General features: G+C 40.6%; 2 protein-coding genes across 2 annotated transcripts; one reads left to right on the plus strand and one right to left on the minus strand.

Annotated features, from left to right (window-relative positions):
- The first annotated feature begins 15,933 nt into the window (after nt 1–15,933).
- On the plus strand, nt 15,934–16,356 carry LOC138888181 (uncharacterized). The gene has a single exon (XM_070169998.1). The coding sequence runs from the start codon at nt 15,934–15,936 to the stop codon at nt 16,354–16,356; it is 423 nt and encodes a 140-aa protein (XP_070026099.1).
- Nucleotides 16,357–34,925: 18,569 nt separating this feature from the next.
- Nucleotides 34,926–35,717, minus strand: LOC138888182 (uncharacterized). The gene has a single exon (XM_070169999.1). The coding sequence runs from the start codon at nt 35,715–35,717 to the stop codon at nt 34,926–34,928; it is 792 nt and encodes a 263-aa protein (XP_070026100.1).
- Nucleotides 35,718–72,089: the final 36,372 nt, after the last annotated feature.

Below are 72,089 nucleotides of genomic sequence, written 5' to 3' on the forward strand. Positions count from 1 at the left end.
GTGAGCCTCAAATCCACAACCCACGCATTCCCCCATCCCTCCTCTCATCGTTCTAATGGATTTTCCCATGCGAGATTCCTCTCCCCTCTCACTCGCCTGATTTTGATCCATCTCACGCGATTGGAAGGTCCTAGAGATGATTCGTTGGATGAATGTGATGCATTAGATTGATTTCGTTCAATCCGAGCCCCATATTCATCCGGGATTCTTTTCATAAAAGGACTCAATCCGATTTTTTGAGGCAGGGGGGATTTTTGGTGAGAAGATTTTTTTGAGGGATAGATTTTCAGAGAGTTAATGGTGACTTCTTCTTCTTTGTTTTTCTGGAATTTCTAAAAAAATACAAAAAATCAAAGAGTTTCAGTTTGAGTTTGTTTTCTTTCGATCCTTGAATTTCATTCTTCGATTGTTTGGTTGTGATGTGTAATGCGATTGAGAGAAGGCTGTTTTGAGTTCATTGTCATTGTTGTTCATCGTAGATTCCAGTCGAGGTATCCTGGTCTTCATTGATTCATTTGGTTTTGGTTCGATTGATTCGCTGTAATCGCCAAACTTTGTTAATTGAAGAGCTGATTTCAGGTAATAGTTTCATCTTCGAAATTAAGTGATGTCGAATAGCCCTGTGCAATGAGTTGAATGAAGTCTGTGTATGTCCCTGAATACTTCCTGGTTACTATGATGAAATCTTAGCTCTCTTATCTTCTTCCCTGTGCTTTCTATTTGTTATGATCGACTGAACTTCATATCTATTTTTGTTTCTTTCAACATCAGTTGGAATACATGTTGAATATCGATCGTGTGCTTTAGGAATACGTGTTGAATATAGTTTGTTTCCTTTCGTTGCAAAACATCTGCTCTCATGAGATTGTTTGGAAGAACATGAAGTTGCTGCTTGGTTTCTTGCTGATTAGCATTCTCTTAGTTTACTGGTAGTAGCATAATGTTGGAGTCTAGATTAGACAACATTTTCGTTTCTTTCCAGCAGTGGCATCGATAGTGAAACTCGTGTGACTTATGTCCTGAATGCTGTGTTGATTTAGTTGAAACTGTTGCTTTGTTTCAGTCCGTGTAATTGCCTCGGTTTGATTAATCAGAAAACTCTAACTTCAGGCATATCTCACATTTCTTTTAATATCACTGATTCTCCATGTGTGGTGAGAGCTGTTCGAATTTGGTAGTTCTCTTGTTGAGGTTTAGTACTTCTCTTGCTCTTTGATTGAAATGAATCATTTGTTGGAACTGAGATTTCCTTGGCACCTAATTCTATTAAATTAGTCAACGCTCTGCTTGATATCACATGGTTTGGTACCATCAGGTTCGAGTTTGAAATAGTTTTTCCTGTGTTGCTTCTCTGATATACTTGGAATAGTTTCCTGGTGAGGCAGTGGCGAATTTGAAGGTTTTAAGGGTCCTCCCTGTTTTGTTACTGCTGTAATAATCTTGCTCTTTCGAGCTACTGAAGAAGGCAGTTTCAGCAGTAGATTGAGCTGATGACGCGCAGTATTTTGGTTATTTGTTTGAACTGTGAGTCTGCTGAAAATCTACTTTATTTTGCACTAATTGAGCAACAAGTTTGTGCAGTTTGAGCGCAAATTCTGCATTGTTAGCCCTGTTAAGGAATCTGGTTTGGCTTTTGGTTTATCTGCTCCTTGTAGTTGTAAATATCCTACGTGTTGGTTTCCATATAATTAATGAAAGTATCACGAGCAGATGTCCACATTAGATTTGGTCTTCAATCATTCAATTGAAAGAATGCCCACTGATCATGTAGCTTCTACTTATTTGTTAATGTGGTTTGATGCTAGAATCCTAATGGTGTACGAGTATCATTTTGTTGGTTTAGATCACTTTGTGGTTTCAGAAATTTGAACTAAAAGCTTATCATCTTAGGCATTCCTTTTGGGCAAGGTGTTCCTTTCCCATACTAAAAATATCGTGTGATTAGTAAACGTGGCGACGGAACATTCATTAATCAGATATAAGTATATGAGTTTTTCGGATATAAGTATGAATCCAGGTACATGTTTGCATGACATAGTTACGATTCCCTAGAATTCGAGGTGTGCCATTAGCAAAATTCCATGGCCCTCGCAAAGTTTCAAATTCGTAATGCCTTTAGGCGCATTAGTTTAATAATATTACATTCTTAAACTCGGGTGCGCATTGATGCGACCCAAATCTCGATGGAGTCGAAATGTGTTGACAACCATGGGTGCATTGATTGCGACATGGTTCGAAACGCGTTTGACGACCATGGGTGCATTGATTGCGAATTCGATGGAGCCCGGGAATGCCTAACACCTTCTCCCGGGTTAACAGAATTCCTTACCTAGGATTTCTAGTTTGCGGACTGTTAACAGAGTCATAAATTTCCTCGGTCCGGGATTCAATCGGTGACTTGGGATACCATTAATCTCTCAAGTGGCAACTCTGAATCATTAATAATTAAATTACGTTCCGATTGTCCTTTAATTGGAAAAACTTCTTTACGCCCTTCCGGGGGTGTAAGTGAAAAAGGAGGTGTGACACTCATCACATCTCTTCACAAGATCACCCGCATCCTTGTACAATGTAGTCCAATAAAATGCACAGCTAAGCACCTTTGAAGCTGTACTCGCCCCACCATGGTGACCACCGTAGGGAGAGGAATTATAGGCATCAAGAATACTCAGTTGCTCCTCTTCCGAAACTCATCTTCGGATCACACCATCATTGCAAATTTTGAACAAATAGGGCTCATCCCAGTAGTCCAAGCTATCCCATTTGAGCTTCTTCCTTTGGTTAGAAGAGAGCTCACACGGAACAATACCGGTCATATGAAAGTTGGCAACATCCGCAAACCAAGGCATGCTATTCACAGATATGGAAGGGAGTTGCTCATTAGGGAATGAATCATTAATTTCGAGGCCATTACAAGGCCTCCCCTCCTTCTCCAAGTTGGACAAGTGGTCCGCCACTTGGTTTTCACTCCATTTACGATCAACAATCTCAAGGTCAAACTCTTGAAGCTATAAAACTCATCTCATCAACCTCGCCTTGGAATACTTTTTTGTCATCAAGTAGCGGAGTGCTGCATGGTCAGTATGAACTATCACCTTGGCCCCCATGAGATAAGGCCTAAATTTCTCCATTGCAAATACAATTGCTAGCAACTCTTTTTCCGTCACCGTGTAATTCACTAGAGTATCATTCATTGTTTTGCTTGCATAATACACTGGGTGAAACATCTTGTTGACTCTTTGACCCATAACCGCTCCTACAACAACGTCACTAGCATCACACATGATCTCAAAAGGTAAGCTCCAATTGGGTACGGTAATAATGGGAGTGGTAGTCAATTTGTACTTGAGGATTTCAAAAGCCTTCATGCATTTATCATTAAACACGAACTTGGCATCCTTTTCTAATAACTTGCACAAAGGGTTCACTTCCTTAGAAAAGTCTTTGATGAATCTTCGGTAGAACCTCGTATGCTCAAGATAACTTCTAACTCCCTTGACTGAAGTAGGAGGAGGAAGCTTTGAAATCACTTCAATTTTTGGCTTGTCCATCTTAATATCATTCTTTGAAATCTTATGGACGAAGACAATGCCCTCCTTGACAATAAAGTGGCATTTTTTCCCAGTTAATCACTAGATTTGTCTCCTCACATCGGGCCAACACTTTGTCAAGATTCTTCAAACACTCATCAAATGAGTCACCCACAACACTGAAATCATCCATAAATACTTCCAAAAGGTCCTCCACCATGTCGGTAAAAATAGCCATCATACACCGCTGGAAGGTAGCCGATGCATTACATAAACCAAATGGCATCCTAGAAAATGCAAAGGTTCCATACGGACACGTGAAGGTTGCTTTCTCCTGATCTTCTAGAGCAATAAAATCTAGTTGCAGCCTGAGTACCCATCCAAAAAGCAATAGAAAACATTCCCATCAAGTCTATCCAACATCTAGTCAAGAAATGGCAATGGAAAGTAATCCTTGCGGGTCACTTTATTCAGCTTGTGGTAGTCCATACACACCCTCCATCCGGTGACAGCCCTGGTGTGAATCAACTCATTTTGCTCATTGGTAACCATAGTCATACCACCCTTCTTCGGCACACATTTCACCGGTGAAGTCCAAGAACTATCTGAGATGGGGTACACAACCCCTGCATCTAACCAATTGATCACCTCCTTTTTGACAACCTCTTGCATAGCCTCGTTCAACCTCCTTTAATGTTCCACGAAGGATTGGCATAATCTTCAAGTATGATCTTGTGCATGCAAAAGGTAAGGCTTATTCCCCGAATATCAGCTAGAGTCCATCCAATTGACTTCTGTCTTCTTTGGAGCACCTCCAATGTGGCATCTACCTGCACGTTAGTAAGACAAGAGGAAAGAATAACAGGTAAAGTTGAACTAGGGCCTAAGAATTCATACCTGAGATATGAAGGCAAAGCCTTCAACTTCAAATGGGAGGTTCCTCAATTGAGGGCTTTGTTGGGGGAGTTTTTCTGTTCTCAAGATCCAAAGAGAGCTTTCGAGGCTTATACGAGTAAGAGCACATTCCATGTAAAGCATTGGCACACTCCACCTGACCTTCATCTTCATTTACATCAAGGTTCAACAACACCGCTTCTAGAAGATCCTCCACATTGATCATTGCACTAGTATCATCAACTATCACCTCCGTGACAAGATCTACAAAAGAGCACACTTCAGTACTATTTGGTTACTTCATTAATTTGCACACATAAAAGACCACTTTTTCATCACCCACCCGGAAGGTGAGTTCCCCTGCTTCCACATCAACTAAGGCCTTCCCAGTTGCAAGGAAAAGTTTTCCCAATATGATCGGAACCTCATAATCAGCCTCATAGTCCATAATCACAAAGTCAGCAGGCAAAATAAACTTGTCCACCCGAACAAGGACATCATCAATAATACCAAGCAGCCTCTTTATTGTTCTATCCGCTATTTGCAACCTCATTGAAGTAGGTCGCGGTTGACCAATACCCAAAGTTTTGAACACGGAGTAAGGCACCAAATTGACGCTCTCTCCCAAGTCACACAATGCCTTTGCAAAATTCGCACTCCCAATGGTACATGGTATGGGGAAAGCGCTGGGATCTTCAAGCTTTGAATCCATCAAGTGCACAATTGCACTTACTTAGTGAGTCATTTTGATGGTCTTACAATCCATGGATCTCTTCTTAGTCACCAAGTCTTTCATGAACTTGGCGTAACCCGGTATTTGCTCAAGAGCTTCGACTAAAGGAACATTGATTGATAAGCTCTTCATCATGTCAATAAATTTCCTAAATTGGTTTTTATTATTGCTTCGCAAGCCTTTGAGGGTAAGGTGGAGGAGGCCTTGTCAAGGGAGCCTTAGCCTTGGGCACTACCATTTTCGGTATGTCTGTCACGTGTTCCCTAGATGGGTTCACGTTATTTTGAGTCTCCACCTTATTATAATGAATATCAATCCTCACTTCGACATTCAAATTCTCTTCACTCACTTTCTCATCAACTATAGGGACATCATCATCTTGCACTTCAACATCATCATTCACAACTTCCTTTTGCTTGGAAGTGTTCACATCACCTCCTCGACCGCTTCTAGCAATCACTAGGTAGATCCCCATTAGGGTGTGTATTCAAATATTGCAAAACCGGCCAAGTTGAACCTCCATGTTTTGGATTGAAGTATTATGGGATACCAACTGAGCATCATAGTCGGCATTCTTTTTCATCATATTTTCAAACATCATCTCGATCCTTCCCATCTCATTATTTGATGAGCTAGGACCTTGGGACAAAAATGGAGGCGGTTTGTTTGGTTGTTGATGCATCGGAGGTCTTTGAAAGCCTTGCCCCCAATTTCCTTGATTGTCATTATTCTAACCCCCTTGGCTGTTATTTCCTCCCCAATTGTTATTGTTGCCACTCCAATTGCCCTAGTTATTCTGATTGCCCCAATTCTCATTGTTGTTTCCCCAGTTGCTATTTCCTTGTTGGTTTTGATTCCCCCAATTGCCTTGGGATCTCCACTGTTGTTGTTAGTTAGGAGCATTACCCCTTTGTCCTTGGTAATTGTTCACATACTAGACTTCTTCATTTTTCTCATCATACCCATCATCTTGATTTAAATCACCACCACCTTGCTCATATTGATCCGAACTACCTTGACCTTGTTGACCTCTTTGTCGCCTCTTGTTGACCAACATGTTTACACATTCCATAGCATTTACTTGTCTTGGTGCTTGAACTTGTTGCAATTGAGGTTTAGCTAACTGGTTCATTGTTGTGGTCAACTCTGCTATTGCCTGGCCATGGTCATGGAGCTCTTTGTGCAAGTGAATGATAGTGGGGTCACCATGTGGCACATTAGCTCGACTTTGCCCAGCTGAAGAAGTATCATCCATCTTATCAAGAATACCACAGGCCTCAGCATAAAGCAGCTCCATGAAATTACCCCATGCTAACTGGTTCACCACACATTGATTGGTCGTGTTTATACCCCGATAAAATGTCTATTAAATCATTTATTCAGTCATATCATTGTTGGGGCATTATTTGACCATAGTTCTATATCGATCCCAGATTTCATGAAGGGGCTCATTTGTTTCTTGTTTGAATGCTAAGATTTCATCCCTCAATGTCGCCATATGTCTCGGTGAGAAAATATTGGCTATGAACTTATCGTCCAACTCATCTCATGTAGTGATAGAATTATTGGGAAGTCTCTCGAGCCAGTCCAAAGCTTTCCCTCTAAGTGAGAAAGAGAATAATCTCAATCTCAGTACATCCTCCAAAACATTTGTTTGCTTGCTTCCCCAGCAGGTATCCACAAAGCCCTTGAGATGTTTATATGCATTCTGATGGGGAGCACCTGTGAAGTACCCTCGCTACTCCAATAAAGTCAGCATCACATTTGTAATTTGAAAATTTCCCGCCCGGATCCAGGGTGGGACAATTGCACTTGCATATCCTTCGTTTGGAAGCACCCAAGGAGCGACTCTTGGAGGAGGCGGGGGAGGGTCTGGAACATTATCATTGGTCTGGCGGCCTCTCCTTTGAGCTTGAGGCACTATAGGTACCTCATCATCAATATTATTATCTGCCTCCTCCTACAGAATAACATTTCCAAGATTATCGGTGTTCGCCATTTTATACCTGAATTGATGACACACACAAGTTAATAACACAGAAGAAAAGAAAAACAAAACACAAAACTAGTCAGATAGATAGCCAAAACCGTTTAGCTCCCCGACAACGGTGCCAAAAAGTTCGGAGCCAACCCTACACCACTATAGAGTGGCAAGAGCGGTCGATGCAGCTTTTACGGGTCGGATTCGAATCCACAGGGAGCTAAGTTATGTTTGGAGTTGGAAACCTATATAATCTAGCAATGTGTAGTGCTCTTGATTGCACTTCCAATCATTCTTTTGTTTGTTTTCTATTTCTAATTTTATACTAATGATGCACAAAATTAAGCTAAGTAGATATTTTTGTAAGGTTTTCTAAATGGGTAAAAAGGCACTAGGGAAGTGACTTACTCCAAGGTGAGTAGCTAACGTGATCTAGAATTTAGGGCAATAATGTTATAGTTGGGGTCATGATATAGCCAATGCATGAAACTACTCACTCTATACCTCTCGGTATTTTGAGTGACTTTGCCCTAATTGGCTTTATCAAGCCCAATTGGGTGTTCAATTTGTGCAAGCAAAGTTGGCTCAAGTCGGGTATTACTATCTCTAGGTTTAACCCTCTAATTGGGGCTATCAAGCTCTTGAATACACCCCAATTCCTTGTTGGCCTGAATTTCCATGACTTAAGCTCTCTTTCTCATGAAGAGCCTAAGTCAAAAATGCACAAATTAGTGTTTGCAACCACCAATTCAACATAAAAGATAACAAATCAGGCCAAATATCAATCACCCATAAACATCTAAGCCCTAAAATAGGAGACCCATTAAATACCCAGACTAGGGTTGAGCCACAACCCTAGCTAATGGGTCTAGCTACTCGTAATAACTGAAGAAATCAAAGATTGAGATGAAGAATAACCCATAAGAATTAATTACAAGATAAAAGTCTAAGATTAATTGTTAAACAAGCTCTAAAATTACTCACAGAGGAAAAAACAACTGGTTCACGTGCTCAACTAAAGATAAGATGACCTAAAAATCTGAAAAAGAAGTATTTATACACAGCTAAATTTTTCGAACAAAAATACCCTTAACTGAGGTACCGTTGACAGCAAAAAATGGACCACTGCAGTGGTGAGCCTACCGCGGCCGCATAAAATCAAGCACAGACCGCGGTCTTCAACATTCAGCTCAACTGCATACTCTATGAACCTTGCCTCCGCTGACCATGATAAAACGACCGCTGTCGCGGTAGAGGCACCGCTGCCGCATAAAATCACTGCGGTCAGCGGTGACTTGAAATCCCAAAAATGACAACTCTCTAAACCTTGCCATCGCAGATCGCGATAAAAGGACCGCCTTAGCGGTAAGGCCACCGCGTCATCGGTTGATTTTTCATTGCAGCTCTCAGTTGACTTAGCTTTTGACTTTTGCAGGTTTCACTCTTTTTTTGAGCTGATTTTGACTTTCTTGTCTCTTTTTGACCAAATACTGCAAACAAGCACAATAAGTTAGCTTTTTGGGAATACTTGTACACACTTTCAATCAAAACTCAAGCAAAAAGGAGCATAAAATAGACTAGAGTCCCTAGTTATCAACTTATGCCGAGGGTAGCCTTATTAATCGGTTCTTTTCGAAGTATTTTTGAAGTATTTGAAGCCTTTAGTTTTATGGTGGCAGTCCGACGTATCCGAGATGCGTTAATTTAGCTGTAGCCTTTTAGTTCGACCGTAGTCTTTATGTTTAGCGGTGACCTTGGCATATATATTGAGGGTATGCCTTTTTAGGGGTCTTACAAGTTCGAATATATAGCCTTGGCCTTCATATTGGGGTTATGCCTTTTTAAGGTCTTATAAATTTGAGTATTCCTCGTTGAGGTCCTATAAGATCTGTATTGCCTCATTGAGGTCTTATAAGTTCGGGCATGCATCGTTGAGGTCGTAAGGATTCGATGTTGCCTCATTGAGGGCTTACGAGCTCAAAGTTGCCTGATTGAGGTCTTACGAATTCGAGTTTTCAATGGCTCGATGAGCTGACTGTCAATGGAAGTCCCCGAGTGTTCAAAAGTTTTTGGCCTTTGAGCCGCCTTATGAGAAAGTAGTGGACTTCTTGGAGGCACAAAGCGTTTTGATAAGCAAAGAGGCTTCCTCGATTACTTGATATATGCATACATGTTTTTTGCTTTTGGAGGCTCGATTATTCTACATGGACACGGCTCATTTGACCGTTTGGCCTAATACAACATTCTCCTATCGAGGTCCTCCTAGGCATATTTTGATTTCTTTGAAGAGGTGACCTCCCAGGGTGTTGCCCCTCAGTATTTGAGGTTGATTGAAGAGAAGTCTTGAGTAATTGATGAGTTATCCTTAGGTAGCATATAGATGTTATCTCGTTAAAAAACCTTGCTGGTAAAACCTATTTGGGAAAAAACCCGATCGAAGGGAAAAAGAGTGCAACGCATGCATTAAAACCTAAGGTATTTGAGTCGAAGGTCACTTCGGTGTCTCCTATCGAACACCTGTAAGAAATTAGTATGAGACATAAAGTGAAAAAGGGGGAAGGTTATACCTTAGCAATAATAGCGTTTGAGCATCGATATGTTTCAGTTGCGTGGAAGCTGCTCGCCTTCCATGGTGCCAAGTTTGTAGGACCCTTTGCCTAATACTCCGAGGATGCGGTACGGTCCTTCCCATCTCGGGCCTAGATTCCTTTCATTTGGGTTTTGAGTGTTGAGGGTGACTTTCCTTAGGACTAAGTCCCCGACCCCGAAATATCGGAGTTATTTCTCCTGTTACAATATCTCTCGATCCTCTATTTTTGGGCGGCCATTCGGACTAGTGCAGCCTCTCACTTTTCATCTCATAGCTCGTGGGCTTTAGTCATGGATTCGCTGTTTGAGTCCTTAGTGGCATGTGAGAATCTAGCGCTTGGCTCTCCGATTTCGATCGGCATCAAAGCTTCAGACCCATATACCAAAGATAATGGTGTCTCTCCTGTGCTTTACTTCGAAGTGGTTCGGTATGTCCATAGTACTTCGTGCAGTACCTCTCTCTATTTTCCCTTCGCATTTTCTAACCTCTTTTTCAAAACTTGATGAATGCATTTTTACCTTTGTGAAAATAGAGGTTAGAAGTGGACTCGGCCTATCCGTTTGCACATGGGTAAATAGGCACATGGATCCTATCAATTCCCAATTACCCATGTGCAAACGGATAGGCCGAGTCCACTTCTAACCTTGTCTTTGATGAATGCATTTTTACCTCAGACTAAGGCCTATTTTTTGCTTCACTGGTTTGAACCTGGGATTGACACTTAGTCGATATGTGGTTATTTCCGGTGGGATCCCTGTCATGTATAAATAGGACCAAGCAAAGCAATCAATGTTCTTAATAAGATAGTGGATGAGTTTTTTCCTGAGTTCGGGGGTTAATCCTGTTCCTAGGTATACCTTTCAATCTGGAAGATGCTCGGTCAAGACGGCCTGTTCGAGTTCTTCGACCGTTGATTTGGTTGCGTCCGACTTCTTAGGGGCAGTGAAGGTCTGAGGAGTGAGGAAGGCTTCTTCATCATCCTTGTTCGAATGCTCACATACCACTTGTTTCTCAAGGGTCAGCTCATTTCCTGACTCATCTTGGAAAGGGAGAGTCGAAGTTGGTGCCATGTCGCTTACTGTGAACATCTCCTTTTCTGCATATTATTCTCTGTACACCATTTTTATACCATTCTTTGTTGGAAACTTCATAATCTGATAAAGAGTTGGTGGTACCGGCCTTATGTTGTGTATTCACATCCTCCCAAGTAAGGCATTGTACCTCATGTCACATTCGATGACATGAAATTTGGTGTCTTGAACTATACCGAACACGTTGACTGGGAGGATGATTTCTCCCTTCGTTGTCTCACTTGCCATGTTGAATCTATTGAGTACTCGAGAGGTGGGTATGATTTGATCGAGTAGTCCAAGCTGCTCCACCACTTTCGACCTGATTATATTGGCCGAGCTACCTGGATCCACGAGCACACGTTTAATTTAAATGTTATTCAAAACAAAAGAAATTACCAGTATATCATTATGTGGTTTGGACAAGGTCCCGATGTCTTCTTCTCTAAATGTAAGGGCGTCCTCGGGTATATAGCTTCGAGTTTGCCTTTCCGTTGCGATGGACATTTTGGTTTGTTTGAACATGGGTCCCTGTGGGATTTCGGTTCCTCCAACGATCATATGAATGACGTGCTGAAGTTTTTCTGGTCCATTCTTTCCATTCGCCTCTCTTTCTTGAAAGTGGTTCTTGGCTCGATCGCTGAGGAATTCTCGAAGGTGCCCTTTGTTGATCAATCGGGCCACCTCTTTTTGGAGCTGTCTACAATCCTCGGTCCTATGACCGTGAATGCTATGGTATTCGCACGTCAAGTTGGGGTTCCTTCGGGAAGGATCTAACTATGCGGGCTTTGGCCAACTGGTATCCCTAATTCTACCCATGGCTGATACGATGTATGAGACATCGATGTTGAAGTTGTATTTCAACAATCGGGGTGCCTCCATTGGCTTTGAATGCCTGTCAAACCCGGTTTTGCTCATAAGTCCCTGGGAGTTTTGGTCTTGATCTACTTTTCGATCATTTTGAGGTATATTTTGCCTCGAAGTGTCTCTCTAGTCTCTGAAGTAGGGCTGATACCTTTCTTTGCCTGATTTTGACTCCCTTGGTTCCTTTGCTAGGAGTCTGCTTGGATATACTGAGACAGAGGGGGCTCTCAATTGGTCATCATCGACCCTGATCTTTTATTGATATCTGTTATGCACATCTGCCTAGGTCACAACACGATACTCAACCAAGTTCTGCTTTAGCTACTTCGAAGCTATCGAGCTTCGCTCGTTCAATCCCTGAGTGAAGGCATGCACTGCCCAGTCATCGGAGATTGGTAGTAATTCCATTCACTCCATCTGGAAGCGAGATACAAATTCCCTCAGCACCTCGTTCTCCCTTTGTTTGATCTTGAAGATACCGTACTTCCTTATATTAAACTTGATAGCACCGGTATGTGTGATAACTAAGGATTTTGATACATTTTATACTCCTTCTTGCTTAAGTTTTGATTAGAAATGTGTACAAAATAGTCCCAAAGGCTCACAAGTTGTGCTTGATTGCAGGTTTGATCAACACGGTGACAAAATATTAAAGATCAGCTCAAAAAGGAGTGAAACTTGCACAAGTACCAAGACAAGACAAAGCTCAGGCAAAACAAGGCCAGTGCAGTCACACACCATTCTGTGCAGTCCGCACAAGTGATGTTCAGAGAGTATGCATTTCCAGGCCAACAGGCATTGCGGCCGCATAGGGTTTTTTGTGGTCCGCATTGAGTTCATCGTGGTCGCACTCGATTTAGTGCGGTCCGCAAAGCTAGAGTTCAGAGAAGTGCCAGTTCCAAGTTTGAAGCACAATGTGGTCCGCACTCCATTTCATGCGGACTGCACTAGAAGCCACCGAGGCAGCACTCGATTTTGTGCGGTCCGCATTGCCCGAGTTCAGAGAGCTAGTTTTTAAAGTCAAGAGCCTTAGTGCAGCCGCACGTGATTTTGTGCGGTCCGCACTAGCCCCGCATGGGTATTTTTGTCCAGATTTTTCAGCTTAGTATAAATAGCTTCTTTTCCCATTTTTTAGGTCATCGGATAGTTTTGTACACTGGCTGCGCTCGTGACTTCGAATATTTTAGCTATTTTGAGTAATTTTAGCTTCACTTCAACATTTAATCTTCAAGTTTAATTTAGCAATTAATTAATATGAGTTTTTCTTCATCTATTTCTTTGTTTTCTTCTCTAAATATGAGTCTCTAGACCCATAAACTAGGGTTGTGGCTCAACCCTAGTATGGGTAATTGATGGGTCTTGTGTTTTGATGCTTGATTGTCTATGAGTGTTTGATATTTGGACTAATTTCATGTTTAATTGCTGAATTAGTGGTTGCAAACACTAGTTTGTGTTTAGTTGACTTTGGCTCTTCTTGAGAAAGAGAGTCTAAGTCTCTGAAATTGGTCCAACAAGGAATTGAGGCGTACTCAAGAGATTGATAGCCCCAATTAAAGGGTTAAATCTAGAGATAGTAATACCCGACTTGAACCTTGATTGCTTGTGCAAATTTGCATACTCAATTGGTCTTAAGAAAGTCAATTCGGGCAAAATCACTCAAACCACCGAGAGTTGTAGAGTGGGTAGAATCGTGCAATGGTTATATCATACTCCCCAAATGTGTCAATTATGTCTTAGACTCAAGTATCCGTCAATTGACCACCTAGGCGAAAGTCGCTACCCTAGTGTCTTTTACCCATTTGAACAACTCGCAATAGTTTAACCTTTGCTTACTTTAGTTTAATTAAGCATTGTAGTTTATATAATTAGAAGTAAATCAAAACCCAAAAATATTTAGAAGTGCAATTTGGAACACATACACAACTCCACTTTAGATAGACACCCGACTCCAACTTCTAGCTCCCCGTGGAAATCGATCCCGACCTTAATCGGGTAAAAGCTGCTTCGACCCTCTCTCGCTACTCAATAGTAGTGCAGGGTTGGCCTCGATCAGCTTTTTGGCGCCATTGCCTGGCAGCTAATGGTTTTGGCTATCTATCTAAATAGTTTTGTGTATTGTTCTTCTTTCCTTCTTTGTTACTAATTCGTGTGTGTCACAACTTCAGGTACCAAATGGCAGCTAACAACGTCAATGACCCTCTTGGAAATGTGATTGCAGGGGATGAGGTAGATGATGTCGGAGATGATGAGGTGCCTCTTGTACCTCAAGGAGAACGTAGAGGCCGCCAGGCCAATGGTAATGTTAATGACAATATTCCAGACCCTCCTCAGCCACCTCCAAGGGTGGCTCCTAGAGTGCTTCCGAACCAAGGCAATCAAATGCTATTGTCCCACCCCGAATCCGGATGGGCAATTTTCAAATAACCAATGTGATGTTGACCTTACTAGAGTAGCATGGGTATTTCACGGGCGCTGCAAATCAAAATGCTTACAAACATCTCAAGGGGTTCGTGGATACATGTTGGGGGAGCAAGCAAACTAATGTGTCCGAAGATGCTCTTAGGTTGAGACTCTTCCCATTCTCACTTAGAGGGAAGGCATTGGATTGGCTCGAGCGACTTCCCAACCATTACATCACTGCTTGGGATGAGTTGGTGGACAAGTTCATTGCAAAAATTTTCTCACCAGGGCATATGGCTTCATTGAGAGATGAGATATTGGCCTTCAAGCAAGAGCCCACGGTACCTTTGCATGAGATTTGGGAGAGTTATTGAACAATGGTGAAAGAATGCCCCAACAATGATATGACTGAGGCGATGATCTAACAAACCTTCTACCGGGGTATTAATACAACAAACCAATACATAGTGAACCAACGTGTTGGGGGCAACTTTATGAAGATATCGTATGATGAGGCATGTGATATTCTTGACGAGATGGCTGACACTTCTTCTACGTGGAAAAGTAAAGCCAATGTTCCCCAGGGTGACCCTACGGTTACTCATTTGCACAAGGAGTTATATGATCATGGGCAGGCTATAGCTGAGTTGACAACTGCGATGAACAAACTTGCAAAGGCACAGTTGCAACAAGTTCAAACTCCTCGCCAAGTGAATATCATGGAGGGTATCAACATGCTTGTCAACAAAAGAAGACAAAGAGGGCAACAAAATCAAGGGAATTCGGAGCAGTTTGACAATGATTGTGGTGGATTTTAAAATGATGGTTATGATGAACAAAGTGAAGAGGTGCAATACATGAATAATTATCAAGGCCAAAGGGGAAATTCTTCCAACCAACAACAATGGAGACCCCAAGGCAATTGGGGCAATCAACAACAAGGCAATGGTAATTGGGGGAACAACAACCAAAACAACAACTAGGGAAATCAGAGAAAGAATAAAAACAAACAAGGAAATTGGAATGGTAATAATAACAATTAGGGTGGTAATAACAATCAAGGTGGATGGAACAATGACAACCAAGGAAACCTGGGGCAAGGATTTCAAAGGCCCCAAATGTACCAACAACCGAACAATCCACCCCCATTTCCATCTCAAGGTCCTAGTTCTTTTAGCAATGATATGGGTAGAATTGAACTGATGTTCGAACAAATGATGAAGAAGAATGCGGATTCTGATGCGCAGTTGGCTTCCCACAATACCTCAATCAGAAATTTGGAGGTTCAGTTAGGCCAAATCTCTCAGTCCTTGATTACACCCCCTAAGGGTGCTCTACCAAGTGATACGGTAGTGAACCTAAAGGGTGGGAACAATCATATTATGGCGGTAACTACAAGGAGTGGACGAGGCGGTGATGTGAATGCCTCCAAATAAAAGCAAGTTTTGAGTGATAATGTTGAGTTGCAAGAAGATGAAGTTCCTTTGGTGGTTGACAATGTGATTGATGAGAACGTGAATGAAGAAGTAAGGATTGATATTCAAGATGCTGAGATTGAAACTCAAAATGATGTGAACCCGTCTAGGGAACACATAATAGACATGTCAGAGTCGGTGGTGCCTAAAGCCAAGGTACCTTTGCCAAGGCCACCTTCGCCTTATCCTCAAAGGCTCGCTAAGTAGAAAAATGAGAATCAATTAGAAAAGTTCATTGACATGATGAAGAGCTTATCCATTAATATACATTTGGTGGAGGCTCTTGAACAAATGTCAGGCTATGCTAAATTCATGAAGGACTTGGTAACAAATAAGCGGTCTATGGATTGTGAAACTATAAAGATGACTCACTAAGTTAGTGCAATAGTGCATTCAATGGCCCCAAAGCTTGAAGATCCCAGTGCTTTCACCATTGCTTGCACCATTGGGAGTGCGGATTTTGCTAAAACTCTATATGATTTAGGGGCTAGTATCTATTTGATGCCCTATTTCGTTTTCAAGACTTTGGGTATTGGGCAGCCGATGCCGACTTCCATGAGATTACAAATGGCAGATAGAACGATGAAGAGACCATTGGGTATTATTGATTATGTGCTTGTCCAGGTGGACAAATTTATCTTGGCAACTGACTTTGTGATCTTGGATTTTGAGGTGGATTATGAAGTTCCTATCATTTTGGGGAGACCTTTCCTTGTTAAGGGGATGGCCTTAGTTGATGTAGAAGTAGGGGAACTCACCTTCCGGGTGGGTGATGAAAAAGTGATCTTTTATGGACCTTGTCACAGCAGTGATAGTTGATGACACTAGTGCAATGATCATTGTGGAGGACCCTTTGGAGGCCGTATTATTGAATCTTGAAGTCAATGGTGATGAGGGCCGAGTGGAGTGTGTGACGCTTTACATAGAATGGGATCTTACTCTTATAATCCTAGGCAATTATCTTTGGACCTTGAAAATAGGAAGACTCCACCAACAAAACCTTCAATTGAGGAGCCTCCGATGTTGGAGTTGAAACCGCTACCTCCACACCTCAGGTATGAGTCCTTAGGCTCAAATTCTACTTTGCCAATTATTCTTTCCTCTTGTCTTACTAACATTCATGTTGATGCCACATTGGCGGTGCTTCAAAAGTAAAAAAGGCAATTGGATGGACTTTAGCTGATATTCGGGGGATAAGCCCCGCATTTTGTATGCACAAGATTATTTTGGAAGATGATGCAAAGCCCTAACATCAAAGGAGGTTGAACGAGGAAATGCAAGAAGTTGTGAAAAAGGAGGGGATCAAGTGGTTGGATGTCAGGGTTGTGTATCCCATCTCTGATAACTCTTGCACTTCACCGGTGCAATGTGTACCGAAGAAGGGTGGCATGACCATGGTTATATATTCACAAAATAAGTTGATTCCTACCAGAACCGTCACTGGTTGGAGGGTATGCATGGATTGCCGCAAGTTGAATAAAGTTACCCACAAGGATCACTTTCCTTTGCCTTTTCTTGATCAGATGTTAGACCGACTTGCTGGGCGTGCCTTCTACTATTTCTTGGATGGGTATTCTGGGTACAACCAAATCTTGATTGCTCCGGAAGATCAGGAGAAGACCATATTCACTTGTCCATATGGCACCTTTGCTTTCTCTAAGATACATTTTGGATTGTGTAATGCACCGGCTACATTTCAGTGGTGTATGATGTCCATTTTCACTGATATGGTGGAAGACATTTTGGAGGTGTTCATGGACGACTTTAGTGTTATGGGAGACTCATTTGATGAATGCTTGAAGAATCTTGATAGAGTTTTTTCCCGTTGTGGAGAAACTAATCTTGTTCTCAATTGAGAGAAATGCCACTTTACGGTGGAAGAGGGCATATTTCTTGGGCATAAAATTTCAAAGTATGGTATTGAGGTAGACAAAGCAAAAATTGATGTGATTTCAAGTCTCTCTCCCCCTACATCTGTTAAGGGAGTTTGAAGTTTTCTTGGGCATGCGGGGTTCTATCGGAGATTTATCAAAAACTTTTCAAAGGTAGTGAATCCCTTGTGCAAGTTGTTGGAAAAAAATGCTAAGTTTGTGTTTGACGAAAAATGTATGCAAGCCTTTGAACTTCTCAAGAATAAGTTGACCACCACTCCTATCATTACTAAACCTAATTGGAGCTTGCCCTTTGAGCTCATGTGTGATGTAAGCGATGTTGCGGTTGGGGCGGTTTTGGGTCAAAGAGTGAACAACATTTTTCATTTGGTGTACTATGCGAGCAAAACAATGAATGAACAACATTTTCTCCATTGCGAACACAATGAATGATGCTCAAGTGAACTATACGGTGACCGAGAAAGAACTCTTGGCTATTGTGTTCGCAATGGAGAAATTTTGGCCATATCTCATGGGTGCCAAGGTCATAATCCATACCGACCATGCCACACTCCGGTACTTGATGACGAAAAAGGATTCCAAATCTAGACTGATGCGGTGGGTCTTGTTACTTCAAGAGTTTGATTTGGAGATTGTGGACTGGACGGGTAGTGAGAACCAAGTGGCGGACCACTTGTCCCACTTGGAGGAGGAGGGGAGACCTCGTGTTGGTATAGAGATCAATAATTCATTTCCTGACGAATAACTCATTTCGATGTCGATGAATGGTATGCCATGGTTTGCGGATGTTGCTAATTTCCTTGTGACTGGTATAATACCGTGTAAGTTCTCTTATAACCAAAGGAAGAAGCTCAAGTAGGATAGTTTGGATTTCTATTGGGATGAGCCATACTTGTTCAAGATTTGCACGGATGGTGTGATCCGAAGGTGTGTCTCGAAGGAAGAGCAATTGAGTATCTTGGAGGCTTGTCATTCCTCTCCCTATGGTGGCCATCATGGCGGGGCGAGGATGGCTTCCAAAGTTCTTAGTTGTGGGTTTTATTGGCCAACTTTGTACAAAGATGCAAGTGAACTTGTGAAGAGGTGTGACGAATGTCAAAGAGCAGGTGGAATTTCGAAGAAAGATGAGATGCCTCTCAATACCATTCTTGAGGTTGATATTTTTGATGTATGGGGAATTGATTTTATGGGCCCGTTTGTTATCTCGTGTAGGAATACATACAATCTTGTGGCGGTGGACTATGTTTCAAAGTGGGTTGAAGCCGTGGCTTTGCCCAACAATTAGGCCTGGAGTGTTGTTGCATTTCTCAAGAAGAGCATTTTTACAAGGTTTGGTACTCCTCATGCAATCATAAGTGATGGGGGGTCTCATTTTTGCAATAGAGCTTTTGACACTTTGCTTGCAAAGTATGGTGTCAATCACAAAGTTTCTACTCCCTATCATCCTCAAGCAAGTGGTCAAGTTGAAGTCTCCAACAGGGAAATCAAAAGAATATTATCAAAGACGGGCAATGCAAATAGGACCGATTGGTCAAAGAAGTTGGATGACGCTCTATGGGCTTATAGGACTGATTACAAGACTCCAATTGGTATGTCTCTATATCAGTTGGTGTTTGGGAAATCTTGCCATCTACCGGTCGAGTTAGATCACAAGGCCATGTGGGCTTTGAGGAAGCTAAATCTTGAATGGGATGTTGCAGCAAATCTTCGTATGGAGCAGCTTAATGAACTTGATGAATTCCGATTCCATGCCTACGCCAGTTCGTCCTTGTACAAGGACAAGATGAAGTATCTGCATGATAAATATGCTCGTAGCAAGTAGTTCAAAGTTGGTGATTTGGTTCTCTTGTTCAACTCTCGGTTACGTCTGTTTCCGGGAAAGCTTAAGTCAAAATGGAGTGGACCTTTTGAAGTGGTATGTGTGACCCTGTTTGGTGCACTTGATTTAAAGAACAAAAATTGGGAAGTTTTCAGAGTGAAAGGGCATAGGGTCAATCACTACTTGGGAAAGATTGATGACAGCCACGTGGTGGAACTTTTTCATCTCAAATGATGTGATGTAACCTGCGTCGTGCCGCGACGTTAAATCAGGCGCTTCTTGGGAGGCAACCCATGTGTTTTTCTTCTTGTTTTTCTTTGATTTTCATTGCAGTATAGGATTTATTTTTGGACTGACTGGTTGTGAGATGCTACAAGATTGTGTTGATGTAGTGCAGGACAAAGTGGAAAAAAATGTGTCAAGTCTTTGAAGTTTTCAATGCGGACCGCACTACATTGTGTGCGGCTGCAAAGAACTCAGTGTGGGGAACACAAAATTAGTGCGAACCGCACTGATAATGGATGAAATTAATAGCTCTCTGAAGTTTACCACCGCGGCCGCATTGCATTTTGTGTGGTCCACGGTGGTCCACTGCGGCCGCAATGGCTGCCTTGCCTGAACCTCATGACTTTGAGCAGTGCAAACCATATTTCCATTTTGTGCGGTCCGTATTGGGTTGGTAAGCTGGGCCCCAGGTCCTTTTCTTTAAATAGGGCATGAGGCCCTCCTTTTACACTTTTCGATCCTTTTGCTATCAGAACCCCTAAAAACATTGTTCATCATCCCTATTGTTCGTAACTAACTGCTAGGAATCATTAATCATCAGTAACTCTCACATCTGGTAACTTAACTTCTTTTTAGTTGTTTTAATTTTGTTATTTTCTTTTAATTTTTGTTTTTTTTTGTTTTTCTTCTGTTATTCCTGTATTTCTTTCAATTCAGTAGTTTAGAGCAGTTAATTCCTTGTTAAAGTTAGAATTAGGTAGTTAATAACACTGGGCAAACACTAAGGGACCTTTCTTAGGTGTAAAATTGGACTTAAAATCAAAATACATTGAACCCTAAGTTAGTGATGCTTGTGGGTACTCAGTGCGGACCGCGGTGCCTTTGTGTGGTCCGTGGTGCCTTTGTGCAGTCCGCAATGACATTTTCTATGGACCGCATTGCTGAAAGTCCTGAAACTTGATCTTCGAGAACCGTGGATGCATTGCATTTTGTGCGGTCTGCGGTGCCTGAATGTGGGCCGCATTACCATTTTGTGCGGTCTGCATAGCAAATGTTTAGAGAGTGTGTAGTCTGAACCTCACCTCTATGCGGACCGCATTGGCATTTTGTGCGGTCCGCACTGAACTCTGTGTGGACACACTATATTTTGTGCGGTCCGCATTGTGTAATATCTACAACTATCTGCAACCTTTTCTTTTCTGCAACTCTAATCTTAATCACCTCTACTAATACTAACAAACTTAATGGATGTTGTTTGCAGACAATGGTGAAACAAAGAGGCAAAGGCTCTAAACAAATAGGCAGAGGAGAATCCTCCCGGGGAGGGAAACAGAAAATGATAAGACTAACTCCTCAATCCCGGAAAAATATTAAAAACATGAGGAAGCTCATTAAAGCTGCTGATAGGGCCATTGACTAGTCTGGGAGTGAATACGAGCCCTCCTGGGATATATCTTCAGACTCAATCCCAGAGTGCATCCCTGACTGGACGGAGAGAAACAGACTAAGAGACACTCATCCACCTTCCCCGCTGCCCAAGCATCAGTAAATGTATCTTATGGGTCATCTGAGGGCTCACTTGAAGGCAGTGGGAATGAATACTCCACCTCTCCCACAGCTTCATTATTTGGAGAGGGTGCAGTAGGAGAAGAAGAGGTAGTAGGAGAAGGGGGTGAACCTCAAGTGGGAGGAATTGCTAGAACTAGAAAACCGGAGGTGTGACAAGACCGGTTTGTGAGTGAGTTGACCTACCATAAATTCAGAGAATGGTGACCTGTGAGGAAATTGATCCCAAAAAGGTGTTTTGTTGATAGAGACCTCTTTCCTCATAACCCCAATGTGAGAAAGCAATTGAGAGAGAGAGTGGGCTGGGAATATTATTTAAACAGCTGTGAGGATGTAAACGAGTATGTGGTCAAGGAATTTTACTCCAATGTTGCTTACATCAAGAAAGGCACCAAAGTGACCAAGGTGCGCAATTTGAAAGTGGTGTTCGATGGGAAAACCTAAATGACTACTTGGGATTTGATGAGGAGGATGAGTTGATGTGTTTGCCGAAGATGGAATTAGGTGAGGAGGTCCGTCCTTGGTTGGCACAGTATCTGGCAATCCCAGGTACCACCCCCGATTGGTTGAATATGGGAGTGAAAATTTTGAGAAGAAGTTTGAATTTTGAGGCCAAGGGGTGGGAAACATTCATGTGCAACAGATTGGATCCCACTACTCATGACAACTCACTCCCTCTTCATCGGGCATTATTGGTAGCATCAATCATGGCGGGGTACCCGATTAACATTGGGAAGGTGATGTCTCAGGTGATTACACTGGTAGGCAGTGAAGGTGACAAAAACTATCCTTTCCCCAGCTTCTTAACCATGTACTTCACGGACCTAAAGGTAGAAAAACGGCCATTTGATATAAAAGTGAAAGCAAAGGCTTCGTTCTCATAGTATAGCATGCAGGGTGATGACAACCCTAAAAGCAAGAACTACAAGGGAACAACCACTACTGCAACTGGCCAGTCTGAAGAGCCAGTAGTGGTAGTAGCTCCTACTCAGCCTTCATCCACCTCAGCGGACATGCCCCATGGTCCATACACTTCAGCAGCTTCATAGATACCCTCTAACCTAGCCTACCCAGTGACTGCATACCACTTGAGCCAGGCCCATCTCAGCATCAACAACTGTATGCAGACAGCTTCCTCTAAGTTGTCTGTCCTTACTACTACAGTAGCAGCTCATTTGGCACCTCCACCTCCACAGGTCCCACAGTCTATTAAGGATGCCCTCAAGGATATTCTGGACAACCAGAAGAAAATCCTTGACACTCAGAAAGTTCTTATGGATGTTGTAGAGTCTCATGGAAAAGCTCTCAAAGAGCTTGCTAGGGAGGCCAAGAAGATGAGAAAAACGCGGGCTTCCAAGGAGTCCGTAAAAGAGTTGAGGGTTGAGGTTGATAGGTTGAAGGCAGATCATCTGCCTTTGGATTTATTGTTACAGGGCCCTGTGCCAACAGCTCACCCCTAGCCAGAGCAATCCCAGAGGCCTCCCAAGAGGAAGACGATGATTCCCCGAGCAGATGATGCAATCATCCAGTTGGCAGACCCACCGGAGACCTCCTCCAATCAGGCACATGATGCAGCCTAGGAGCCTATCCAGGTCCAGGCCCAGGTCCCAGCAGCAGAGCAGCAGGTCATAGGGACCAGTCTGAGGTTCCCGAGCATATTGAGGACCCAGGGACCACTCAGGACCACATGCAGACAGACGGGCCATAGGGAGTCTCTATATCCGTTTTCCCTTTTATTTTTTGTGCTTATTTGGTTTAGTTGGCATTGAGGACAATGACAGCTTTCATTTAAGGGGGTAGGCCCTATATTGGTTTGTTGGATAATTGTATATATTTGACAGTTTTTTTATTTTTCATCTTTGGTTTGTATAAAATTTTAATATTTCGTTAAATTTCTCGTACTTTTATTTTACTTTGGGTATGTATATAAAGTTATGTTACATTGTACATATTCATCCCCTTTATTGTATATTCGATTAAATCCCTTCTTGTATATATTCATTTTACCTTCCGTAATTTTTCTTTCTCAACTTCTTATTTATGTTCGTAGCTTCTTGTTTTGAACATTTGCAATAAGCCTTTGGTTTTCTTAATGCCACGGTTCTTTCCAAAGGTGGAGTTTGTATGAACCGGGTGGATCTTCCCAATGATGGATGGCGTGACAACTTCTTAAGGGTTTGAGACCATTTTTCTTTTTTTGCTTTTAGTAGTTAGTGGTAAGGGTGCCTCAAGAAAAGCTTCACTTGGGCCTAGCACATTTTCCTTTGATCTCATGGTCAAAAACAAATTGTTGTGTTTAGGATGGTGAAAGTCGTGACCTTGAGACTCTTGTGTTGACAGATAATCATCAAGTGGTTTTTCGGGACCATTGTGTGCTCAAATCTTATCTAAGTTCGTTGTGGGCCCCCGAATCTGTGTCTTTAGTGATCCCATAGCTTGTGTGGTGAGTAATTGCATTGCAAGTCCAAGTCCCGAGCCATTGGTCTAGAACTTCCCCTGAATGTTTGTCGAGGCGAAATCCTAAGTGAACTTTGACTTGAGATATGATTATAGGCTTTCCTTAATCCAAATGATAGCTTGAACACTTCCATAACCTACCAATGATAAGATCCCTAGTCAACCCTTTTGAACCTTAGACCTTTTTCCTTCAAGAACCATGATACAAGCCTTAACCCGTTCTAAAAGATACCCTCTCTTGGTGCCCGATATTTCCTTTAGCATATGGCAAAAGTATAAGTTTGGGGGGAGAGATGAGGATTGCAACAAAGTGGTAAAAAGGTACAAACATGAAGAAAAGGAAAGACAATGAAAAAGAAAGAAAAGGAAAAAGACAAAAAGAATGTTCAATGTATAAAAGAATAAAAAGTGATTCAAGAAAATCAAAGAATGAAAGGTGTGAAAAGTTGAGAAAGGAGAAAAGATTTGAAATGTATAAGAAAGAGTGACAGTGTATCTCTCTAACCTCTTAGAAAGAAGTGAAAAGACTCAAAAAGTCAAGTGAATGTGTGCCAAAATGAAACAAAAGAAGTGCGTAAGGGAAGATGGAACCTACTTAGACCAAACATTGCCTACCTAGAACCAAAAGCCTTTACTATTTCTCCACAAAAACCCTATATGATCTCTAGTTGAATGAAACTTACATTAGTGGTGACCCACATAAAGGACAAGCATATGGTACTTAGAGCCACTATTTTCTTGAGAGAGATGAGTGATTTTTCATTTACCTCGTTCTGAGTGCCACTATTCTAAAGGTGAGGTTCGCTTAGGGAGAGCTGAGGATGTGTGAGTTTGGGTTCCACAATAACCAAAATAATAGAAAGAGTTCTTTGATGTGTTGAGCCAACTCTTGATGCTCTTGTGTCGCACTTAATCCATGGTGTTTAAAAGAGTAAATGTAGTTAAAGATTCATTTGTATTGAGGGCAATTGTTAGTCCCAATTGATGCTAGATGAGGTCACTTTAAGACAGCTGAATTTTCTTGGATGTTCTCTTAAGGGGTGGGCCTTATTTTGTTTGCTTGAGGACAAGCAAAAGCTTAAGTTTGGGGGAGTTTATAACTAGGGATTTTGATACATTTTATACTCCTTCTTGCTTAAGTTTTGATTAGAAATGTGTACAAATAGTCCTAAAGGCTCACAAGTTGTGCTTGATTGCAGGTTTGATCAACAAGGTGACAAGATGTCAAAAATCAGCTCAAAAAGGAGTGAAACTTGCACAAGTACCAAGACAAGACAAAGCTCGGGAAAAATAAGGCCAGTGCAGCCGCACACCATTCTGTGCGGTCCGCACAAGTGATTTTCAGAGAGTGTACATTTCCAGGTCAACAGGCATTGCGGCCGCATGGGATTTTGTGCGGTCCGCATTAAGTTCATCGCGGCCGCACTCGATTTAGTGCAGTCCTCAAAGTTAGAGTTTAGAGAAGTGCTAGTTCCAAGTTTGAAGCACAATGTGGTCCGCGCTGCATTTCATGCGGACCGCACTAGAAGTCACCACGGCCGTACTCGATTATGTGTGGTCCGCATTGCCCGGGTTCAGAGAGCTGGATTTTTAAGTCAAGAGCCTTAGTACGGCCACATGTGATTTTGTGCGATCCGCACTAGCCCCGCAGGAGTATTTTTCTCCAAATTGTTTAACTTAGTATAAATAGCTTCTTTTCCCATTTTTTTAGGTCATCATATAGTTTTGTACACTAGCTGCGCTAGTGACTTCGAATATTTTAGCTATTTTGAGTAATTTTAGCTTCACTTCAACATTGAATCTTCAAGTTTAATTTAGCAATTAATTAATATGAGTTTTTCTTCATCTATTTCTTTGTTTTCTTCTCTAATTATGAGTATCTAGACCCATAAGCTAGGGTTGTGGCTCAACCCTAGTGTGGGTAATTGATGGGTCTTGTGTTTTGATGCTTGATTATCAATGGGTATTTGATATTTGGACTAATTTCATGTTTAATTGTTGATTTAATGGTTGCAAACACTAGTTTGTGTTTAGTTGACTTTGGCTCTTCTTGAGAAAGAGAGTCTAAGTCTCTAAAATTGGTCCAACAAGGAATTGGGGTGTACTTAAGAGATTGTTATCCCCAATTAAAGGGTTAAATCTAGAGATAGTAATACCCGACTTGAACCTTGATTGCTTGTGCAAATTTGCATACCCAATTGGTCTTGAGAAAGTCAATTCGGGCAAAATTACTCGAACCACCGAGAGGTGTAGAGTAGGTAGAATCGTGCCACGATTATATCATACTCCCCAAATGTCTCAATCATGCCTTAGACTCAAGTATCCGTCAATTGACCACCTAGGCAAAAGTCACTACCCTAGTGCCTTTTACCTATTTGAACAACTCGCAATAGTTTAACCTTAGCTTAATTTAGTTTAATTGAGCATTGTAGTTTATATAATAAGAAGTAAATCAAAACCCAAAAATGTTTAGAAGTGCAATTTGGAACACATACACAACTCCACTTTAGATAGACACCCGACTCAAACTTTTAGCTCCCTATGGAAATCGATCCCGACCTTAATCGGGTAAAAGCTGCTTTGACCCATTCTCGCTACACAATAGTAGTGCAGGGTTGGCCTCGATCAATGTACCTTCACAAAAGAGTCTGCCAACATAGCAAACGAATCCATCAAGTTCGGGGGTAGGTTGTAATACCATATCATGGCCCCCTTCGACAGTGTTTCTCCAAATTTCTTCAGTAGAATGAATTCAATCTCGTCATCCTTTAAGTCATTCCCTGTTACAGCACAAGTATAGGCGGTGATGTGCTCATTGGGGTCCATGTTCCCGTTATACTTCAGGACATCGGGCATTCTGAATTTCTTCAGAATGGGCTTCGGAGTGGCACTTGATGGGAATGGTTTCTACACGAACTTCTTTGAATCCACACCCTTCAGAATCGGGGGTGCGCCCGGGATCTGATCTACCCTCGAGTTGTAAGTCTCCACCTTTTTATCGTTAGCCTCTATCTTCTTTTCTCCACACTTGATTCTTTTAGTCAATTCCTCAAGCATTTTCATGATTGTGGGGTCAGTCCACGAGTCGCTTTCTTCGGGTCTTTCTAGCACTGGTTCGTGCTACATGTTTACTGGTTCGGTGGTGTTAGGGGTTCTATTCTTACTTTGAAGTTGAGCGATGGTGATTTGCTGAGCTTGCAGCATCTCGAATATCACTTGGAGGCTGACTCCTCCTTCTTCCATTCCTCGGTCTTCTTGGCCTCTAGCTTGGGCTTCCCTGTGTCCATTCCTTATGGGGTCTGCGCCTGCTTCCGTGTTTAGAGCATTTTGGGAGCTGATATCAACTCACTCCACGTTTGAGACTTCCTTAGGGTTCACATATGGTACACCGAGCCCTATGCCGCTATTTTATCCAAGTCCTTCACTGTCATGAGCAGGTGCATTTTGTGTGCTAGACATATTTTGGCCTGAAATCAAAATATCTTTGACAAGAAAAGGTGTGAAGAATAAATTGTGTTATTAGAGAACTAGCACCAAAATAATCACTAATATTTTTAGCTCCACGGTGGGCGCCAAACTGTTTACCTTGAAAAATGGTAATAATAATTATATTTGATTTGTGGTTTTAAAAATACGTGATTTATCTTAATACTAGTTGTTAGGCAACAGATGCTAAATGTAAATAAAGAGAATAACATATGCAAACCAATACTATCACAAAACTGGGCCTCGAGCTGAATGGAACAGGGGCTTCGAGGTCTAGTAAGGGCAGCTAGCAAATGAATAAGTGATGAATAAACTATGACAATAAAGGCCTCATAGGTAGCCTCTTGCAGTCAATAACGGGAAATAAATGAATAACAATGAATGAACACAATAAATGAAGAAGCAATAAATGAAGAATAATGTAATAAATTTGTAGAGTAATCGTTGAGCACGTTTAAGCAAGAAAAGCAGAGAATGTTCTATTGTATTCAATAATGTCTATCCCCCTACAAAAATGACAAGGGCCCCCTTTATATAGGAAGGGTGAATGCCAGCATAGTCTAATCATAACAGAGAAATGCTATTGGTGTAGCTATGTAACAGACTTGTACGGGCTTGTACTGTCTTCGCAGACTCAGTCAGCTCTAACCACATACCCTCGGGAGTTTTCCCGCCTTTCCATGATGGTAATCGATTTTATACTACCCCAAGGTCTGCCATAATAAACCTTCGATGTGATCCCTTGAGGGATGCACCTCGGGGTCATACTTCACATTTTGCTTCGACCTTCTCGAGGTTGGGCGTGGAGCACCACAGTAGCCCCAAAGTCGAACTCCTCGATTTTGACCGTGTACAAACATAAAAGAAAACGGACTCAATCCCTTAAGAAGGTTGTCACGCCATCCATCATTGGTAAGAGCCCCCCGGTTCACACAAAATCCACCTTTGAAAAGAACCGTGGTATTAAGAAAACCAAAGGCTTATTGTTCACTCCAATGAGAAAAGAAGCTAACAAATCAAAAAGAAGCTACTAAAGTAAATCAGAAGTTATACTACTAAGGAAAAACAAACTAAAGAAGCTATGAAGTATACTACGGAAAGTAAGACAAATGAATATACAAACCAAAAGAAAATGAATATATACATCAAATGAGAGGGAAGAATATATACATAACCAAAGAGAAAATAAATATAAAAGAAAAGGAGTATAAGAGCTATTACAGGCCAATATCAATGTCAAATCAATCAAAATGGACCACCACCTGAATAAAAATATGCATTGTCCCCAATGCTTAACAAAATTAAGAACAAGGAAGGGTAGAGAGTTAAGAGAACTCCCTATGTGGTCTCAGTCTGCATGGAATTCGCAGCACCCTTGGACTTCTCTAACTGTATCTCGTCATCACCTGGCTGAGGGACAACAGGGTTGGTGAGCATATGGATCATCTCCTCAGCGGTGTGGGCAGTGACATCCGGCTCCTCAGACTGGCCAGCTACTGCCTCTGATGCCTCGGGTACTATTGGTGCTACCTATGCTGCTGGTACTGTTGGCCCTATAAGCAGGTTAAGTGGTAGATCTCCTGTAGATGTTAACTTGGTAATCTCTTTTCCCAGCTTCTCCACTGACTTCTTCGACGCCTGAGACTTACGCATCTTCTTTGCTTGCTTTTCCAACTCCTCAATGACTTCCCCATGAGCCACAAGCGTATCCATAATGGTCTTCTAGTTGTCCAGAATCGTCTTCAATGTTTCCTACACTAACAGTGGTACCTATGGTGCTGCTGGGGCAGAAGACTATGCTGCAACAACACTGGATATGTCAAACAGCTTTGAAGTATCTTCCTATATCCAGTTGTTGAGACTTGCCAATGTCTGGAAGACTCGCAGCGCAATCTGTGGAAAAGTGGATGAGGTTGGCATTGATAATGGCACTGATAATGAAGTTGAAGGTCTAGAAGAAGAAGGTGGTGGCATAGCTGCTGTCCCGGTGGAAGGACCGGCTGCTGTGGAAGGCATGGCATCTGTGGAAGGCTCAGCAGGTGAATCAATAACTACTACCATTGGCTCCTCAGATTGGCCAGCAGAGGTAGTTGCCTTACCCTTGAAGTTCGGGTTGTCATCACCCTATACGTGGTACCATGAGAAAGTCTTCTTGGCCTTTACTTTTGTATCATACTGCCCCGGCTCCATCTTTTGATCATTGAAATATTCAGTGAAGAAGTTCGGGTACGAGTATGATCTCTCATCCTTCTAGACAGCTAATGTGATTTTGGTCGACATGATGGAACCAACATTAATCGGGTACCCAGCCATAATCGAATCTACCAAGACTGCTCGGGGAAGTGGGAGGTTGTTCTCATTTAAGCATGGATCAATACGACTACACACGAATGTCTGCCACCCTTTGGCTTCAAAATTTAGGGTGACCCGGACTATGGGAACCCCTGCTGTGAGCCACGATGTGGTGGTCCTCGAGCAGCCAAAATCTTAGCTAGCCATGGGTGAGCTGCATCACCCATAGCAAGATTTTCCAAATACTGGATTGCTTCTACTTCTTCAAATCCCACAGTTCAAGACACATGAGTCGAATCAGATTTTCAGGTTTCTCACTTTTGTTATCTTAGTACACTTTTTTATGTGAGCCACATTGGCATTAAATTCTTTAACCAAGTGCGCATTTGCATCGATGAAACTTTGGGTGAACCATTTCCAACCCTTTCGCTCCCGGAACTGTCTAAGGATATTTGGATTGTGAATTTCCAAATCTTTTATCAAGAACTGTCACTCAAGTGTGAGCGATCTCTGGGGCCACCACTCTATGAATCTGATGAAGGCGGTTAAGCTGACGAATTTGTCTTCCCACATCTCTTTCCTCATCAACCTCTCAAGGCCGCCCACTCGAGTATCACCTCCTCTCCCATCATCTGGGATATCATCATCATCATCTACATTGATTGGTACAGCTGGAGTATGTGAGGAAGAGGGCTTAAAATCCTGGCTTCCCTCTTCCGAACCCTCAGAAGAACTAGCAGTGGAAGATAACTCATCTACCAAGTGGAATCTACCCAGGACTTGCAGAGATTGGGTCTCAGGCATTGCTTGCACAGAGTTACCCTCAAAAGCTTCCCTAGACGGGAGATACTAACTGGACTCGGAGGGTTCAAGAATTCTGTTAGTCGTTGCTTTCTTGCTTATGGCTCTCTAAATGGAAAGTGGTAGCTTACTTTTGCCTCGGTCTCTGCCTCAGGAGGCTCACCCCTCCCTTTTGATGTATCACCTCTACCCCGTGATCTAACCATGTCTGCAACACATAAGTAATAGGAATTAGTTAGAATTGAAGCTCATAGTGTATACAGATGCATGCTTGATAGTTGTACTAAAGAAGACTCAGAAGAGGCAGTGCGGACCGCACAAAAGTGAGTGTGGTCACAGATAGCCGAGTGAGGATCGCACAATTTCACAATGCGGCCGCACAACCAAAAGTGCAGGACGCACAATTTTGAGTGCGACCACATAACCCCAGGTTCAACTATTGGGTTCTCTGATCATTCAGCAGTGCGGACCGCATATTTTTTAGTGCGGTCCACACAATTCAAGCACACAGATGCCCTAACTTAGGGAACTATGGACCTCACAAAAGTGTGTGCGGCCACACAATTTGAATTTCACACGGCAGTACGCTAGGTTCATGCAATATTTCACAAATTAGACATGGTTCGCGCAAATTGACAAGATTAGTGGTCTACCCAGCCCCTAATGAACATATACGTAGCTACCCATATGATTTTGAAGCACATATTAAGCACATTTGACTTTTTTAGGCTTAAAAATAACTAAACTAATCAAAGAAAACAAAAACAAAAATTAAGAAGAATGAACTAAAATTTAACAAGGATTGAACATACCAGTAGTGAATGATGCAGGTGAGAATCTAACTTGATGAAATGAGGGAAAATTTAGAACTAATGAGATATGCACTATGTTTGCTTAGGGATCTAGAAGTCAGAGAGCGTAAAGTGTGAATAGTATATGGAAGTCCTATTTATAGGTTGACCCAGTAGGTCCAAAACTTACCTGAGTACAGCCGCACAATTTTGAGTGTGGTCCACAGTCTATACATGAACCCTTGAAGAAGCTCTGTGGTCCGCACAAAAGTGAGTGTGGTCGCAGAATTTGTGTGGACCGCACAATTTTGTGTGCGGACGCAAATTGTTAATGAAATTTGACAGGCCAATCTTCATAGAGCATGCACTTTTTGTCTTCTAGTTGTGCGACTGCACACAGAATTGTGCGGTCGTAGAGTGATTGTGCGGTCCGCATAATTCTGGTGCAGTTCACACTTTTGTGACACTTAGCCAATTTTTCTTGCACAGTTCCTGCAGTGCACTCCCATTCCTGCATACACTTCAAAACTAGTTAGCACAAAACAAAGCCTATCTAATTAAAGAATAAAACCAAGAAAAATAAAAAGACACATGCGTTGCCTCCCAAGAAGTGCCTGATTTAACGTCGCGGCACGATGCAGATTACCAATCATTTGAAATGAAGAACCGCCAAAATGTGGCCATCATCAACCTTGCCAATATAATGTTTAATCTGGTGCCTATTGACTCTAAACACCTCATTGTTCTTGTTTTTCAAATCCAAAGCACCAAAGGGGGCAACATTCACCACTTCAACTGGACCACTCCATTTAGACTTCAACTTGCCTGGAAACATCCGCAAATGGGAATTGAACAATAACACAAGATCACTCAAAGGGACGAGCTTGAGGTACTTCATCTTCTCCTTGTAAAGGGACGAGCTTGTGTAGGCATGATACCGAAATTCATCCAGATCATTCAATTGTGCCACTCTTAGGTTTGCGGCGACATCCCACTTAAGGTTCAACTTCTTCAAAGCCCACATGGCCTTATGCTTAACTTCCACCAGAAGATGACACACCTTCCCAAACGCCAAGCGATATGGAGACATCCTAATCGGTGTTTTGTAGGTCGTCCTATAAGCCCAAAGAGCATCATCAAGTTTTCTTGACCAATCCGTCTGATTGGCAATCACATTCTTTGACAAAATACTCTTGATCTCCCGGTTGGAGACTTCAACTTGTCCGCTCGCTTGAGGATGGTAGGTGGTCGAGACTTTGTGAGTGACACCATACTTGGTGAGTAAGGTATTAAATTGCCTTGTTGCAAAAATGTGAACCCCCATCACTAATAATAGCCCTAGGAGTACCGAATCTTGTAAAGATGTTCTGCTTCAAAAATGCCACCACACTTCGAGCTTGGTTGTTGGGTAAAGCCACGGCCTCAACCCATTTTGACACATCGTCCACAGCTAGCAAAATATAAGTTTTCCCACAAGAGCTCACGAACGGTCCCATGAAATCAATACCCCAAACATCAAAGATATCAATTTCCAAGATGGCAGTGAGGGGCATCTCATTCTTCTTAGAAATCCCACCGGCCCTTTGACATTTATCACAACACTTGACTATATCACTAGCGTCCTTGTAGAGAGTAGACTAATAGAATCCACAACTCTAACACTTTTGTTGCCGTTCTCTCCCCCCCCCCCATGGTGACCACCATACGGTGAAGAGTGGCAAGCCTCAATAATTCTCATTTGTTTTTCCTCCGGCACACATCATTGAATCACACCATCGGTACATATCCGGAAAAGATACGGCTAATCCCAATAATAGTCAAGGCAATCCCATTTGAGCTTCTTCCTTTGGTTTGAAGAGAACTCATTCGGTACAATGCCACTCACAAGATAGTTTGCTAAGTCAATGGACCATGGCATCCCGGTCATTGAAATGGCTAGAAATTGCTCGTCAGGAAAGGAATCATTGATCTTAAGGCCGTCATGTTACCTCCCCTCTCCTCCAAGTGGGACAAGTGGTCTGCCACTTGATTTTCACTACCCTTGTTGTCTTGAATCTCTAGATCAAACTCTTGCAATAGAAGCACTCACCACATCAACCTTGCCTTAGAACCTTTCTTGCTCATCAAGTACTGAAGGCCGCATGGTCGGTGTGAACAATCACCTTTGTACCCATCAAATACGGGCGGAACTTCTCCATAGAAAAAATAATAGCAAGTAGCTCTTTTTCAGTTACTGTGCAGTTTACTTGGGTGTCATTCATGGTCTTGCTAGCATAGGAGACCGGATAGAAGATTTGTTGATTCTTTGCCCCAAAACTGCTCCAACTGCCACATCACTAGAGTCACACATGAGCTCAAAAGGCAAGCTCCAATCCGGTGCGGCGATAATAGGAGTACTAGTCAATTTGAACTTAAGCAATTCGAATGTGTTCATACAATTTTTGTTGAAATGGAACTTGGCACCCTTTTTCAAAAGCTTACACAAGGGGTCCACCACTTTGGAAAAATCCTTGATGAATTGGCGATAGAACCTTGCATGACCCAAGAAGCTCATCACTCCCTTCACGGATGTAGGAGGAGGAAGTTTGGAGATCACCTCAATTTTGGCCTTGTCGACCTCAATACCATGCTTTGAAATTTTGTGGCCGAGGACGATGCCTTCATCGATAATAAAGTGACATTTCTCCCAATTCAATATCAAAATTGTCTCCTCAAATATAGCCAAGACCTTATCTAAATTATTCAAACAATCATCAAAAGAATTCCCAACCACAAACACCATGTCGGTGAAAATAGCCATCATACACCATTGAAAAGTTGCTGGCGCATTACAAATCCCAAATGACATCCTTGAAAATGAGAATGTACCATAAGGACATGTGAAAGTGGTCTTCTCTTGGTCCTCCGGAGCAATAAGAATTTGATTGTAGCCGAAATATCTATCAAGGAAACAATAGAAAGCACGGCCGGCCAACCTATCTAGCATTTGATCAAGGAAGGAAAGTGAGAAATGATCATTTCTTGTAACTTTGTTGAGCTTGCGATAGTCCATGCATACTCTCCACCCGATCACCATTCTTGTAGGAATCAACTCGTTCTTATCATTGGTAACCACAATCATGCCCCTTTCTTTGTGACACATTGCACCAGAGAAGTCCATGAACTATTGGAAATGGGGTAAACAACCCTAGCATCCAACTACTTTATGATCTCCTTCTTGACCACTTCTTGCATTGCTTAATTTAGCCTCCTTTGATGTTCAACGGAGGGTTTGTCACCTTCTTCCAAAATTATCTTGTGCATGCAAAAAGCGGGGCTTATACCTCAGATATCCGCTAATGTCCATCCAATTGCTCTTTTCCTCCTTTGTAGCACCTCCAAATATGGACTCTACCTGCATGTTAGTCAAATAAGAGGAAAGAACAATCGGTAAAGTTGAAGAAGGACCAAGGAATTTATACCTGAGATGCGGAGGCAATGGATTTAATTCCAATGTGGGAGGCTTTTCGATTGAGGGCTTTGTTGAAGGAGTCTTCCAATTCTCAAGATCCAAAAATAACTTGCGGGGTTTATAAGTGTACGACCCCATTCCTTGCAATACATCACACATTCCACATATCTATATTTCTCCTCATCATCATCGAGGTTGAGAAACACGGCTTCCAATTTGTCCTCAACATTCATTGTGGCACTAGTATCATCAACAATCACATCGGTCACTAAATCCACGAACGAACGAACGTCATTGCTATTCGGTTGCCTCATAGATTTGCACACATGGAAGACCACATTTTCGTCACCCACCCGAAAAGTGATCTCACCAACTTCCATATCAATAAGAGCCTTCCCCGTAGAGAGGAAAGGTCTACCCAAAATGATGGGCACCTCATAGTCCACTTCACAATCAAGAATCACAAAGTCCGCCGGGAGGAAAAACTTGTCAACACGAACTAACACATCATCAATAATACCCAAAGGCCTCTTCACTGTATGATCTGCCATTTGCAACATCATGGATATGGGTCTTGGTTGCCCAATCCCCAAAGTTTTGAACACCGATTAGGGCATCAAGTTGATACTCGCCCCTAGATCACATAGAGCTTTGGCAAAATCGGCACTCCCAATAGTGCAAGGGATTGTGAAAGCACTGAGATCTTCCAATTTCGAGGCCATTGAGTGCACAATAGCACTCACTTGATGTGTCATCTTGATAGTCTCACAATTCGTTGATCTTTTCTTTGTCACCAAATCCTTTATGAACTTTTCATATCCCGGCATTTGTACCAATGCCTCAACCAACGGCACATTAATAGACAAACTCTTTATTATATCAATAAACTTTTTGAATTGGTTCTCACTATTTTGCTTTGCAAGCCTTTGAAGGTATGGAGGAGGAGGCCTTGGCATTGGTGCCTTAGCCTTTGGCACTACCAGTTCCAGCATGTCAATCACGTGTTCCCTAGATGGGTTAACTTCTTCTTGTGTCTCCTTCACATTTTTATCAATATCAATTCTCATGTCTTCATTAGCTTGAACCACATTGCTTGGAGTTTCGTCTTCTTGAACCAGTACATCATCATCCACAATTATTCTTTGATTTGAGGTGGTTTCATCTCTATCTTTTTCACTTCTTGTAGTCACGACCATAGCATGTCCCGTATTATTCCCACCCTTTGGTTTCACCACCGTACCACTTGGTAGTGCCCCTTTAGTATGAGTATTCAAAGCTTGCGTGATTTGGACCAATTGATCTTCCAAATTGCGGATTGAAGTGTTGTGAGAGGCTAGTTGAGCATCGGAGTTGGCATTCTTCTCCATCATCTGTTTAAACATGTTCTCAATTCTACCCATCTCATTGTTAGAAGAGTTCGGACCTTGAGAAATATAGGGAGGTGGATTACTCGGTTGTTGGAACATCAGAGACCTTTGAAAACCCGACCCCCGGTTGTTGTTGTTGTTCCACCCTCCATAGTTATTGCCTCCCCAATTGCTTTGATTGTTGCCACCCCAATTGCCTTGATTATTGTTACCACCACTTCAATTACATTGGTGGCCTTGGTTGTTCCAATTTCCTTGTGACCACCATTGTTGTTGATTTTTGTCCTTGAGCATTGTTTTGTTGGCCTTGATAATTATTGACATACTGCACTTATTCTTCTTGCTCCATTGTTGTTGATTTTTGTCCTTGAGCATTGTTTCTTTGGCTTGATAATTATTGACATACTGCACTTATTCTTCTTGCTCGTTGAATGAATCACCTTGATCATAACCACTATCATCTTGCATGAATTGTTTCGGATGGGTTTGCATTTGTTGACCTTGTTGTCGTCTCTTGTTTATTATCATATTCACATCTTCTATCGCATTCACTTGTTTCAACCCTTGAACTTGTTGAAGCTGAGCTTTGGCCAATTGGTTCATTGTGGTTATCAACTTGGCAATAACTTGCCCATGATCATGTAGTTCCTTGTGTAGGTGAATGACATTCGAGTCACCTTGAGGAACATTGGCTCTACTTTGCCATGCCGATGAGGTATCTGCCATCTCATCCAAAATTTTATAAGCTTCAACATAAGGCGTGTTCATGAAGTTCCCACCGACGAGTTGATTTTCCACACATTGATTTGTTGTGTTGATCCCCCTGTAGAAGATTGGTTGGATCATGGCCTTGGTCATATCATTGTTCGGGCACTCTTTAACCATGGTACGATATCTTTCCCAAATCTCGTGCAATGGCTCATTGGGTTCTTGCTTGAACGCAAGAATCTCATCCCTAAGTGTAGCCATATGTCCCGGAGAGAATAATTTGGCAATGAATTTTTCCGCCAACTCATCCCATGTGTGGATGGAATGATTGGGCAATCTCTCTAACTAGTCCAATGCCTTCCCCCATAGAGAAAAGGGAAATAGCCTCAACCGCAGCGCATCCTCGGAGACATTGGTTTGCTTGCTCCCCCAACAAGTATCAACGAACCCTTTGAGATGCTTATAAGCATTTTGACTCAGAGCCCCGGTGAAGAATCTCTATTGCTCAAGTAGTGTAAGCATTACATTGGTAATTTGGAAGTTGTCGGCCCTAATGCGGGGCGAGACTATAGCACTTGCATAACTCTCGTTTGGCAACATCTGGTGACCTGCAGCTTTTGGTGAAGGTGGGGGAGGTGCGGGAACGTTGTCAAGAGGAACCTCATCAACTTGTTCATCATCCACGTCCTCCCCCATTGGCAAATTCCCAATGGGTTTGTTGTTAAGAGCCATTCTCGTACCTAAAATCAATTCAAAAACAAAGTTAGTGACTCAGAAGGAAAAGAAGATAAATCACACTAAAACCTAGATATATAGCTAAATTCTTTTAACTCCCCTGTAACGGCACCAAAATTTGATGTCACCTAAACTCACACCACAAATATAGGTTATGAGGAGGTCGTAGCCAATAAAAAAAACCAACACAAGTCGGGGTCGAATCCACATGGAGTTAGATTTTGGATTAGGTATACACTTAGTATGACTGTATGATGTGCCCAAGATTGTACTTCCACATATTCAGTTGTTGTTTCTACTTCTACTTTTAAGCTATTGATTGTAATTGAAAAGCTAAGAGACAATGTTTTTATTGTTGTTGTTTTCCAAGTTATAAAAGACCTAGGGTCATGACTTACACCTAGGTGGTTACCTAATGGGTTGTAAACTCTAGGCCAAGTTTGATTGATCAGGGTTGTAATATAGCAATCACACTCGATTACTCACTCTATACCTCTCGGTAGTTTGAGTGATTTTGCCCAATTTAGCTTTCTCAAGTCCAAATGGGTGTTGATACCCAATTTTTCCCTATACTATTTTTCAAAATGCATATATATCTTTAAAACTATGCATTAACATCAATTGGTATTTTTCATAATTTCTACATTTTTAAATTAATTTATTTTAGTATTTTATTTATAGAAATAATTACAAAATTGCATCACAAACAATCTTATAACATTTCATGATCCAATTTTGCTATTTATAGTCATATTAAGTTCAAATTATTTCACAAATAGCCAGATTTAACTTTTTGGTTATAATTGCAATAACTTTGCAATAGCCCATGCGTACATTATTGTATTATTTTAAAAGAAAATGGTTCATTGTATTTTTAAAATATTGAGTAATTATTTTAAAAAATTTCTACGCATGAAAATTATTTTTATAATCAGTTAATTATTTTATAAAATGTTTTTTATAAATTGTTTGGGCTTTTAACAAATAGCTCCTTTTATTTCAGACTTCGCCTCTTTAAAACTAGCCCAAAACCCTTTTTAAAATTAACCCAAACTCCTTTTGATCCAATCTACCTACACCCGACCCACTAGCCCGTTCAATCGTGGTCGTTGATCATTTTGATCAACGGTCCACGATTATCCTTACCTTAATTAACCCCCCTAAACTACCCAAACCCTTCTCATTTTTTCCCTCACCCGCCGCCATCATCTCCCTAGTCTCAAACGCCCTCTCAACCTAACCCTAACCCTAAAGCGTTGTCACCGGCGTGAACCCCTCCTATAGTACTTCTATATCTTCTCCGACCAGACCTGGTCTTCTACACGCCATGGATCCTCGATTTCTTGGGTCCTTAAGAAGATCTCAAGGGAACCCCAACTGGTTCCGGTTTGGAACTTTGTTTATCAGCCTGTCTCAAGCCATGTTTCGTCTATAAGTAAGAACTTCTTCTTGTTTTATTACGGATCTATGGGTTCTTGACCTATTCTCTCATCTCTACTACTTTTCTGAAAACCCTAGCTTGATATTGTCAATTCTTCTCAGATCTTTACAAATCTAAGACGATTCGAATGTTATTAAGCAATTTCCCTCAGAAAATCTTTGTTTTAATTGATTGTCCCGATTTTTAATCACTCTTCCTAAACTAGGGTTCATCCCAAGTTGTTTTTAAAGGTTTTTCTGACTTCTAAGTGTTTGATCAATTATTCTTTCATCTTCGTGAATGATTTGTGCAAGAATATGTAAACCCTAGTTGATTCTATGTGGTTCCTTCAATCTTTGCTTTGATTTTGGGTATTTTTGTGATATCAGTCGTGTTAGTTTACTCTATCTTTGGACTTAAACGTTTTTCCTTGTTAAATCCAGTATTTTTGTGATTTTTCCCTAATTAATCTTTGTTAGGGTTAGAAACTGCTTTTCTGGCTAAGTTCTATATTTTTTGTGAGGTCTTACTTGGTTTAATCTCTATTTATGGAATTTGAGTAATTCTTTCCGGAAATCAGTATTCTTTTGAATGTTTTGCTGATTACTTTACTCTATTAAGATTCGAGTGCATAGGTTTTATTTATTTCCTTATTTATGACTTTAATTGGTCATCTCTTCCTTAATTGATTGCCTAACTTTCGGATTCTTACTGATTCCTTATTTGGTATGATTTGGATTCATTGCCTTAATTAAACCCCAATTGTTATCGTCTATTCTGAATCCCTTTATGTTATTTGATTATGTAATTCTGTGATTGTCCCTAATTGATTGGCCTCTGGTTCTTTTAACAATAGTTCACGAGCACACTCACACACAAATTCTGCTCCCGTCTCTTTACTACTTGTGTTCATCTGTTTGTCTAGTCGGCTGAAAGCCAGGACTAGACTGTTGAATCCTACTACTTTACTTTCTGCTTCTGCTTCTCTAACTGGTATGCTCCCACTTTACTATCATGCAAACCTCTATATGAATTTAATTTATGTACTTCCAATTCCCAGCATGTCTCTTTTATGTTACTAAACTAGTAGGATCTTCTAGATTAACCTGTCTATCTTTAACTAAACCTATATGTTTCATGCTTCTTGTTCTTAGTCAGCATATGTATTGCCATTATGTTGCATGCTTTCTGCTATTCGACTTAACCTGTATGATTCCTTATAATTAAGCATGCCCTTTCTTCTGTCTTGATCGAACCTATATGTCTACTACCATCACATATTTGCTTCTATGTTGACTACAATAACCTGTCTGCCTCTGTCTGATTGAATTTATGGGTGTCTTGCTCTCAATATGTTTGTTCCTTCTTTAGTTAGACTCATGTGTATCCATATAAACTAGACTCATGCTTATTTCTTATGACTAATATGACTCCCCAACCCCTGCTCCCCTCTTTTTGTGGTTGTTTGTTCTCAACATGCTATCTATCACCTAGTGTTAACTAATGAACTAAGCTAAATCTGGGCAGTGGGAATCTTTGCTTTGAAACTTTGTGACCATGTTTTCTGCTTGTTGTTTGATGGCTGAAACCTTTGCTTCAGAGTGCTGCAATGACTCTGTTTACTTCTAAACTCCTTTCTTAAAACTACTTCTATTTTCAAACACTACTCCTATTCTTAGAACACCTAGGGTATTGCCCCTCTAGTGTAAGCATTGCTTAGGAGTCCTTGAGGCTCCTCTGAACTTTGACATACTGGAGTTGGCTTTCCAAACTTGCTCACAAAGGGTTACTTTGAGGTTTTCCTAGTGTGAGCATTGTCCGGGGTCCTTGAGGCCCTTGGGAACTTTGACACACCAGGATCCTATTGGGTGAATTATGAGATTATGGCATTTTTGGACTGGTTGAAGGCCTGGTCTGCCAGGTGTATCTTTTGGGCCTATATTCAGGCTCCCTATAGTTGTAGTAATTCCACTTCTGTAATTCATTATTAGCGTTGGTTTGTAATAATTATTTAATTTGTAAATAAATATTGGGGAAATTAGTAAACTGGGCGGGATTATTATACACATTTGTTGGGGAATGGGTAGATATTCTGCCTATAGGATTTAAAAACAATGTTTACATTCCTAGAAACCATGCCTATCGGACATTACAATGATCATCACTTGTGAACATTATAGAAATCATGTCTATAGGGTTCAAACTAAGCTTCTATAATTAGAAATCATCATGCTATTTAATTATTTGCATGCATTCTAGATACCATGCCTATAAATGTTTGTTCACTTAGACATCATGCTAATAAAATTCAAAAAAAAAAAATCGATCCTGCATTCTGATAACATATCTGTGGTTTTTCTGCGATGTTTGCTTAGATATCATGCCTATAGGAGTTTAAAATTAATCAGTCTTGCCCGAAAAGATCAGCTTTTGTGTGCTAACAATGCTTAAATCAGTCTTCAGCATGTTTTAAAAAATAATCCTTGCATTTAGATGCCATGCCTATAGGACTTAATAAACTCAATTGTTTTAAAATGGTTCTCAAAATTATGATTGCATTTAGACAGCATGTGTATAGGGTATTACGGATTCATGCCTAGGTAAGCCTATAGGTAATCAAGGTTTAATAAAAACTGTGAAATTGTTTTGTTTGGAACTGCCCAGATTTCACAGGTTCTAAAATTCAGTAGGCAACTGAATAGGTCTTTAACACTTTTGCGTTAATTCAATATTGCATATTCTCTGCTTGTCATGCTCGCCTAGATACCCTATCATTAGGACTTTTTTCAAATGTCTAGAACACTGTTGTCTGAGACGTGCATTTGTTTGTTCTATTTCTGGAGGTAAAATGTGAGCCCCCGTAATTGTTTTTTACTTGACAGTCTTAATTATTTTGTTTGTCGCCTAGAATTTTCTCCTTTTAGTTAATGTAGGAGAGTCTAGATCCACCCTAACTAGAAGTCCTAAAATACCTCCGGGACTATATAAGTAAAGGGACGGGTAGTGCATGCATAGGATACATCTCAAGGTTGCTAGAACACTTTAGGCTATGACCAGGGGGAATTGGGTAGTAAAGGATATGATGACCCGTGCACCAATACTACGCGTAACCCCTCTAGTTGAGGAAGGCTTATCGGGTACTATACAGATGTGATCCTATAGGCTAACAAACCTAGGACTTCCCTTCCTTTATTTTACATATGTATGCTTAGACTGCCTAAACTTTCTTTATATACATATTTGTGCTTAGACTACCTAAACTTCCTTTATTTGCAAATGTGTGCTTAGACTGCTTATCTGTTAAATGACTAATTCACATAAATCATGTTCGGCCGAGACCCACTATTGTAGACCACGAGGGGTCCCTAACACCTTCCTCTCAATGTTATTTCTAGCTCTTAACCTATCTCTGGTAATGCAAACTAGTTATATGAGTTAATTGCTATAGATTCCCTAACGCACCTTACTCCGTTAGGTGGCGACTCTCCAAATTCAAATACCTAATTCCTAAAAGAAAATGATTTGTTCCCAATGAGTGTTGAAACCCGGACTCCGCGATGAAAAAAGGGGCCGCAACAATGGGTATTGCCCAAAACAAGTGATAAATGCTCAAGTCGGGTCTTACTATCTCTAGATTTAACCCTTTAATTGGGAAATCAATTTCTTGAGTTCACCCCAATTTATTGTTAGTCAATTTTCCTAGACTTAGTCTCTCTTTCTCTACTAGAGACTAAGTCAATTAGGCATGAACCAATGTTTGCAACCATTAATTCTTGAATTCAAGCAATAACTAGGCTAAATATCACTAACCCAAACACAAACAAGCCTTAAAGCAAACACCCATTAAGTACCAACACTATGGTTGGGCTTGGGCGACAACCCTAGTTAGAAATTTAGCAACTCACAAAAAATGAAGTAGTACAATGTTACCCAATACAATAAGTAAAAACAGCTCAGGTGCTCCCCAAAAATAAAACTTGACCTAGAAATGACAAAAAGTTCTATTTAAACTAAGCTAAAAATATCTGATAAAATTGCCAATGCGGAGGTTGTGCGGCCACACAATTATGTGTGCGGTCTGTAGAATGATACTTGGCTTCACAGGTTCTAGTTCTATGGCCGCACAATTCTAGGTTGCGGTTGCACTCCTTCAACTTCTGTGGACTGCACATTCATGAGTGCGGCCACACTCCTGCTTTTGCGGCTGCACAACTATAGTGCGGCCCGCACTCTTTGACTATGGGCTTTGGCATTGTGGGACTTTTGTGGACTGCACATTTCTGAGTGCAGCCCCGCTCTTGATTATGCGACCATACAAAAATGGTGCGGTCTGCATTTCTTCTTGGTCTTAAATTCCCACCTCTCTTGATCTTTGTCTTCTGCGGCCACACCAGAATTGTGTGGTGCGCACTTTGCATAGCATTTCTTGTCAGAGGCTTTTTTCATGATCTGCGGACGTAGTCAATATTGTGCGGTTCGCATGGTGCCCTCTTAACCTTGTTTCGGTCCTTATCCAAAATTACTCCTTCTTGAGTTGATTTTCATCTCTTTAGCTCATATTCTAACACTCCTCCAAGCAAGAAAATTTCATTAGTTCTCGGCAGTACGTTTAAGCAATTTTGAGCTAAAACGAAAGTAAAAGAGTAAAAATAAGTAATCAAAATCCCTACTTATCAATGACACAACTTTATTTTTGGATTTCGTGTTCCCGATCAATATGGCAGTCATTGTTGTCATATTCTCATATCATCCCCCCTCTAATGTTTGAATGCGAAGAATGTGAATTTGAACACTAAAAGTTTTGGACCTTTGAAGATTCCACTAGTGAATGGTTAGATAATCTTCAGTCTGATAGCAAACTTCACTTCCCCTTAGGAACTTTTGCTATCAAGCGAAAGATTATCTAACATTCCCCTAGTGGCTTGTACTTGTGAACGGTCGGGTAATCTTTGCCCGATAATAAACTTTACTTCCCGGTAGAAACTTTGCTATCGAGCAAAAGACTATCTAACTGGTTCGTAGTGGCTCGTTTCTTGCATGCCTTGTCAATTAAGGTCTTATTTTTGCTGACGAAACTTCCTTCGTAGTATGCTTTCTGTTGTTGTCTCATTAAAAACCTTGCCAGAAAAACTTAATTGGGACAAAAACTGGGCTAAGGGAGAAAGAGTGCAGTACATACTTTTAGTATAAGCGAGCTTCATCAGCAATAGTATCTTTTGAGGTGTGACACATTCTAGTTACTTGGCAACTTTACTCCATCTTGATTTTCCAATTTGTATAACCCTTTTCCCAGTGATAGCTAAAACCCGGTATGGGCCTTCCCACGTCTGACCCAGCTTCCCTATGTTGAGCTCCCGAGTGTTCTGAGTTACTTTCCTTAAAATCACCTCTCCTACTTTGAAATAATGGAAATTGGTTCTTCGATTGTAATATATTTCCATTCTCTGCTTTTGGGCTGCCATGATTATATGCGCCAAGTCCATGCGTTCATCGAGCAGCTCCAACTTGACCAACATTGCTTCATTATTTGTTTCTTCGTCCGCCCAAAAATATCTCAAGGTAGGTTCCCTACTTCTACCGGGATCAGGGCTTCTGCTCTGGATGCAAGGGAGAAAGAAGTCTCCTCGTACTTGATTTGGCCGTTATTTGATATTCCCATAATACTCCTAGTAGCTCTTCGGACCATTTGCCTTTGGATGCTTCCAATCTCTTTTTGAGATTTTGGATGATTACATTGTTTGTTGATTCTGCTTGATCGTTTGCACTCGGGTGATAGGGTGATGATGTGATACTTTTGATTTTTAAGTCTTCAAGGAATTTTGTGACCTTTGCACCTATAAATTGTGACCCGTTGTTGCAGACTGTCTCTTTTGGTATGCCGAATCTGCAAATTATATTTTCCCACAAGAAATTTACCACTTCGCGTTCGCCAATCTTCTGATAAGGACCTGCTTCAACCCACTTAGAAAAATAGTCAATTAAAATCAAAAGAAATCTTACCTTACGGGGGGGCCGATGGTAATAGACCGACTATATTCATCCCCCACTTCATGAACGACCATGGAGACAAAATTGAGTGTAGTGGCTCTGCTGGTTGATGTACCAATGGTATGTAGCATTGACATTTATCACATTTTTTAACATAGGCCTTGGTGTCTTGTTCCATCTAGGGCCAATAGTATCCTGTCCAAATTAATTTCAACACTAAGGAATCCGTGCATGTGTGATTTTCATGGATCCCTTTGTGAACTTCTCGCATAACATAGTTAGCTTCGGAAGCTCCCAAACATCGGGCCAAAGGGCCTTGGAAAGATCTTCTATATAATTGACCTCCCTTGAAGTTGTATCACACTGCCTTAGTGCGTAGCACCCAAGATGCCTTGGGATCTTCAGGCGATTTTATGTGTTCGAGATAATCTATGATCTTATTTCTCCAGTCTCAAAACAAGTTGGTCGTATTTACTTCATAATAGCTGTCAGCGTCCAATACCGAATGCATAAGCTGTACGATCGTGCCGGAATCTGATCCCTTCATTTCCGTGGAGGATCCACAATTGGCTAGTGCATCTTCCTCCATATTTTTTTTTCTTTCGGGATGTGTGTAATCGACCATTCCCTGAACCATGCAAGTAGAGCCTGGACGTTTATTACATATTGTTGCATGCATTCCTCTTTGGCTTAGAAAATCCCATAGATCTGATTTACTAATAATTGGGAGTCGTATTTGATTTCTATGACCTCATAATCTAGTCCCCAGGCCAGTTCGAGTCCTGCAATCAAAGCTTTATACTCTACTTCATCGTTAGTTAGAGGAATGGTTCTTATGGCCTGCATTAGGGTTTCACCTGAGGGCGTGGTTAACACTATGCCGAGCTTGGATCCATTAATATTGGAAGCTCTATCCGTGAATAAGGTCCAAATTCCCGATGTCAATTCTGACAGTATTACTGCTTCTTTAGTAGCCAAAGGTAACAATCCCAGACTTGTGACTTAATCGCAGTCCTAGGTTTGTACTCTATGTCAAATTCACTCATTTCGACGGCCCACTTGTCTAGTTTACCTAAAATCTTAGGTTTGTGAAGAATATTCCACAAGGGAAAAGTGGTCACCATGGCTATCAGATGACACTGGAAATAAGGCCTAATCTTTCGAGCGGCGACTAAGGCCAATTTTTCTAGATGTGGGTAGCGAGTTTCTGCTCCCGTTAAAATTTTACTAACATACTCCCTCTATTCCAGTTTATGTGAACCTATTTCCTTTTTGGTCTGTTCCAAAAAGAATGATCCCTTTAGAAATTTAGAAATAAATTAGCTTAAACTTACAATTCTACCCTTATTGAGAAGCTTTTATAACCACACAAATACTCTGGGAGCCTTTTTAACTTATTTAGGACCAAAAATTCCAAAAGTCTTCATTTTTTCTTAAACTATGTGCCCATTCAAACAGGTTCACATAAATTGAAATGGAGGGAGTAGTAAATAAGAGATTTCGTACCTTCATCCTCACGGTCGAAAATGACACTTACCGCTACCTCCGAGTCCGCTAAGTAGATCAATAATTGTTCGTCTTTCTTCGGTTTTGACAGTAATGGAGGACTTGACAAATACCTTTTATCTTTCAAAGTCTATTGGTATTTCGGAGTCCATTCAAAGTTGTTCTTCTTTTTGAGGAGTGAAAAGAAATAATGGCACTTTTTCGAAGACAGGGAAATGAATCTGCTTAAAGCGACTAGTCTTCCTGTCAACCTTTAAACCTCTTTTATGCTTGATAATTGGTCCGAGATATTGTTAATGGCTTTAATCTTATCGGGGTTGGCCTCGATCCCCCATTAGAGACACTAGGAATCCTACGAACTTACCAAAGCTAACCCCGAATGCACATTTCTCGGGGTTAAGCTTCATGTTGTGCTTTCTTAGGATGTCAAAGGTTTCTTGCAAGTGTTTAAGATGATCACTTGCATTCAAAGACTTAAGCAGCATATCATCTATGTAAACTTCCATGGTTTTCCCTATTTGTTTCTTGAACATTTTTTACGAGCTGTTGATAAGTGGCTCCTGTGTTCTTTATCCCAAAAGGCATCACATTATAACAATATGTGTCGAAGTTCGTTATGAACGAAGTTTTTTCCTGACCCTCCGAGTTCATCTTGATTTTGTTGTACCAGGAGTAAGCATCGAGGAAACTCATTAACTCGTTCCCGACCGTCGCATCAATCATTTGATCAATGTTCGGCAATGGGAACGAGTCTTTTGGGCACACCTTATTTAGATCCTTATAGTCTATGCACATGCAAAATTTATTATTCTTCTTTGGAACTACTACTACGTTGGCTAGCTAGTCAGGATACTTTACTTCTCAGATTGAACCAATATCAAACAATCGAGTTACCTCTTCTTTGGCGAATTTGTTTCTGACCTCGGCAATAGGACGTTTTTCTATCTTACTGGATGGTGTTGGGTTCCAAGCTTAGTTTGTGCATGGCCACTTCTGGTGGGATATGTGTCATATCCGCATGAGACCACGTAAAACAGTCAACTACAAATTTAAGGAATTTGATAAATCTAGACCTGAGCTCGGGGTTCAGTCCTGCCCCTAAGTGGATCTTCGCCTCCAAGAATTTTTTGAACAACGTACTTGCTCAAGTTCTTCCACCGTGGATTTTGTTGCATCTGTTTCTTCTGGTGTGAACATGTGATTTTTTCCCTATTTAAAATACTCCTAAAAAATTAAAGAAATAATTTTTTTTCCCAATTATTTGCAATTTTATAGGATTTTTGTAGGATTTTATTAATTGTTTGCATTTTTGTGCACGTTTAAATCATGAAAAATGCCTCTAAAAAATATCAACAATATCATGCATTGCATTTATATTTTGTGTTTATATTTTAGGATTAATTAGTTAATTGATTGCTTTATTGAAATAAAAATCACAAAAAATATCATTCATTTTACATTTTTAGCCTATAATGCTAAATTAGTAATTTTATCTTCTTTAATTTAGTATCAACTAATTTTTGTAAATATTATAATTATATAATTAGATTAATTTTGAAAATTATATTAATTTAAGGATTTAATTTCGGATGTTAACTAATTAAAGAGAGGAAAAAGAAAACAAAGAGAAAAAGAAATTGGAAAAGGTTTAATTTGGTCTTGAAATTAGGCCAAATTTTGTACCCAAATCCGTCCAAACCCAGGTCCAATACCCAAATATACCCGTTCCAACACCCTCACCAAAACGACCCTGTATTGACCCCTCTTTAATCCCAGCCGTTGATCATCATGAATCTAACGGTTGGAAACTAGTCTCTCTTTTTGTATAAGACTATCTGAAATCAGAGACCCCCCCCCCACCATAGACCCCTCTCTCATTCTTCTCTATATACTCTAAACCATCCAAACCATAGCCTCCCCCTTATACCACGCCGGTTCCGCCTCTTTTCGCCGCCCGAAAATCGCCTTACGGAGGCGGAGCTTCTCCAAACTCCACCAAATTAACACTCTATAACCACCTTTCCCTCCCCTTTCTAAATCTCCAAACCATTTCCCTCAAATCTTTCTCAAACCGCTTGAACCTTGGATCCAAAATCCAAGCCCTAATATTTCCTTTCCGATTTCCGGTCAATTTCTAGGTTATTTGAACCCAAGACTTCCATTAGTCGATTGTTCTTGTTGAGAATAGTCGATTAATGGTCGTCCAAGTTTGTTTTATCTCATTGAAGCCTATCCGAAGTTCTTGATGTATTCAAATTTGAAGCAGGTTTTGGTAATCCCTTTTCCGTTCTTTTTCTTCCTTCTTTTTGTTTATCTTCTTCATCTTCTTTCTTTCTTTTAGCCGCATGTCTGAGGTAATCACAACTATAGGTTTTCTCTTTTCTTTTTTCATGACTGTTCAGTTTATTCATTTGCATCTGTTTATTAAGTTGATTAAAGTATGCTAAATTTCATCATTTGAAGTTTTATTTCAATTTGCGTAAGTTTAGTGTAGTTAGGTTTAATTTTTAGGTTTTGATCAATTAACTGTTCTGTTTTCCTTTTGTGTTTTGTTTATCTCCTGTATTGATTTGTTTGATATTTAATTTTTAATTTAAATTGATTAGAATAGTTTTAGGAGTTCAATTTATTTGTCTAATCTCTAACTAGTCATTAGGAAACCTTAGCTTTAGGTAATCTATTTAATTGCAAACTAATTAGGTTAATTTCTAGGATTCCTTTGCATTTTTCATTTTAGTTTTTATTATTTACTATTTGGATGTGTTGTTTGTTAAACTCGGTTTTATTTAAGGTTAATTAGGTGAACCTGTTAATTAGGAGTAATTTGTTTGAATTAAACCTAGATGCCCTTAACTTTAAGATTAATTTCGGAATTAAAAGGACATTAAAACAATCCTAGGAACCCTAATGCGGGAATCTTCTAGATTGTTCTAGGAGGTTCCACAAATGTCATTGAAATTAGAATTCAGGTCAAGACTGGTTAGGACTGAAATATCTAATAAATGAAAGGATAAAACTGGATTTTACATGGGGTAAATATCAGAAAGTTCTAGTATTTTGAACAATTGTCCCATTTCTTAGCAAATAAATGCTGAAATTGGGTGGGAAAAAGTACATACAGCTGTTAAAGATATTGTACTATTCTGACATTTCAGAATTTAGGTTAGAATATTCCATTTTTGATGCCATTTAGTATGCCCTATATAAAGAAAAGTTACTCCTACACACTGATCAGATTTTCAGGCCCGAAAAAAACATTTCATAAGGTTCGGCTCTACTGTTTCATTAAGAGTTGATCAAATTTTCTAGTTTTATAAAGAATAGTTCAAGCAAATCCTGGGATTTCTGGTGCTCTAAGTTAAAATATGGTTTAAGCTTTGGAGCTGTGTGGTTTGTTGTTGTATGTTGTTGATTCCTTTGAAGTTTCCTTGCTGATTTCTGTTGCTTCTCGGAGATTTTCTCATTTTGTTCTTTGTTGTATCCAGGTATCTTCATGAACCTTGAAATGACAAAAATGAAGTTGTAACATGTTGGCCTGGAATAGAATTTCAGATCTTCTTCTTTTGCTTAATGTCTTCTATTTTTGGTTTCATAATTTCTTTTTAGTTTTGATTAAGTACTGCTGACACTGATGTTCTATTCTATAGTGTATTCACAATGTTTAGGTGTTTAAAGGTTTGAGTTAGTTTAGATTATTTGTGTGTGGTCTAACAGTTTACAATGCCTAACAGTTGTAATTTATTGGGACTTTGCTAAAAATCTGTTGACTGTATATTGTATATATGTGTTTGAACGATTGAGTATCCTCAGTTAAATCATTTCGAAGTTCAATGTTATTAGCATGATTGCATATTTAGGTCAAGGATAATGCATGAATGAGTTCAGGAAGTGAGTCTTTTGTTGTATTGATCTAGTGAGTCTAGTGATATGTAGTAGATATTCATATAGAGGCGTGTTATGACTGTATAAAGTCAGAAATTGTGTGATGTGAAAAACTGAACTAGGTGTCAATGCCATTTTCCATAATCGTTTCTTTTATTAGCATATTGTTTGTCCTGCTGTACTTTGAATTTAAGTTTAAGGGGATTTATGGATAAGTAATGTTTAATCTCTTCTAGTTATTACTAATAGTGTTAATATTAGACTTATGACACGGATAGTTAGCCTCTGATTTTTGCTGGAATTTTAATACCTTGGGTCACATGTGATTCAGAGGAAGAGGAGTCTTAATTGGTCCTGACATTGACCCAGACGAAGCAGCTTGGTCAAGTTTCGACCTAGGGCGTTGTGTTTGTTGCTCACTTTCCCTTTTAGGCTCAATTTCGAGCCCAATCATCTTCAATAATTTTCATCCATTAAGTTCTCCTGTTAACCTAATAATAATAGGTTTTGTCTTTGAAAAGTTGGGCTGGTATTGGCCCAATCGAAGCTGCCAAGTCAAACCAGTCCATTTGCCCCCTGGTCCTCATTTTTGGGCTCAACTTCGAGCCCAGTTCTCACCGTCCTCGTTTTCCCTTAAAGATTTTTCTTAGATAATGTATTGGGCCTGTCGCTAGCCCATTTCTTCTCAAATAATTAAAGGCATGCCTTATCTTCCATGCATACTTATAATTAATAGCTTTATATTGAATTTCAAATTAGTTTTAAACATGAACATCCGTAGTTTGTTTTAGTTGAGTACAATCCTTTAAAATAAATTGAGGCGTGCCATCCACAAATAAATCCCATAATCTATGGCCCTCACATTAATACCAAAACTAGTGTGAAAAATACTTTAAACATTCATAACTAGTGTAGAAAACACTTTTAACATTCGTAGTTTGCTTTAGGCGCGTTTATAATAAAATTATCATAGCAACAGGTACGATTCCCGTGACATAGTTGTGATACATAATTTCCAAATCCGGGGGTACATTTATGTGACCCGGCCACAACTTCTAATAACGTTAATAAATAAACATGTTGTAGATCGTGGGTATGGTTCCCGTGACACGATTCGCAATGTATATTAAACAAACAAGTGTATGACAATCGTAACTTGGTCCAGAATAATGCCATAAATAGTTAAAAGCGGTTATAAAGTTAAAATGCACAATAGGTTTAAAACGTGTAGTAAATCAGATAATTAGGCTAATTATTAATAGTTAAGCGACCGTGCTCAAACCACGGAACCCAGGAATGCCTAACACCTTCTCCCCGGTTAACAGAATTCCTTATCTAGAATTTCTGGTTTCGCAGACTTTTAAATAAAGTTGATTTTCCTCGATTTGGGATTTAAAATAAACCGGTGACTTGGGACACCAAATAAACTATTCCAAGTGGCGACTCTAAAAATAAATAAAATAATCTCATTTCGAATAATGTCACTTTAATTGGATAAATTCCCTTATATACCCCTCAGGGGGTAAAAAGGAGGTGTGACAACTCTAGCGACTCTGCTAGGGATCAAACCCAGAACTTCCAGTTCAGGGTTCAAAAATTCGAGCAAAGAATAAATGTTATACTTGGCTTTATTTATTATCTGATTTTTACATGTTTGGGCCTAATGTGCTAAATACCACTTTTTACCGCTTAGATATTATGTGAACTATATATAAACTGTTGTGAAACCCTTCTCTTCTAATATTCTAGGAAGTGCACGCTAGCGTGACTTCTTTTCTATTAGTGTCATACCCTAATTTAGAACGAGGTTCGGATAAGTCGCAAAGCCGGATGATCTTTTGGTTACCGGTAGGCTGCCCCCTCGACTCGAGTTGTCCGCTCGGGCAAGTCAGGTCTAAAACAATACACCCAGGTTTAAACCTAGAATAATATAGCCTCATGTCGGATCCCTTGTAGGAACGCTTATTTGCATCATTTGCATTTGACTTTGGAGACTCAACACATGGGTAGGGTCCGTCTAGGATAGGTGTACCTAAAAATCAAAAGGCCATCCCGAGGCATTTTTTACGTGCTGCTTGTACAATTATTTGATTCGGTTTGCATTTTGACCGGTTTCTAGAATAGGGAGAAAAATTAGAAAAATCAAATTGAGGTATGAAAGAGATAATTACCCGCCTTTGAAAAATTCTGGTGTCCAAAATATACCGAAACTCTAGCGAATTTTTGGAAAAAAAAAGAGAGAAAATAAGGGAAAATTGTTTTAAAATACTTCATATTTTCTGTTACGTCAAACTGACCGAACTACGCGGGTTTGATTCTCACCGGGTATGGAATACGTAGGCAACCCTCATCGGGTCCAGCCCCATTTTTGCAAAAAATAAACCAAAAAGTTGAAAATGTCGTCATTGTTGTCCTAAATAAAGTGGGTGATGTCGTTTTTGTCTAAATAGCCAAATGCCCCGACGGGGCGCCGGAAGGCCTTTTTGCAAGAATAGCCACCGACAGTTTCTTTGCCAATTTTTGGCCACCTAGCAAACACATCCCTAAAATCTTCCCTTTTGAAGTGTTGAAGGGTCGTATTTGCAAAAGTGGCCATGTTTATTTGAATTTTGTAAAATAACCCCTTTTATCAGCTTTAATTAAATTCACTTTGTTGTAAACCAATCAACTTAATCTAAATGTGCAGAATGAGCACGAGTCAAGATTTACCAATAAAGGTTATGACCAAGATTCCGTTGGAGCTACGCATGTGGTGGGAAGATTTGGGTAAGAAAGGACGAGACATTGTCAACCATTACTTGGGGGAGCTCACCGAATTACTAAAGATCAGGCCTAGGGGAGACATAATAAAAGCACTGGTGACATGTTGGGACCCAGTTCACAACGTTCTGCATTTCTCGGACTTTGAACTCACACCTACTTTGGAAGAGATAGCGGGTTATGCTGGAGTACCGAGGGTCTAAGACATAAATACCTAGTCTCTCCAAGGGCCGTCACCCCTCACAAGTTTTTGGATTTGCTAAAAATAAGTAGACAAGTCCATTATGCAGATTTGGCGGATGGGTTTTCCACTTTACACTTCATATACCAGTGGTATGGGCATGTAAAAGGATTTGACAACCCGAAAGGTGGAATCTGTAGCAAAGGGAACCGATCAAAATGGGAAGAGCATAGACGCTTCGCTTTTATGGTGGCATTCTTAGGTCTTCTAGTGTTTCCTAGGAAGGATGGGAATATTGATCTATTGGTAGCTGGAGTCGTCAATGTTTTGATTACAACGCTAAGAGCACCCTCACCCCTATGATAGTATCTGAGATATTCTGAGCTCTCACGGCTTGCAAAGCCGAAGAATATTTTTCGAAGGGTGCAATTTGTTACTACAAATGTGGATGATTGAGCACCTGTGTTATCGTCCTCGATATATGAATTACGTATCTACAGGGAAAAGCTGCATTGAGGAGTTCGGCACAAGGGTCTCAGGGTTCAAAATGCTAGAAGGGGTTAGAGATTGGATATCCTGCCTTCGTTTCATAATTGCAGGGCAGATAGAGCGGACACTAGGTTGGCTTCCTATTGATGAAATTGTGTACATTCCTGCCACCGGTCCTTACTTCCTCCTAATGGGCCTTCGAGGCATCCAACCTTATGCCCCATACCGGATTTTGAGACAGTTGGGAAGATGCCAGGTAGTTCTCCAGGATGAAGATCTTAGTGTTCATGCAGTTGAAATCCGCTCTGATGGCCAATTTCATGAAGAAGTGGTTTGTTATATTTGGAACGAGTGCCAATATTTGACAGCAAACACCAGAGTACGTGACTTGTCCAGAGGTGAGGTCTCGCCTGGTTATCTTGCTTGGTATAGAAAGAAGTTCACTACAAGGGTCGAACCTGAAAGGCCTCACATCTAAGAGTTTGTTGAAGCGTCGCAAGAATAATGGGCCTGGTTGACCAAAGAAAATAAATATAGGGCCACCATAAGCAAGTTAGAGGGGCAAATCAAAGACCTTAAATTTGATAATGGATTGCAAGTCGTTGCGGATGAAGGTGAAAAGAAGAAGTTGGCATAAGAAAACGAAGTCCTCCGAGACCAGATTCAAAGAATGAAGATAGCCGCTGAAAATTCGGGAAGGAGCTAAGCAGATGAAAGACTTATAAATGGTCTTAGGCAGAAAGTATGTGAGTATGTGACTGATTTGGAAAAGTCCGAAGGTAGTCTGGTAAGATCCCGGGCAAAGTTGGTGAAGAACGCAGAAGGACGGGCAGAGTTTGTTTAGCTATTAAAAGGAAAATATGATAGAGAAGTCGCAAATCTAAAGAAAAAACTAACTACCCTCGAGAATAAAATGGCTAAATAGACAAAGAACTTTAAGGCAGAGAGGGAACATTGTTATACATTGATGTCTCGACTGGAAGAGGACATGCAACAATTGCAGGAGCAAAGCCATAATGACACCCAAGTTTTGGAAGCTAGATCTCAACAAATTGGCCGCTTGCTCCAAGAGAAAGGCATCATTAGAGAAAGGATTAGAGGAATTGCTGACTATATCATCATGAAATGCCATGAGTGTGAGGATATGACTAGATCCACTTTCTTCGCCGCACTGATGACTTTTGTTCGCCAGATAATGGACGACCTGGATCGCCTCCAAGGAGATCTTGCACGTAGGCCCGTGTCGAGATCGATTGATGTCCTACAGGCCCCTGAAGTAATTTTAGAGGCACTTATGTATTCCTGATTTTTCTTTTCGAGTATGTATTTCTATTTCTTTTAGAGTCTGTTAGTCTGCTTTGAGTCTATTTTTATTTTTCAGTCCTTAAGTCTGTATAATGGAGTCGTTGTAATAGAGAAAATTACCAGCTTTTATTTTAATGAAAAATGTGAAAACCCCAAAAATTGTTTCTTTCTTTATTTTGAATTTATCCCCAGAACTACGTAATGATATGATTCACGCGACATCGTGATACGTAGGCAATCCACATCGGATTCGGTCATAGCTATAGATAACTCGAATAAGAGAGAAATGATGAAAGGAGAACACAAGAAAAAGAGGGAAAACAAGAATAAGAGAGAAAATAATAGAGTGCAAAGAAAAGAGAGCAAATAATGAAAAGCGCAAAAAGAAAAGAAAGATGCAAAGATCTGGGAGATCACAAAAGTCGGGATGAGACACGCAATCGTTGCAAAATATATAGAAAAACATTTAACTATTTAGGTGCATTGCATTCCCCAACGTGCGACTCCCTATGTGTTAATTGTCTCAAACTAAGGGGTTTGTTGTATATGTTGTTGAGAATAGGTTCTGTTTTTTAAGGTGGTTGGTTTTGTGGTAACTTGGCTTCGCACCCTTACTTTATAATATCCAAAGGAAGTGTCGAAATGACGTCAGAGAGTCATCTACCAACAATTCCCCCGTCAGAGGACAGCCCATTGTCGGTTATCCTGACGTCAGAGTCAGCAACTGCGGTCACACCTCCTTTTTCGCCCGTGCCGCCCGCGAAGGGGCGCGGAAGGGAGTTTTTTCCAATTAAAGGACAATCGAAACGGGATTTGTTTACTTATTTTAGAGTCCCCACTTGGGAGATTTAGGGTGTCCCAAGTCACCAATTTTAATCCCGAATCGAGGAAAAGAATGACTCTGTTTAACAGTCTGCGCACCAGAAATCCGAATAAGGAATTCTGTTAACCCGGGAGAAGGTGTTAGGCATTCCCGAGTTCCGTGGTTCTAGCACGGTCGCTCAACTGTTATATTCGGTTTGATTATCTGATTTTATACAATTATGAACTTATGTGCAAACTTTAAACTCTTTTACCGCTTTTATTATTATTATTATTTTTAGAATTGCAACGTCGTGAAAATGTGTTTCGAACCACATCGCAATCAATGCACCCATGGTTGTTGACACGTTTTGACTCCGTTGAGATTTGGATTTGGGTCACATAAATGCGCACCCGAGTTTAGGGATGTAGTATTATTAAAATCGTACCTAAAGAATCTAACGCTTTATTACTTTGGAGAAGGCTGTGAAATTTGCTAAACGATCCATCTCGAAATCTAAGTATTCAATTAAACATTTATTGAGGGCCCCGCAATTTGTGCGTTTTATTGGGCGAGGCTCATCTCATTTATTTTAAAAGGACAATCCTAAAATGCCTACATTTTTCTCTATTAAATTTGTCTCTACAAAATGAAAGAGAAAAGGTCTTAATTTATTACATGCTTGAGTTGTTATATTTGGGTTTCGAATATGATTCATAAAATCTGAAAATGATGCAATCAGGACAGTCCGTTGCCAATGCGGGCCCAGGCCCAACGTGTATGGCATAAAACTAGACCTGGATCATCTTATTCACATGTTACTACCTAGTTACATTATACTAGGCATGTTCACAGTTTGTCAAATTAAAAAAACTTAGCAATCTAATTTTAATCCTAGACCATTTACATGCTGAAATTAACCAATAGTATTTAACTAAACAATATTCCTATAAGTTCCGAAATGGTCTATTCGTTTGATAAACTAACGTGCTTTTTGAGACATGGTAATCATCCAACAATAACGAATTAACTAGACAGAGTTACTACACCATTTATTTATTTTTAGTCAATATATAGATAGTTCGTCCGTTAAGCTATCGTCAGATGTTCCTCTATATATATTAAACAGCTACATGATTCTGATTAGAGTAAGCTTAAATAATTTATATATACAAATAAAATTCAGAATATAATTAAAATAAATTTAGAACTTCAACTCTTCATTTTCGTATTCATGCTTCATGTTTCAGTTTACAGTAACCAGCGTGTCAGTTGTGTACTTGATATTGGAAGCAAAAGAAAAGGGAGATCAGCAGAAATTCAGTAGCATATAACAACAACGACACCCAGTAACTAGCAACAACCAGCAACGAGAAACCAGTGACGGATTTTAAAAATCAAGATAAAAATCTAAAAACACCAACAACAATCAACGGACAGAAGCCAAGGGAATCTTTTTAGATTTGAAAGACTAGTTAATGTTCAACCCTTAATTTCTGAATCCGTATATCAGAATATTTAGATTGTATATCAGGTGTATGCTACTCACTCTTTTAATTTCCAGAATGTTTTTATTTGTATTTTTGGAAGTTTTAATATTTTTGGAATTTTTCTCTCTCTTCAATCTTCAGCTCTCTTCCCTTTTTATTCTGTCCAAGTCCCCTCTATTTATTACCATCTTTCAACATTTTTTAAAATTAAAACCCACTATATTCCACTCATCCCCCTTTTAATCTCACTACCTAATGTTTTGTCCCCCACTACATTAAACAAATACATTATCCCCTCCCCCATTATATCTTGTCACTCATGCCTACATTAAACAATTATTATTCCCCACTACATTATGTCTTCTCCCCCACCATGTACTATTTTAATATTATTAAAATATTATTTAATCTTAATGGACAGAGCACTCAAAATAAATAATTGTTAAGAATTTTAATTCCAAAAATACCTCTCTAACCTTACTAAAATTACCATTTTAACCCTAAAAATACTGCAATTTACCAATCTACCCCCATCAGCTATAACCAATTCACCTAATCAATTCTAACCAAAATGTAGTAGCCATAACCAATTCCTAATCAAATTTTATGAACAAACTCAAACTATATGATGAACAACAAAGAAAACTGGAATTATTTTGACTGAATAATATTTTTTTAACAACAAACCTATCTTCAGATTCAACAACAATAACAAGCAAATATATTCAAATCATCGAGCTCAAATTCAACTTAAACTTAAACAAAATAAATGAACAGATTCAAATCACTAAACTCAAATAATCAATTGATCTTCAAATTAAATCCAACAATATTACAACAAAGATGTATGATTCAAACTAAATCAAAGATTTACAAACCAAAACATAAACTCACATTAAATCACTGGATTAAAACGAACTTCAAACAAAAAATGAACACGAATTAAATCTAAATTAAACAACAAAGAACGGATTCAAGCGATTAAACTAACACTTTATATTAAAACTAAATCCCTTTAAATTAATAAAAAAAAAACTGAAAAATAATTAATTGAATCTTCAACTTAAATCTAACAACATTATAATTAAACTAATCAATTTCTACCTAAAAAATAAACAAGAAAAATGAATGAAACAAACTGAAGAAAGATAAAAAAAACGATAAACATGAAATTAATATCGAACATATCTAATTTCAGATCCGAAAATATAAAACAAATTACGGACAAAAATGAAACTTAAACCAACTAACAGGAAATGAAGAACAACGAACTCAAATCGAAACTCAACTGAACCTCAAATCAGTGGCAAATCGGCATGCTCCGTTTAATCGGAATACTCGATCAACTGACTTCAACTTAATGGCAACTCGAACTCGAACTTGAATTCGACCAATCGCTGGTCACTGGCATGTGAGTGATGAGAGTGGTCGTTGGTGTGAGAAGACAGAAGAAGAAAAAAAAATGACGCAGCAAGGGGCGGAGCTCGGCGTGACTGGTGGCGTGGGGGTTGTTTAGCGACGCTGCTCAACTGGTGGCGGCGATGGAGCGATGACGAGCTGTGGTCGTTCATGGCGGAGTGATAGTGGGGAGGGCTGCCATGGTGGTTTGGATGTAATGATGACGGGGCTGTTTGACTGGAGGGGGCAGCGGGTCGTTTGGTGGAGATGCTAGGAGTCGGAGTGTAGGTTGTTGTTGTTTAGGCATCGGACTGGTTCGTCTGTGGGCTGGTGGTCGACGGTCAGCGACGTGAGGTGAGGGAGACGGGCTCGTTGTGGCAGGAGGTTGTTGGTGGAGACGGGAGGAGGTTTAAGGGTTTTTTGGTTGAGTTTGATTAGGAAGAAGATGAGAGGTCCATTTGGTTTTTCTATACGTGAAGGAGAAGAAGCAGATGGGTTTTTTGGTTAAGTTTTTGTCTTCTTCAAAGAAATGAAGAAGATATCAACAGTAGTGGTCGATGTCGTGGGTTTGAAGGCAGCCATGGATGTGTGTTTTGGAGTTTGGAGAAGTTGTTCATGGTGAGGGTGAAGAGAGAAAGAGAGGGGGGCGGATGGGTTTAGTTTTAGGGTTAGGAAAAATGAAATGAAGATAGGAGGGGTTAGTTCATTTGGGGTTATGGGGCAGACCGGGTCGGGTCGACCCGGTGGGTCTTTGGGTTGGATAAGGGGTTATTTAGTTTGGGTAGAGGCCCAATTCCGATTTTTCCTTTATTTTTTTGCTCTCTTTTTCTTTTACTTTCTAATTTAATAAAACTAAAATTCTAAATTAAGTTATAAACTAAATTAACTTATCAAAAATACTAACTAATTCCTAGCAATATTTATCATACAAAATTAAACACCAATTAAAACAAAATTGCACAATTTGACATTGAATGCTAAAAATGCAAACGATGCATATTTTTGTAATTTTCATTTTGTAAAACAAACTTAATTACTCCTAATTGTAGAATTACCTATTAAATGCAAATGTGACATATTTTTTATATTTTTATTAATTTAACAAATAAACATGCACAGACAAAATATAAATAATTATCCAAAAGTGCCACGAAAATTCAAACATTGCACACAAAGGAAAATTGTTTTATTTTGAATTTTTGGGAATAATTCTCATATAGGGCAAAAATCACGTGCTCACAGCTGCCCCTCTTTGTCCGGAAGCACGAAGGGTTTTCGCGTAAAGATAAAGTGAGCGGATACGAGCGATTTTTTGCCCATCCGAGTACTCCGTGTGAAGCATTTTTTTGAAAGATTTGACCGAACCTTTGCTTCAGAGGTTTCCTACATATCCTGGGCTAAAACAGGAATCAGGTCAATGTAGTTCGGGAAGTTTTGGTAGCTGGGACTACCATGGGACTGCAATGTTACTGTTGTTTGTGAGCACGTGATTTTTATTTTCGCGACAATCACTCCAAAAAGAAAACAAAAATAATAGCAATTGGTCTTGCTGTACAATTTCTGGATTTTTACGTGGCACTTTGTTAATTATTTATGATTTTGGCCCATTTTTATTTTTATTAAAACAAAATACAAAAAAATGTGTGTCATGCGTAGTTTGAACCGTAATCCGGTTATTAAATGGAAAATCATAAATATGCATCTTTGTTCTGATTGTTGCTTTGTTTGATTTTACCTACTTTAAATATTTTAATATATGTGTGTAAATAATTGTATTAAGTGTTTAATTAATGAATTTTAATTTGGTTTAATTAGGTTTTGTTTTAAAATAAATAAAAAAAAAGAGTGCAAAATTGGGTTGAAATCAAATTTGGGCCTATTTCCATTTTTATCTGAGGCCCAAAATCAAGCCCAGAATGTGTGTTTGCCCGGGTCCAGACCAGCTGACCTCAGGAGCTTCCAAACGACATCGTTTTGATATGGTCTGATCTGGGCCGTTGATCTCAGAATGATCAACGGCCAAGATCGCATTTCTCATACCCACGGGCAAAACCCGACCCGTTCCACCCGGACCAACCTGACCCCAGTACTAAACCAAACGGCACCGTTTGGATTAATCTTTAGATCCAGGCCGTTGATCTCGAGTGATCTAACGGCCCAGACCCAATTATCTACCCCGTATATAAACCCTTCCCCCTTCACCCCGCGCCTAAACCAAAACCCCCCCTTTGCCTTAGGTCGTCCCCTTCACAGCCCCGGAACCCTAGAGCCGCCCCCATTTCCCTTCACCGAAATCCCGGCGGCATGAACGCCGGTGACCCCCTCCTTGACACCATAGGACCACCTCATTACCCTGAGCATAGATCTGTTATCCTTTTCCCTCGAATCAGATCCTAGTTGCTCGAATCTTCATTTGAAGATTCGAGCAGAACCTCAACTTACACCGATGTACCCCAGTTTCATACCAGATAGTCCCCGGACCTCCCTCGTGACCAAACCATGTTTGGTTTGGTCCGAATCTAACCATGGAAACCCAAATCCCAAATCTACCATCTATGAACCCTAGAAACCCCAAGCCTGGCATGTGTCCGTTAGAGCTAAAGTGATTAGGGTCTAATGGACCTTAATCGAAGTGTTCTCAGCTGAGAACACTTCGATTAAAGTCCGTTCAACCCTAAAGAAGGGTCCGTTCAAACACGAGCTGATTTTTCTAATTTTTTTCTTTCAAAGATTTTAAGGTAAGTTTGTTTGCTTTTCTTTATTCAGTACATGTGTTGTTAAAGGTTTATTCGTATGGCCAAATGTTTTGTTTAACTTGTGTCTTTTAAATTTTATCAAACTGTTTTTGTCCACCTATGTGTTTGATCGAGTATGTCTTCTGTTCACTGATAATGTGTATATGTATATGAACTATACAGTCAATTGAACTTTGAAATTGACTGATTCCCCAGTACAACTTTTGCTTAGTCAGTACAATTTGAATCCTTGTTGATACTTTTAGATTTCTGATTCATTAGCTTCGACTGTATATGTTACCATTAGTATAGTCGAGTCGATACACATCGTCAATAAGTTCAAAGCTTTGAATGACAATAATTTGATTAAGTTTTTTCTGCTGAAGTCCTACTTAAATCAAATTAGGAATTGAGTAATGACTACTTATAGTTGTTGTATTTGAATCAGAAACTTAAGGGTCTGGTCTGTAACTGCAGTTTGAATTGGGGGAGGGGGGCATGTGCATTTATGCACAATATGTGCATAAAGGCCCTTTTTGATTAAAATAGTTTGACAGCATATGCTGTCAGATTATATTCTTGCTGCCCCTGGCCTGCTTTTAGTTTAATAAATGTTAAAAGGGGACTGTCAGGGAATATGATGGGGGTTCCTAATTTTAAATGTTTGAGTTGGAAAAACAGCTAAAAAGGAATAGGTTCTGATGTGTTTTAACAGGCTGTGAATAGCCTGATGTTAGGATATAAAAGAGGGGAACTTCCATTAGTTAAAGGAGGAGAATTTTGAAAAGAGGAGGGGATTTTTGAGAAAACATAGATACAAATATACAGACACAGATACACACACACATACAAAAGAGAAGCTGAAACCAGACAGAAACAGCTTCTGAGTTAGAAAGAGAGTTTTCATAAATCAGGAAGGGAGATTTAGAAAAGAAATTCTTGTTCGTCTGGAACCAAAAACACTACCTTTCCTCATCCTTTCGTTGTCTGAAATCCAGCACCCGGTTTGTTTTTGCTTCTATCAGGTTTTAGGATTTTTCCTTGAGTATTTGAAAAGATCGACATTGAGTACTGTACCATTGGTTTACTGCTTTGGTCTGTTTTGTCTGGGATTGTCATTGCTGCTGTGTCGCTTTTTTGTTACTGCCATTCTTGTTGCTGTTGCTGCTGACTCTTCTGCTTCCACTTCTTCTTTGCATTTCAGTATCCAGGTACACATTTCGAGTCCCATATTGGTGTAACTGTAACAGTTTGAAAGCATGAAATGAAAGAAGTTGAAGAAGTTTAAATATCTGTTGTAATACTCATGGTATATTGATTTCTTTTTGTATAATTGATTAGTTTGTAATTCAATAGCATGAAAAGATTAGTTAATTGATACTTAACTGAGTTTTGGTCTCTTGCGTCTTAGTTTATAGTTGTTTGTTGATACGAGGTATGTAATTGTACAATACACAGAACGTACGGATAATTGACATAGTGACTGACCAGATTACTGTTTAGCTATAATGATATGCATAGGATAGAATACTTCCACTTTACACAATGTTGTTCTATTTTATTTTAGTTCTTTTATCGGGTCCCGTTAGGCAGTATATAGGATCACGTTCGAATCCCCATTAGTAATAATGCCTAGTAGTTAATTCCCTTAATCTAGCCTAAATAAGTCTATTTAAATTCAATTCAAGAAATGTTTGGATGTAAGTGTAGCATTTCATCAGCTTGTATGTAATTTTTTATCAAATTAAAAGCAGGTGCCACGAGGTATGGCATTCTTCATCTTGTAAACAACTAATCGGATGATTAACAGGAAATACGGATTTGGCTAAAAGCATGCAATTGAATTAGCACGTACCTTTTCCTCTCTATTTTAGAGACGAACTTAATAGGAAAATATAGTCACTGTAGGTTTATCCTTTTAAATAAAAATGAGACGAGCCTCGACAAACAAAAATGCACAAGCTGCGGGGCCCTCTAAATGTATATATTAAAATACTTAGAATTCGGGACAGGCCGTTTAGCGAATTTTACGGCCTTCCCAAAATAACAATACGCTAGTTGCTTTAGGCGCACCTTTAATAATTTAACCTTCTTAAACACGGGTGCACATTGATGTGACCCAAATCCAAATCTCAACGGAGTCAAAATGTGTCGACGACCACGGGTGCATTGATTGTGACGTGGTTCGAGATGCATTTTCACAACGTTGCAATTCCATAAAAATAAATGATAATAACAAAAGCGGTTTAAACTTAATAAAAGCACATAAGTCACAACATGTATTTAAATCAGATATTTAGCCATTATAACAATTTAAGCGACCGTGCTAGAACCACGGGATTCGAGGGTGCCTAACACCTTCCCTCGGGTCAACAGAATTCCTTACTTAGAATTTCTGGTTCGCAGACTTCATTTGGAAAAGTCGAAAATTTCCTCGATTTGGGGTTCAAGATAAACCGGTGACTTGGGACACCAAAAACCAAACCTTTCCCAAGTGGTGACTCTGAATTAAAATAAATAATCTCATTTCGAATATTGTCACTTAAATTGGAAAAACTCCCTCGCGCATTTTCTACCCTTCGGGGCGGGGCGCGCAAAAAGGAGGTGTGACAGCTCTGGCGAATCCTCTGGGGATTATTTAACCCAGAACCTCCGGTTCAGGGTTAAAGAATTCGAGCTTAGAATAATTGTTAAATTTGGCTTTATTATCTGATATTTATTACATGTTTTGACAAAATGTGCTGCAATGTTTGTTTGTTTTTACTGCTTTGATATTATCTGAAATGTATATAAACTGTGCCGAACCCTTCTCTCTTCACCACCGGGGAGAAGCTCGCTGGTCGAGACTCTCTATTCTGTTAGTGTCAATACCTGAAATAAGAAAGAGGACGGATAAGTTACGAAGCCGGACGGCCTTTTGGTTCCCGGTAAGTTTCCCCTCCTCGACTCGAGTTGTCCGCTCGGGTACACAGTCTAGAACATCTACCCAGGTTATAAACCTAGTATAACGAAACCTCATGCCAAATCCCTAGTAGGAACGCTTATCTGCATCATGTTGCATTTGACATAGGGGACTCAACACAGGGGTTGGGTCCGTCTAGGACAGGCAACCTGGAATGAAAAGACCATCCTGCTGCATCCCATTTGTTTTGCGCATCTATTTGCTTCAGATCTGCATGTCGACCGGTTTCCGAAAAATTTTCAAAAAAAAAGGAGAATAGCAGGGTAGGGAGATAATTACTTATTCTTTGAGAAAAAAAAATATATATATATATATATATATATATATATATAAAATGAAAAAACCAAGCTTGTCTTTCAGTTTGACTATTCCTTTTAATCGCTTTCAAAATCCAAAATACATATAAATAAAACAAAAATCAAAAAAATTTAATTTATTGTTTCATTTGTAGTACCTCTTTAAAAGATTTTCGAAACTTCAAAAAATGAAAAAAAAGGGAAGTTTAAAATGTATAAGTATTTCCTTGGTCTCTTTTCAAAAATAAATACTATAATAAAAAAATATAACAAAATTCCAAAAAAAAACAGTTATTCTTCTTTTCTTTAAAGGATTTTATTTTGTTTCCCCTATTTTGATCCGACCGAACTACGCTGGTTTGATTCTCACATGGTGCAAGGTACGTAGGCAACTCTCATCGGGTCCAACCTCCCGTTTTGCAAAAAAAAAAAAATCTTTTTTAAAAAAAAAAGATCTAGATAATTTTAATTTTTGAGTCTAGTAAAATTTTTTTTTAATCACCCTAAATAAATGTGCAGGATGAGCACGATACAAAACGAACCTTTTTCAATGATGACCAAGATCCCTTTTGAGTTGCGATTATGGTGGAACGACTTAGGCAAGGAGGGGCAAGGCAAAGTGAGGAAATATCTGAAAAATCTCCCGGATTTACTAGACATTCAGCCTCGGGGCGATATTATCAGATCATTGGTCACTTACTGGGATTCGGCGCACAATGTATTTCATTTCTCAGACTTCGAGCTCACCCCGACTTTGGAAGAAATAGCGGGATACATTGGGGGTGATGAAGCTCCGTTAAGGTTCAAATACTTGATTGCACCTAGGGCCGTCACGGTACACCGGTTTCTGGATTTTCTGAAAATACCCCGAACATTTCACCATCCAGATCTTGCCAAAGGTTTCTGCAGTCTCCACCTCATGTATGCTAGATACGATCACGAGGGCGGGTTCAATAAGTCGGATTTCAAACTGTGTAGTAAAGGCAACCGACAGAAGTGGGACGAACACAGGCTGTTAGCTTTTATGACGGCCTTCTTGGGTCTTATAGTGTTCCCAAGGAAGGACGGGAACATCGATCTAAAAATAACTGGGGTCGTCAGTACTTTTCTTACCCAAGATAAAAGTACTCTAGCGCCTATGATTATGGCTGACATTTTCCGGGCTCTCACTGCTTGTCGAGCCAGGGGTGACTTTTTCGAAGGATGTAACCTACTGTTGCAAATATGGATGACCGATCATTTATGCCACCGCTCCCCGCTCTTGGGTTACGGTTCGCCCGAAAAAACTTGTATTGGAGAATTCTACACTAGAATCAAAGGTGTCAATCTACCTGAGAGCGTCACATCATGGACCTCATTTTTCTGAACTCTCACTGCTAGCCAAATCCAGTGGACGCTCGGATGGTCGCCTATTGAGGAAATCATATACATGCCGGCAACCAGGCCCCACTTTCTGTTGATGGGACTTAAAAGCATCCAACCCTACGCACCATATCGGGTTTTGAGGCAACTTGGGAGATATCAAGTGGTGCCGAAAGATGAAGATCTGAGTACCCAAGTGATTGAAATTAGTCCAGACGGTCGTTTCCCCGAAGAAGAAGTTCGCCAAATTTGGAGTGAGTGCCAACATCTGACAGCAAGCACTTGTGTGATGGACATAGCAAAAGGGGAAGTTGCCCCAGGGTATCACGCTTGGTTCAGAGGCGACCTGTCTTGCGAAAGACCAGCTAAGAGACCGCATCTCAAGGATTTTGTAGAATCGTCCCAAGGGCAATGGAACTGGTTGGCAAAAGAAAAGGGGTATCGGGCAGAGATCGGTGATTTAAAGCTACAAATTGACAGTCTGAAATTCAATAACAGCGTACAAATCGCGGCAGATCGAAGCGAAAAGAATAAATTGGTCCAAGAGAATGAAGAACTTAAGGCCCAAATACAAAAATTGAGATTGTCTCTTGATGAACAACCCAGAAGTCGATCAGACCAGCAGTTGATTAAGGGTTTAAAAAGAGAAGTCGCGGAATGGCGAGATGGTTTAGAAGAATCGGGAAAGATTATGGCAAAGCTCAAGGCACAGTGGGGAATAAGAGTAGAGAAGCATCGCCGATACTTGAACCAATCGAAACGCGACCACGAGAAAACGGTTGCCAAAATGAAGAGAGAGATGGCTATGCTTGAGATCAAAGCAGCTAATTAGGCCAAGGATTTCCAAATTGAGAGCAGATACTGGTACGACTCATTAGCCCAAATGAAGTTAGAAGTATGGCGACTGAAGAATCAGCATATACACGATTCTCAGGTATTCAAGATATGTAGCGATCAGATAAAACGCCTACTCATAGAGAAGAAGCAAACCAGAGATAGGATCAAGGCCATTGCCCATGCCATCACCAGACGATGCCTACGATGTGAGGACATGACCAGTGTTACCGTCCTCTCGGCAGTGATGGGTTATGTCAAACAGACCATGCATGAGCTGGAGCAGCTTGAGAGGGATCTCACACCTAGGACCGCGGCGAGGCCGAATGATGCCCCGCGGGCACCAATTTTCAAAACCATAATGTACTCATAAGTCGAGTCTGTATCTTAGCATCTTCGGCCTGTTTTCCCATCAGTTTGTTTTAGTCTACGTTGAGTCTAGGTTTATTTTCAAGGTTTGCTCTTTCTTTTGCAAAATGTAGCTTGTAATAGACCGTTTCAACAATAAAAGGCGTGTTTCTTTTACGCTCATTTGTGTTTATAAACTACGTAATGATCTGATTCACGTGGCATCGTGGTACGTAGGCAATCCTCATCGGATCCGGTCGCTTTCTAAAACAAAACAAAAATAATAATAAATAAATAAATAATAATAAAAAAATATCTTCAAAAGGAGCTGGAATGACGCATGCTTTCGTCGCAAACATATAGGAATTCGCTTAACTGTATAGGTGTATCATGCCCAACGTGAGATTGCCTATCTGTCATTTGTTTCGAATTAACCGCTCGTTTGTCGTCGAGTTCTTCCAGGTTTTTGGAAAAGACGGTTGGTTTGGTGAAAGTCTGGCCTCGCACTCATACTTCACGAGGTCAAAGAGAAGTGTTCAACTACCTGTTGTTAAGGCCGGAAGCAGTACTCACACTTACTTTACCAGGTCAAAAGGAAGTGTGGAAATGTCTTCAGAAATTCCGTTGCCAACAATCCCTATTTCCGAGGAGAGCTCAATCTCAGCCGTCCTCACACCTGAATCCGCAACTGCAGAGGAAAATAGAATCCTACGACTCCGCATGTTGGAATGCTGGACGACTGGAATAACGGAAAAGAGCCACCAAGCGTCGTCCCTGGATTCCCTGAGTTATTTTCCAGGACAAGCGGGACTTCTAATGTCCCCATAAGCTATCCTGCCACCCCACTCGGGTACCCAGCCATCTCGGCCTTCTCTGCTGGATCGCCTTTTGATTCTCATCCCCCGGTTGTCAGCAGCGGATGTAAATACAAACATTTTTGCTGCACCACCCTGCCCAATTACGGCACAGCCTGCTACGTACAAGCCAAGCTTTGACTCATCCTCCTTTACATTCCAAGCACCCTCCTTCTCAATGGAACCAACTAGGTTCGCTACCAGCACTAATCCTCCACCACCTCAGTGCGAGCTTGCACCCGGGCAGGATCAGAACCCCAGAATTGCAGAACAAAATGAGATGGCCAAAAGAATGAGAAGCCTTGAACAGAGTTTGAAGAATATGCAAGGTTTGAGCGGACAGAAGAGCGTCTCTTACGCCGACCTATGCATGTTCCCTCACGTACACCTACCAATGGGTTTCAAGACCCCAAAGTTTGAGAAGTACGACGGGCACGGTGATCCCATTGCTCACCTAAAGAAATATTGCAACCAATTAAGGGGAGCCGGCGGAAAAGAGGAATTGCTAATGGCATATTTCGGGGAAAGTCTGATAGGAATAGCCTCGGAATGGTACATGGACCAGGACATGTCCCGATGGCATGTCTGGGATGATCTCGCTAGAGATTTTGTGAGACAATTCCAGTATAACATCGACATCGCACCAGACCGAAATTCTCTGTCGAACTTGAAAAAGAAACCTTCAGAAAGCTTCAGAGAGTATGCTATTAAGTGGCGCGAGCAGGCGTCGAGGGTCAAGCCTCCCATGGATGAAGTGGAAATGGTCACTACCTTTCTCCAGGCTCAAGAGTCTGACTATTTCCAAAACATGATGTCAGTCATGGGAAAGCCGTTTGCAGAAGTAATTAAGATTGGAGAGATGGTGGAGAATGGTCTGAAAACAGGCAGGATTTTGAGTCAAGCAGCCATAAGGGCGACCTCCCAAGCCGTCCAAAGCGGGTCCGGAGGAATGGCAAGAGGGAAGAAAAAGGAAGAAACGGCCATGGAAGCCTCAGTAACAAGGGAATATCATAATCCCCGACCCCGTTTTCCGGAAAGAACCCCACAACACTACTACCCCCACTCAAATCTGGCATATGCTCATCAACCCTATATGGTCATGAATGCCCAGCCTTATGTCCATCCGCCGCCACAAGCCAACCGAAGCCAAGCTCCACCTCCCAAAAATCAGCCTCCTTACCGTAACCACTATAACCCAAAACCTCCGCAGAATAACTTCCGCCCTTAGGAGCCACCTAGAAGGCGGACTTTCACGCCCATCAGTGAACAATACTCTACTTTGTTCCCAAAACTAGTCCAGTTGGGCTTCCTGCAACCAGTCCCTCAAACAAGGCAAAACCCGACGTCACCTTCTTACAAAGCTGGAGTCAGATGCGCCTATCATTCAAGGGCCGAGGGGCACGATACAAATGACTGTTGGTCGTTGAAAAGAGTGGTCGAGAATTTAATAGAGCAAGGGAAAATAGTGCTAAGGGACGAGGAGGTCCCAAATGTGACTAACAATCCATTACCTGCCCATAATAACGGGCCGCTGATCGGGATGATTTGCGAAGACAAAGAATTTGACCCTGCTTTGAAAGCTATAATCGCCATTGTCGACGTAGAGAAAAAGCCTGAAACAGCCCAGAAACCAGAAAAAGGGGAAAGACCAATACTGCAAAGCGCGAGCCCGAAAAGAAGGTGGAGAAGAAAGCGGTACCGGTGAAGGATGGAGTTCTTTACATCCCACGAGGTCGAGCAGAGAAGCCGCAGAACTTCGAGGTCAAAAAGGCAAAACCTATGTACGTACCAAAAGGGGCCTATGTGGTCCGGGGGATGATTCAACCACCTCGGCTGAATGAGCCAGTGGTTATCGGACGCGTGCCACAAAAGCCGATGACAAACCCGTCCACAGTACCGTGGAACTATCAGAGGACATTGGTAACATACAAAGGTAAAGAAGTCACGGGGGAACTTCCGGAAAATACTTTCATTGGAAGGCATTCAAACACCCAAGAGCTGAACAACGCCACATAGAAACGCTTCCCACCAAAGAAGCCTGTAACGTTGAAGAAGCGGAAGTGTTCTTCCAACAAATGAAAATTCCAGATTACGAAGTGATAGATCAACTGCGCAAGTGCCCCGAGCAAGTGTCCATGCTATCATTGTTGATGAGGTCGGCCGAGCATCAAAAGATCTTACTGAAAACCCTGAATGAAGCATACGTGCCAGTTGAAACCTCAGCTGAACAACTGGAACGGATGACAGAAAGGTTTATCGCCGTTAACCAAATCTCTTTCAGCAAGAATGACTTACCTCCAGAAGGAACATCTCACAACAAAGCTCTGCATCTAACAGTTAAATGCGAGGACTACTATGTCAAGAGGGTGATGTTGGATGGAGGTTCAGGTGTCGACATTTGCCCGCTCTCCACGCTACAAAGAATGGAAATTGGGACCGGAAAAATCCGACCCAATAATGTCTGTGTAAGGGCTTTCGACGGCATCAATAGAGATACCATGGGGGAGATAGACCTGTTGTTGGTCATAGGACCAGTCGAGTTTGAAGTAACCTTCCAGGTGCTCGACATGGATACATCCTACAATTTTCTCCTTGGCAGACCTTGGATCCATGCGGCAGGAGTTGTGCCTTCCACTCTTCACCAGATGGTGAAGTTTGAGTACGAAGACCAAGAGATCGTGGTCCACGGAGAAGAGGAGCATGCTATTTATCGGGACCCATCCATCCCATATCTTGAACCAAGAGAAGGGAGCGAACACACGGTCTATCAAGCTTTCGAGATTGTACTGGCAGAGCAGCATGAAGAGGGAATACCTTGCCCCCAGCCTTTCTTGTCTAACACCTCGGTTATGGTGGCCAAAGAGATGATCCGGCACGGATTTAGGCCAGGGAAAGGGCTCGGACAAACCCTGCAGGGAATAACAGAACCCATCACCTTGCCGACCACCAAGAAACCTTTTGGACTAGGTTTCAAACCCACTCCAGGAGATGAAGAGTGGGCAAAGAAAAGGAAAAATGAGGGTTGGAAATTACCTCGACCATTGCCGGATTTATATGGAACTTTCATCAGGCCAAGGTACACCAAAGAAGAAGACGATGAAGTATTCACGGCTGAGGAAATCGAGGAGATATATGGGGCAATGAGAGAAATGCTCTACGAAACTCACATGGTTCAACCAGGTGAAGGCACAAGCACTGCTGAGATGCTGTACATGGGGCCGAACGCCCAACTTCAAAACTGGGAGGCCACGCCATTCCCGACTAGACGGAAGTCCGGGTAGACCTGTCCTGCCACCTTTCCTGTGTCACAAGTTATCTCCAGGACATAACTTGAACGTTTTCTTCCTTTCAATTGTTGTTTTGAATTCCTAAGTTGTAAACATTGTTGTCTTCCAACTTCCCAAAGAAAATAAAAAAAACCATCATTGTTTTCCCATTTTTTCTTTTGTTCTGATTTTTTGTCATTTTTCCTTTTATCTTTCCTTTCAGTTATAATAATGCGGCTTTAAATATGACATGCTTGCGGACTTCACGCCCAGATCACAACGAGCTATTTAACTGTGAATTAGTGAACCCAGAACCAGAATATGATGAAGAAGAAGCTTTTAGGGAAATAAACCGAGAGTTGGAACATTTTGAGAATAAACCTAAGCCAAATCTGAATGACACTGAACCGGTTAATTTAGGAACTCCTGAAGAAATCCGGGAGACCAAAATAAGCATTCACAAGGACAAGAAAATGCGAGATGCGATAATTCAACTTCTTTTTGAATTTAAAGACGTGTTTGCTTGGTCATATGATGACATGCCGGGACTAGGTGTTGATCTAGTGGTTCATAAATTGCTGATTCATCCTGATTGTCCTCCAGTTCAACAAAAGCAACGAAAGTTCAAAACTGAGGTCAGTGACAAGATTAAAGAGGAGATCACCAAACAACTGAAAACGGGAGTGATTCGGGTAGTCCAGTATACAACATGGTTGGCAAATGTGGTTCCAGTACCGAAAAAGGACGGGAAAACTCGGGTATGTGTAGATTACCGAGATTTGAATAGAGCAAGTCCCAAAGATAATTTCCCACTGCCCAACATCCACATCCTCGTTGATAATTGTGCCAAACACGAGATACAGTCTTTTGTAGATTGTTATGCTGGGTATCATCAGGTACTGATGGATGAAGAGGACGCCGAGAAAACTGCCTTCACCACGCCTTGGGGCACCTACTGTTATCGGGTCATGCCATTTGGTCTAAAGAATGCTGGGGCTACTTACATGAGGGCCATGACTGCCATTTTTCATGACATGATGCATCAGGAAATAGAGGTGTACGTGGACGACGTGATAGTCAAGTC

This window comes from Nicotiana sylvestris, chromosome 3, assembly GCF_000393655.2.
Source record: "Nicotiana sylvestris chromosome 3, ASM39365v2, whole genome shotgun sequence".
Taxonomy (NCBI): domain Eukaryota; kingdom Viridiplantae; phylum Streptophyta; class Magnoliopsida; order Solanales; family Solanaceae; genus Nicotiana; species Nicotiana sylvestris.

Excerpts from the sequence above, each read along its gene's own strand:
- LOC138888181 (XM_070169998.1), top strand. The coding sequence starts at position 15,934 with ATGGCCCCAAAGCTTGAAGATCCCAGTGCTTTCACCATTGCTTGCACC.
- LOC138888182 (XM_070169999.1), bottom strand. The coding sequence starts at position 35,717 with ATGGGTAGAATTGAGAACATGTTTAAACAGATGATGGAGAAGAATGCC.